Raw genomic sequence first — 72089 nt, 5'->3', positions numbered from 1 at the left:
CAACTTCATCTTGAACTAAGGGCCACAGGGTGTCTCAAAGGGATAGTTGGTTGTCCTCCTGATGAGCCCCAGGGGCATAACATGAATGAATGTGAGTCTTTTCTATAGCACACAGCTACTAGTAAGTGTGTCCTGGGGCTTTTAGGCCTGCTAAGGAGGATTAGACAGAGGTTCTCCCACCCCTGATCACCACTAAAGTCTAAATAAAAAATTTTCAATTCCCTTTCAATTTGACTTCCTCAGGTATAAGTTTCAGATATTCAGGTGGTTTATTCCAACAACTTGCTGCTTTAACAGTGAAGGAGAAGTCTCTTCTGTTTCTGAAAGTGAGGAATCACAATAAGTCCCAAAAGCCTCCCAGGGCAGTATACCTCAATGCTTTTATTTAGGTACTTGGGCCCCAATTGGTAAGGGCTTGGCGTGTTAACGCCAATGCTTTGCACTTAATACGATGACGTACTGGCAGCTATAAAAGTTTATCCCAATAAGATGATACTGAGGTACATTTTGGGATTTTAAATAGTAAACTGACTTTCATATGCTGCGTGACCTGTAGCCCCTGGAAAAGACAGTCCTGGAGACCGAGGTATTGGGCATTGGTGTAATCCAGCCTAAACAAAATCAGTGACCTGACCACTGCCACTTGGGCCTCAAGGGGTACCAGGTGAAGAATTCCCTTCAGTATGCGAAAAATATAGAAACATGAATTCACCACTGCTGACACCTCTGCTCCAAAAGAAAGCTGGTCATCAAACAGCACACCCAGATTTCTGGCCATCACTGTTGGAGGTGGCAGAGGGGGGACACTATTGGCCTAAGCTCCAAGCCAGTCAGGTAGAGGTTCCCATCCAAACAGTAAGACTTACGTTTGATCGGGATTACACTGAAATCTGTTACACTTTAGTCAATATAGCAATGCCACCAGACAGCTTGCAAAAGAAGCCCTTGCATTCGCAGGATCCCCTTGTATGCAGGTAAGAGCTCAGTCTCATCAGCATATGAGATGATCTTGATGTTACAGGATTCCACCAAGTATGCCAAATTAAACATTTAAATGTTGAAGAGCGTGGGACTGAGGGAGGAACCTTACAGCACCCACCTTTCAACACTTTACCTCCGGAGGCCTACAGCTTCATCAATACCATCTGCTTCCGCCCATTGAGGAAAGAGCCTAGCCAATGCAGCGTAGATCCTGGTATTCCCAAGTGCTCTAGCCTGTGCAGCAAGATGTTATGGTCCACAGTATCAAATGCTGCTGACAGGTCTAGCAGCACCGACGCCATATTGAGTCCTGAATCCAGAGGAAACTTGATGGACTCCAAGACTACTAACAATGTGGCATCTGTGCTGTTGCTGGCTCTGGGTGAAGTAGGTTGTTTTCTATCAAAAAGGTTGTGAGTTGCTCATTTACCAAATTGTCCAACACCTTTGATGCAACTGGCAGGAGCAAGACTGGTCTAATTACCCTAGCTCATTTCCAATCATCAGGTATTTCACCTGAGGGAAGGGAGATAGGAAATCGTTTCTGATACATCGGAGCAATAATGTCTGAGATAGACTTCAATATGTGGGGGATATGGGATCCATTATTGTTCTTGGCCTACAATTCAAAAAAGAAGTAGTCACGTCCTCCAGAGTAGGCACCAACAATATTGGCAGTGTTGGATGGAGTATTCGACCCACCGGATCTCCTCGGTCTAATTTTCCCAAAGAACCATTCTCCCCCAACAGGTTGGAGTGAATCCTGAGAATTTTCTTCTCAAAAGAATCTATCAGTTGGAGCATAGGGACTGACTAGTTTCTAATGGGTGGGATGTCACTTTACGATCCATAAACTGGGCTACAATTCTAAAAATCTCCCTCCCATCATTCTCTGCCTCCCTGATACATTGCTAATAAAAGGTTCTGAGAGTCCTCTTAAGATTTCCATGTTAGGCTTTCAGTGCCAGCTTATAATGGATTTTGTTGGACTCCGGATACGCATGCTGCCACACTCTTTCTAACTTCTTGCACGCTGCTAAAAGGCTCCCCAACATCCTGCACCAGCCCCAAGACCCAGCTAAAGCGAGTTCCTGACCCCGAAGTGGTGCCTCTTAGGCTCTGAACCCATGGTGTGGCTCACGGGTGCTAACATCAATATTTTGGACTCTGCTACCACAAGCAGGCTTGTTCACATTGTGACCTCAACGCTCACTCTGTTAAATCAGTGGCAAGCTCTGCTGGCCTGACTCTTCGCACTCCAGCATCGACCACTCACATGGATAGTCACCACAAAGCACAGAATCAGGGAGAGATAACTGAGAAGAGGACTAGTATTGTCCGCCACTGTTTTAGGAATTAAGAACTAATGATGTCATGCGTAATGTTGTATTGTGTTGAGACCTTAGAATAGGTCACAAATCTTATTTTACTATATGTTGAAATAATTTCATGTTTTTATTCTGAGTATATATACTTATTAATGAACAAAATTTTGTACTTTTTAATTGATTGTTGTGCCTTTCACTTATCGCTCTCTCCCTGATGATATTATATTCTGTGCCTTTCTTTACATCGTCTGTTTTTCCCTGTCAAACATATTCAGTTGCCTAAACAGGGGGTCCTTGTTATTCACACCATAGTCACCACAAAGCTCCAGCAACGCCCACCTGTGATGCTAGTCGGCTTTTCACACTTCACCAACAGCATGCAGTCATGCTCTCCCTGCTCCTCACAGTCCTTTGCAACATGAATGGGACTCTTGCACAAACTTGAGAAGGTAACACCTCAGCGGGTCTAACCTGGTGACTGTATATGGACTGCGCTCCATCGCAGTCGGCCTGAAAGTGTGACTTTGACCCCGTCCAGTGCAACCAGATATCCCAAGCTGGCCCTTAGTGCTTTTTGGCACTATTAACACAAAATTCTTTAAAAATTTATATCTCCAGTTCTACTGATTGGATTCTTGTCACTTTTATCTCGTTTTTTTATTTACTACATTTTGCTCTATGTTTCAAAATTGGTGTGGCATCTTTTTGGGTGATGTTTTTGCTGTTTAGTGTTTAGCGTGTTGCACAAGTACTTTACACATTGCCTCTAAAAGCCTTACTGCCCTGTTGGAACCTACTAGGTGGTTGAGCACAGGTTAATTTGGGGTTTGTGTGTGCCTTAGGACAGTGGTTGCTGATTGGCAAGGGCTCACATCCCAGTCAATCAGCAACTCAATTTCCTCAGGGTCTTATAACATTACATGTGCATGCATTCCTTTAATGCCTGTGGTTGTAAAAATAAAAAAAAAACGTGTATAGAACATTAACAATTAATGCAGACCAGGGCACATGCTCGACAGAGATAGGCAAGGGATTTTCTGTTCCATAAATACAAAATGTTTCCCACAGAATACAGTGAAAAAAGGACAGAACCACATCTTAAGCAGACAGTTCCCTATACTGATAACATAATAGCAACAGCAGTTATGTAAAATGCCAACATTCATTTTATGATTCTGCTTCATGATATAATTAAACTGAGATACTAAAATATTGAATTTTTTTCAGACTGGCCCCTAACACCACTGAATGTTTTGGTCTATATAATTGACTGCACTCAGATATGGCAAAACTAATATCAAGAGTTTTTCACACATGTATACATGATCTGAAAGTGACAATCACCTTTAAAAGTCATTAACCCCATAGCTGCTGAGGCTTTTTCACCCCGGTGCTGAGCTCTTTTTGGCTATTTGGAGTAGTTTGCATGAGGACTCCATAAATGTTTTTAACATAAGATATCCACTTCACATTTGTCTCCCTTTACCAATGCCATTGGGATTCTAAAGGTATCCAAGGCTTGTGGAGTCTCCATGGGTGCCATTTCACCAAAATGCTAGGGGTAGCTGAAGTGGCATCACATACCCTTTGCCCTTAAGGACATCACAGGAAGTATCGTCATATGACCCTAGACCCTGATTTTTTTCCCAAGAAGTCATATCACATGACCTTAACCTTGATGACATTACAATAATTGATATCATTAAAGTTCCATAATAAAAGCATGGTTAATATCATAACACAACACAGGCAAACATGTATTTTAGAGACAGTCTATATTATAGTGTTAACTCCATCTTTGAAATTTTGAGGACGTAATACATGCCCTGTATTGTAGTGAGTAAACAAAGCGAAAAAGCTATTATTCTACTACGGCATTCTCTCTTTGAAAAAAAATTGAAAACGTTATGGTTATATTGTGCTTTTTTTATAAGAACAGATTTTATTTGTCAAATAACAAATATATTGCAGAGCACTGTAACCCAGCAACTGTAAAATGTACATTGAAATGACTTTGACAATTTCGATAGTAGGACAGGACAATTTGACAGAAATACATTTGATATATTAACACAAATTAAAAGAAAACAAACCCCATAACCCACTCCCGTCGCACTCACACCTACCCCAGAGCACCACCATACGAAAAGAGGCTCATTCATCCAGAGATAATACACCAATATCCCAGGGGCGATATTACATGCCAACTAGAGTTGGAGGGATTCCAAGTCAGTAGATCTGGCTACTGAAACCGGTTCTAGCTCTAGGCCCAGGGCCGCCAGATTTTATGTTTAAGCTGGCACCCCTGACCACAAAGATGGGGATCTCCAGCCCCATACAGAAATCCTTGTCATTTTTCCACACTGATACCGAGGGCGCCCTTGGAGCCTTCCATGCTTTGGCAATATCTTTTTTGGCCAAGGTGAACCCTAGTAACATAAGATGGTGTTTGTATATGTTGCCTCCTATATCATTCATAACATGCAACAGGACCAGCTTCGGGAAGCTGGGGAGGTCCTAGCCCAGAACCTCGGAGAGGCACAACAAAATTCCCCTCCAAAATCTCGCTAATGCGGAGCAGTGCCAGACAGTATTGAGCAAGGTACCTTCCTCATGTTGGCATCGGAGACACACCGGGGAGGCCACCAATCCCACCCTCCAGAGCCTGAACCTAGTAAAATAGACCCGGTGGAGGTCCTTAAACTGGATAAGGGGAAGACTTACAGCTATGGCTGACCCCCACTGGGAGGACAGATCCTCCTCCCAATCCTCCTTCTCCAGCGGGCCAAGGCCTCCCGGTGACACTGCAATGTGGGGGAACTATGTATGACCAGGGACTGATAAATCTTGGAGATCTTGTGGTCCTGGAGATCCCCACGAAAATGTTTGCCTCTATGGGACTAAAGTCAAATAGGGACCCCAACCCCTTGATATAGGGGGTGATGGCATGACAGAGCTGTAGATATCGGAAAAATTGGGTATTAGGCATTTGAAAGTCCTTTTGTAGATCCTGAAAGGACTTCAGAACCAAACCCCGCATGATGTCCCCAAGAGTAGAGATGCCAATACGGTCCCAGGACGAAAACCGGACAATGCAGCCAGTTGAGGTAGTCGCCCTTTACACCAGAGGGGAGTCTCCAGATTCAACTTATTCCACCACCCGGTCCTCCGCAACACCTGTTATCATATTTGAAAGATCAGCTTTAAGGCTGGTGGCAAGGAGCTACGCAGTGGCGCAGAGTATAGTATAGTGTGGAGGGCGTGATCTCCCATGCAGCGACTCTCGACCGCATAGGCTGGGTCGGTCCTGTCTCCATACCACCACTCATTGAGTACTAATAAATGGGAGGCCGTATAGTAAGACATGATATCAGTGGTTGCCAGTCCCCCACAGTATGTGGACTGGAAGCAAGTTCGCAGGGCCATCCTCGCCATTCCACCAGCCCATAGAAACTGACCCAAAGCCGGCCATATTTATCTGTTGAAACCATTCAGGAGAAATCGGATAGGGAAGATTTTGTCATTGATAACGAGGCGGGGAAGCGACACCATCTTAAAGATGGCTGACCGGCCCTAAATTGATAGGGGTATATGGGACCAGGTTTTAAAATCTTCCCGCACATGATCCCAGACACGGACTAGATTTTTTTCCCAAGAAGTGGTTGGTGAATCCGATAAAAACACTCCTAGATATTTCAACCCCCCCAGATACCACCTGACCGGGAACCGGGACCCGCCCGTCCTCCAATGACCCATAAAGTAGATTTACGAGGATTCATATAAAGATCTGAGGTTTCCCCAAAGATCTGCATAATGAGCAGTAAGCGCGGTCCCATCCTATCTATATCCATCATCAGCATACAAAGCAATGCGATCCGACTCACCCACTGCCTGCTCCAGGCCAGTCACTTGGGCATCAATCCGTAACCAGGACGCTAAAGGTTCCATTGCCAAAGCAAATAGATAGGGGGATAGCGGACAACCCTGCCTAGACCCACGTCCAATAGAAAATGCGGAGGAAAAGGTGCCTGCCACCCGTATGGACGCAGTCATGTCTGTATAGAGGAGGGTTAGGACCGATGGATGAGTGCAAATAAGTATAACCAGCAGAGGGAGTCAAACACCGTATCCATGTCTGCAAGCAATAGCGCAGCCCGCTCCCCCAAATCCTGGACAGTCGCCACTGCAACATGTGTGCGCTGAATGTGGTGGCGGGTTGCCCGATGAGGCATAAACCTGGCCTGATCAGAATGAACCAAATATGAAATATGGGTTCAGAGGCGATTGGCCAGTGCCTTAGCCTCCACATTGAGAAGAGATATTGGGCGTTACGATGCATGCTGATCTGGGAGTCCTCTGGGATTGTGGAAAACCATAATCTCTGCATGCCTCCAATCTCGAGGCAAGCACCCTGCTCCCTGGCCTCCTCGACCACTCTACAAAAATGGGGCCCCAGCTGCCGAAGATATCATTTGAAAAATTTGCAGGGGAAGCCATTCGGTCCTGGGGCCTTTCCAGGCTGCATCTCACCCAGCGCCGCACCCAGTTCCTCCTCTGTGAGCGGGAGATCCAGCTCCTCGCTCACGTCATCAGAGAGGGCCTTGGGTGGCAGATCTTTAAAGAAGCAATCAACCACAGCTGCGGGAAGGCATTCCCTCGGGGCAAAGAGATCTGCATAATACACAGCAAAGCTTTCAGCAATAACGGAGGGATCTACAAGGACTGACCCATCTGGGCCCAAAATGCCCGGTAAGGCCTGAGAATATAGCGATCTCTGACACAACTTATGCAATAACTTGCTAGGCTTATCCTCCCACTGTTAGATTCAAATGTGTGACATGCCTGCCGGGCTTCATCCAGAAGCAGATGAGCATATTCGAGTTGCGTCAATAGGAGTTGGCTGTGAGCCTGCCGATCTGCATAATCTCTACTGCGAGTTTCCAACTCAAATAGCTTCGCCTCCGCCTGAACTAGAGACTCCCTACGCCTTCTGTGGGCTGCTGCACAGAGCAAAATGTCCACACCCCAAAATGCGGGTTTCATCGCCTCCCACAGGCAGTCAGTCGCCTGCACCGTCCCTACACTGGATGACAAAAATTGGTCAATGGCACCTCACATAGGTTCTCTATATTTTTCTCTCTGGAGATTCCACGCCAAGAGACGCCACCGGAACGGCTGCTGGGCTCTGCCTATGCATAGTGTAAGAGTGATCAGCGAGTGGCCCGAAAGTCCACGCGGGAGAATAGCTGCAGAAACCACCCTGTTATCTATGGCTCGAGAAACAAAGATGTAATCAAAGCGGGAGAATGAGCCAGGGGCATGTATGTATAGCCCTGCGCCGACCCATGCAGGCCAAGTGTCCACCCTATCCAGGTCCGTCACCAGTGAATGCAGTCTGGTGGGCCTATCTGCGTCCACGGGGCCCCCAGGCCGCCAACGATCCCTGACCAGGTCTAGCACGCCATTCCAATCCCCCCCACAGCAGTTAACCCTTCAGGCATATCCGTCCACAAAGTCATGAGCTTTTCAACCAGGCCCCAAGAAAGGGGCTGGGGGCATAGACGCATCCCAACACTATGGAGTCCGACCCCATCTTCCCTTGAAGAAACAAACATCTACCCTGTGTATCCCTCCAGATCCTCATGTGTTTGTATGGAACTCGTCTATGGATAAGGATCGCAACTCACCGTGATCAACTCACAAACCCGGAATGGAAGGCATGTATGTACCCAAAACATTGAAAACATAGCGCCTTAGTCCCCATAAGATGTGTGTCCTGCAGCATGAGAATGTCTCCGTGTGCTCGCTTCGCCTGCGTGAGTATTGCACCACGCTTGATTTTATCTAGCGCGCCTCTGACATTCCAACTCATTATTTGAAGGGTCCCAGAGGGATCCCGCGTATCACTAGAAGGCCCAGCCATGAGAGTATGTGAGGCATGAATGTGTTCTAAACCAGAATATGTGGTCTGAACACGGTGACTCTGGAGCAATGTAGGCCAGGGCGATCAAACAACAAACCCCTCCTCCCCCAAACATCCCAACAACACCCCCCCACCGTGTACCTCAAAAACGATTAAGTATCTGTTGCGGCGAGCATGAGTGGCAGACCCCAACAGGAGGCCCCCTCCCCCACCCACCAATGGATCCCCAATTTACAGCCCATAGTCAGCTGGTCCTTCCTCTGTGAACCGATGTTTTGCAGGGAGATCGGTCCTCAATCGTGCTTCCCCGGTCAGGGCAAACATATCAAGGAACTATTGAAATAAAGTATCCCCCACAAGTCAGTCCGATGTGGTAGGCAGTCACTGGGCCAATGCAGCTCGGGATTAGGTGCTGTGATTGACACCTCTGTCTGGACCTGGAGTGTCTGCTCCCTTGCCCTTTCTGCACAGTTGATTTCCGCACTATCTCACCCGACAAGGAGTCAGAGTCCCTCCGGGGCGGCGTTTGCGGGCAGAGACGCATCGTTTCATCTGTCCATTGAAAGACCTCCTCCTGTGAATCGAAGAAATTAGTGCAGGATCGATAGACCACCCGCAGTTTGGCTGGGTACAGCAGGGCATAAGGGAAATTGAGCTCTCGGAGATGGACCTTTGCCGCCATAAAGGACTGGCGTCATTGCTGGACCAGTTTAGTGTAGTCAGGAAATATTAGGGTACAGGCTTTGTCAAAAAGGAGCGTTCCTTAGCCCTCCCCTGTTTCAGGATAATGTCTTGGTCATGGTAGTTCAGTAATTTTGCGATAACAGGTCTTGGGCGGGCACCAGGTGGGGGCTTATGGGTCAATGCCCTGTGGGCATGTTCCACCACAAAACATGTAGACAATGACCTCAGAGGGAGCCAACTCTAGAGCCACTCCATACCACCATCTTTGGGGGGATTCTTTCGCATTTTGCCCTCCATTCTGCTTGTTCCGGGGCAGCCAGATTAGGTGCTTGGCAGGGCACCGTTCCAGTCGTTCCACGCTGCCTATTTAAGAGGCATCCTGATGTGCATTCAACACCCGACCAGTTCTATTGCTTCTGCATGACGCTTTTAATAACTGCTGCTCACCTTGCACTGATCTATTTTTATTCATTTTAAGTTCTGTGTGCTTGTACCTGGGAAATCTTTGGGAGGATTCTTGCCCATTTTGCACTCCATTCAGCTTGTTCCGGGTCAGCCATATTAGGTGGTTGGCAGGGCACCCGTCCAGTCATTCCAAGCTGCCTATTTAAGATGCATGCTGACGTGGACATGCTGCTTTGCCAAAAACCGGTGTCAGAGTTGCGTTCAACGCCCGACCGGTTCTATTGCTTCTGAAATACGCTTTTAATATTGCTGCTCACTTTGCACTGATCTATTTTTATACATTTTAAAGTCTGTGTGCTTGTACCTGGGGAATCTCTGGGGGGATTCTTGTGCATTTTACACTCCATTCAGCTTGTTCCGGGTGGCCATATTAGGTGGTTGGCAGGGCAGCGGTCCAGTCGTTCCACGTTGCTTATTTGAGAGGCATGACGACGTAGACGCACAGCGGACGAGCACCGCCTGCGCCCCGAATGCGCACCAAAGGCAAGACCGTCTGCACCTGTCCGTGCTCGATATAGGCTTAGGGCCAGTCCCCCTGTCCGTGAAACTTCAGATATCAAGATATACTCAAAGCAACAGCTGGTCGAGCTTAGGCCGGGAGGGGGTATGGATAATTGCCCTAAGATCGCCTGTGAGATGGGGGCCAAAGGTCCACTTAGGGAATGCGGCAGTTGTGGCCTGCAACTGTCCACTATCCTTGATCAACCTGTCCACAGTTTGCAGGATAAACCCTTCGATGTTCCAAGTAACTAGGTCAGACCTATGATTAAGTGTTCACTCTTTAATGCAAGGTCCCTAGTCAAACATAGCTCTGAATGTACACTTTTTCTGGAAGAACACAGTATCAAAATTGCTTTTATTACGGAATCTTGGACGGACCAAGCATCCGGTCCAGATCTAACAACGGCCACTCCCCCAGGTTTTTCCTGTTTTTCTTTGGATCGAACTCATTAACTCCAGTGTTCCATACTTCATCAAACTCATTCTGTGAAGCCCTTTCAATTAATTTAAGCTTTGAGCATCACAGTAGCATTAAAGGGATACTTCTCCACCAGGAAACCTCAGGGTATTTGCGCGCTTCTTTAAATCTCAATAACATAACATAACACCCCCCTCAAATCACTCCGGGAATCTAACGAAGTGGTGGTTGTTGCGCCGGCCCTCCCCCCAGCATCCTCCACCCGGGACTCCAGCCCACGTTGGATCGTCTCCAGGGAGGCCACCCGCTTCTGTAGGGTATCTACCACATCCTCCACCCCAGAGATCCTCGTTTCGGTCTACGTGATACGTGCCACTGCGTTGCATAGATCTTGACGCAGTAGCATCAAATCGGATCCAACTGTTCCAATTTTGGCATCCAGGGAGTCTATCGACTGGGTAATGGCGGCCAGGAGGGCGGCATTGTCAGGCACATCACCGGGCGTCCCCCCCGACACCACTGCAGAGGCCCCAGGGCCCATGAATTTGTCGATTGTACTTTGCTTGGACGATCCCCCACCTGGCCAATCTCTCATCAAGGCAAATCCAGGATTGCCCTGTGGGCTATGGGGTGTGGTGCCCGCCCCTTGTGCGGCGTAGTCCAAATAGTATGAGCCCTTAAAATAGCACCGGGGAGATGGTGATGCACAGCTCTACTGTTGTTATAATTAACCCCAACTCACCAGGCCAGTGTCCATCAGAGGGGGTCCTCTCCAGTCGGCTCGGCCAGGCCACTGCCCATGAGATGAAGAAAAGGGCAAAAGGGGGGGAGCCCATGAACCCCACACAACCAAGTGCCCATATAATAGGGACCCCACTCAGCGGGCCCATGTACAATCCAACAGTCCTCACCAAGCCCTGCTCCCAGCCGAGAGCGGGGGGGCAAAAGAGAACTCCACCACCGCCCCTCAGGAACTCCCACACAGTATATGGATGGCATAACTGCAGACTCAACAGGGCACTGATGGCGAGCTCACGCAGCCCGGTCAACCGCCGAGGCAAGCCCACTGCTGGGGAGAAGGAAATATGTGCGCTGATCAGACCCCTGCTGGGGGCTCCAAACCGATGCCCGACCCCAACTCAACAGTCAGAGCGCCAGATACGGCCCACCGTGCAGCCGGCCCACAGCAGAGGACCACTGGATATAGAGGTAGGCCCAACGAGCTGGTAAGTCTCGCCCACACAGCGTCCGCCACTCCCACACGATGCCAATCACACCCCCGCGGTCCTCCGCCGATGCCCTGGCAGCCCAGTAGACCACCGATGTGAGCCCAGGCCCAGCTGCGCACACCCTCAACACCTCCCCGCAGCCCAATGCGGCCACCAACCAACTACACTCACCGCCCGCAATGCAGAAGGTGGGGGCAGCAATCTGCCCCCGGTGGGCAAGTGGCAGATCTAGGAAAACCTCCACGTTCCAGATGGCACTGAGATTAGCCACACCACCAAGGCAGCACACCAGCCTTTGGCCTCACACAGTCTGGTGCTCCGGCTCCCGCCGCAGGCCGCCCAATCTCAGGGATGGCAGTCCTGATCAAGCTTGTCGATGACTGCACCCATTCCAAGCCACGGAGAGATCCATAATTCAGCAGGAGTGACAACCTTTGGTTCACAACACCTTCAGGATACAATTTGGGCGTGGAGGTGGACCAGGGAAGCAGGATAGTGTAGGAGTTTGAAGCGGGCTGGACGGAGCTCTCGCCCCGCGTGTTTTTATATTGTGCATTTTAAAGCACAATTTATATATTAAATTTGCTAAAATGTCATAGGCTATGAAAGGGCACGCATTCAAATTATCAAAACCTTTTCATGGTGTGCCATGCTGATGACCCCGTTAAAAAAAAAAAGTGCTATGAATGTCACCATATGTCAAAAACGAACTTCATTGTGCCAGGGCTAGCATTTTGTCATGAGAGCACCACATGCTATGGGTGCTCCCAAAATGCCAATGCTAGAAACTTTTCATTTATGCCTTCCATATCTTATATTGTCAAACGTTTCCTCAGTATATCAGGGCCTGCATTTTGTCCACCCTTTTCATATGTAAGATTGTCCTCCTTTGTACCAAGAAAAATCTCCAGTGTGCTAGTCCCAGCATTTATTTCACAGGTGCCTCATTTGCCAAGAATCACATCTAGTGTGACAGTGTCCATATTTTGCTTTTATCAGTATTTTACCACAGGTGCCCATTATTCCAAGAATTTCCTCCAATGCCCACATTTTGTCACAGGTGTCTCTCACGCTAAGAGTTGCCTCAAGTATGCCAGCACCAATATTTTACCAAGGGTTTCTCTATTGAGGCAAGAATTACCTTCCGTATGCCATGGCCAATGATAGATTTGCAAGCATATTAACACATTCTCATTTACTTATATTTACTCACTCACACACTCTGTCTCTCACATAAATACCCTCTCACTGATAAGCATGGTAAGCATGGACACACAACATTTGAATTCAGAGTGGGCAGAGCTCACTTTCTCGGAGTTACAGATAAACTCAGTGAGATTCTGCAGAAGTCCACCAATGAGTGTTGAGTTTCAACTTCATGAGCGGTCCTGACAAGAGCAGGTCCTGACAAGAGCAGCGAGGGTGGTGTGTTTCAGAATCACCCATGGGGCCTGACTCACCTAGCGACCCGAAGCAGCAGATTAATAACTCCTCCCATGGAAATAAAGTATTGGATTTTACACATACGAACCTAGAGATTTATACGCGGTTTCGCCCAGACACCACCCTAATCATAAAAGCAACCGACGGTCACTTGGAGGCCGCTCATGAAGTGCTCCCACACTACAATGTCCTGATGAAGAACCCAGAATGAGCCGTAAATAACCCTTGTATCCAGCGGGGTCGAAACATAGACTACACAGCTGTCTCGCATCATAGGACCAAAATAAATTGAATAACCTATCCTACGTTTGAAGAGATCTAGGGAACTGCGGATCTCATTAGACTGTAAAGGTATTCTTCTAATTGTATTGTGATTGTGTTATTGACACACCACCTTTACCCATGTCCCCCACTTACCTCATCACCCCCATATTACCCTAATACCCTCTTTTCTTCCTCACTGAGAGCACGTTCAAATTTGAATGCGATACAGAAGACTTTGATTGATAAGAGTTATTCATGTATTTTGGAGTTTCTGAACCAGATGTTTTGAGTTATACTCTTGGGAACTACAACATTTGTTTTGAGTTTCCTTAACTTCATACGTATTAAATATAAATTGTGTAATAGTTTGGTGGAGAACATTTGAATTTTTGGATTTTGAAACAGTTTTTTGAAATTTTGGAAAAAGTACTCGTATTTGAAATAATTAAACACTGACCCCTATTTAACAAATGAATTCCACCAATATGCGGAAACTATGCAGCTCACGCTGCGATTTAGATCTGGTAGCTTGATCATTGCTGAAAGTCAGCGCAAATGGCACCATGGGTAGTGCGAGAGTGCGTGTCCACCCGAGTTGATTTTGCTGCCGCTCGAGTAGAAAATCTACTCGAGCAGCAGCACATCTACTAGAACGGGTGCCCCCTGACAGTGACCACTTGTGAATGCTGGCGATCACCCGCATTAGAAAATCGTACAAGGGGATGCCAAATCTCACGCAGGCTCACAAGCATCCACATTCTGGAGCCTTGCGGAATTAAAATTCTGCAACACAGTGATTGGCAGAATTTGGCGAGAACTCTCCATTAAAGAATAACGCTGTGTGGCTAAAATTCCGCTGGTGCAACAGAACATTCAGCCCACCTCAAATTTGAATGCATTTTTTACTTATCTTAGCTTCCACCAATGGTCTATTCCAGCTAATTGTGCTCCATTTTTTTTATTACACTAACAGTGAATATTAGAATAGTATTCACCATTAGTGCTAGAGCGCGCAGTTCCCCCGGGTCACCCGAGTTACCAATTCCTTTACACGCACTGGGCCCTTGGCGTGAAAAAACCTTTTATTACCACACTAACTTGTTTGGGTGAACTGGGTGAGGATTTCTCCTCCTGCACGCTGCTAAGAGTAATCAAAGTTTGGATTTACCTCTGCTTACCATGTACCCGACTTACCACAGGCACAATTCTTACGACGGACCTAGAGCTATCAGGGAAAATAGTAGACAGGCCTAACATCAAATACTCTTTATAATCAGTAAAATACTTTCCACATTTCTGTAAAATGACCACAGACACCTGATGAAGTTTAAAGCTTTATATAAGAATTCAAAGGGAAGAAGCCAAGATAATAAGCGATACACAGAATAATATGTCAAACATTAAAATCAACACCAATAGGCCAAAAATATGACCATTAGAATATATGGGAAGACTAAAGGTAGGGTTTTTAGAACAAAACTAGTTACTGCAATTTTATACTAGAACATAGGATGTGGATGACCTAGAACATGTACTTAACCTAAGTGTTTAAACTATTCTTGCTAAGTTCACTGCAATCCACTAAAGGAAGGGGAAAAACGGGAATATGCTATTACTTTATAAAATCAATGAACTCCTAAAGGAGAGGGGGAGAGAAGGAACCAACTAAAATTCAGACACATATATTTGGTATTTCAACGGCAATAGAGCAATATCACAGGTAAGAATGCTTTAACAGATCAGACAAAAAGGTGGGAGAGAGAGAGAGATAGAGATACGCAAACCCACAATCAATAATTACCTAGTTCAGATTGAAGACCAACCCTGGCCACGGGTCAGTTGGGAAGACGGGGACAGGGACCCTCAGAAAAGGAATGCCAGAATGCGAGCAGGTACAGCTCACGGACAGTAAGGACAGGATACCCCTCAGGTTCAGGTCAAGGACTGGGCCTCCCAGGATACGACCAACACCCACAGCTTCGGACAGCAACGCCTGCGTTACCCCCTCCTGTAAGTAATCCGCCAGAAACCCCGATTGGATTTTCGAATTCCCCAGCAAAGTGCTTTGCCAGCACTTAAGATTTTCCACCCCTTATGAGATTGTGGAAAGTATGGACAAAGTGCTCCGCAGCACTTTCAGAATGAGCACCTATTGAGATCGTAGGGTCAGTGACAGGTCTGCTACTCGGACAAGTCGGACAATTTTCCTAAGCTAAACTAGGGCAATTATACTGTTTTGGGGACCCTCAGACCACCCACTAATGTTGCAAGTGACAGTTTCCCACATTGTGATTGGTCAGGAGAGGTGGTGCGGTCATTACCACCTCCTAGAATTCAACGTTCCCATCATAATTATTCAATTTTGCACACCCGCCCCCCTGGTTCACGTTCCCAGGCATAGGAATACAGAAGACAATGCAAGAGTCCAGCATATAGCAACAGTGTATGACAATTCAAGGTGTAATCTTGCATCTTCGGGATGGGTTCCCAGGCGCATCGGGCTTCAGGAGCCAGCTGGCTAGTTTTAGCTTCTGCGCAGTTAGGACTTTCCCTGGTCAGCTGACAGGGTTCAGAGGAGCCTCAGCATGGCGTCGCTCATGTATGCCCCAGCCCACAAAGACGCGGTACATGAAAAGTAAGCGAAAACAAATTAAAATCACACATAAAAATGATCGCACTGTATACCATGATAAAATCTAACCAACCCTTACTTTATAATGACTATAGCATTATGGATTAGTGCGAAAAGACAGATAGGCTAAAGCAGCAGTAGCAAGCAGAGAGCGTGATGAGAGACAAGCGGCCATATTTTGCATCAGTGCGCATGAGCACAGAATCCCTCCAGAATGCGAGTGCGTCACATCACATGGGTATGACCGACGCATGCGCAGACTGAATCTCAGTGAAGCAGCCATTTTCAGTGCAAGCTTCGTTTTAGTACGAAAAATACAAACAAGCAAGCATCCTGGGGACACCCGCGTGTTGGGAAAACACTTTATAAATGACGAACAATGGTGTTAATATTATTATGCGGTTTAGACAAGGGTTTGCATACGAGCAAGGCGCTTTACGTGCGAATTCTTGCTCCATCAATCCCCTCTTTGATGATATTTACTATCATCACTACATGAAGGAAACAGATGCCAACTTTTCTCATTCATCCACATCGTCCATTTCAATTTCAATAAACTTATTGTTTAGTTTTCTTTCAGCTTCCCTATGAGAGTGGTGATTTTTCGCCTTTTTGTAAATTGCACTCTTTAGCTCTTCTAGTTCTAGTTCGTCAATGTTTCTTTTCACCCCCCTCGGATTTACTGTATATTTCTTTTTGCACTTTTGGCATTTGCAGCAGATAAAAATGATCAACACAATTATACCTATTATAACTATTGGCATCAGTATTTTCCACAAAAGATTTTTACCTAAGTTAGTAAACCAACTACCTATAGAGGAGAGACCTCCAGTCAGTCTCGTCCAGGCACTGTCAACCTCCAATGGTTTGAGTTCCCTTTCCAAATTAGTTATGTTCTTCACATATTGTTTGAATTCGATACTTTTATCAGGAATGTAAGTGCAACAATGTTGCGCTTTCAGCATTCTACAGACTCCGCCCTCTTTTGCTAATAGGGTGTCAAGGGCAAGACGGTTTTGTAAAACCATTGATCTGATCGCAACCATTTCAGTATTGACCAGCAGGAAACCAGCAGCAGTGTCCGTTGATAACCGGTCCACTACTGTAGACAATTTGAAGATTCTATGAGTGTTCAGAACTACCCCCATTCCAGGTATCAGTGCACTAAAGATATCACCTATAATTTCACCTACACTTTCGCGTCTACTACGCACTAAACCATTAGTTTCTTCATCGCTTCCAGCTGCATTATTCACATGGTATATTTTCGGGAAAACAATGCCAAAGTAGCAGCTTCCATACCAGTGATCCGGCAATTTGAAATACGCCTTGTTCCCACATATATAATATATTCCGGGAAACACAGGTTCTGACCCATTTTTGAATCCCCAACCTCCAATTACCTTGTAATTATGTTCACACTCGCTGGAACCGATGAATACATTGTTATAGTACTCTGTCTTTTCCCTATGGATACAAAGTTTCCCCTTTCGTTCAAAATCCAGCAACAAGGCAGGACTAGCTTCGCCTTCCGAGGTGTTATCCATGTGCTCAGCCCACCTAGGGACTCTATCCTTCTCGTCATTTGCCTTCTTCTGAAACTTTTCTCTCCTTCTGTCTGCCATCTTTATAAACATCTTTTCCTGCTCTTGCAGTGAACAGGTCAGGTTATCTTCTCTTGCTTGATCTAAATCTATGTTACCTATAGTCAGGAAATATTCTCCCATATAGCGTGTCACGTCACTTGTAGTATGTACACGGTTCAAGTGTCCTCTAACAGGAAGTTCAGAAAATACTACGTCATCATTTGAATAATAGTACTGCAAGGTGCTTCTATAGAACAGGCTAGCTAATATACTACAGGAGATTCCATAGGTCAAAGGTAGATGGTGGTATGTCACGCCTTCAGCCACTGAGGTTGGTAGCTTCATGCAGACATAACAGTCCTCTATTTCCATAGCTTCTACATAATGCACTAATAAGTTAGCAAAAACATTTAGATGCGTCCTGTTTCTCATTTTGTGAAAATGTAGTCCATCCTCATCTGGTGCTTCTAAGTTAGGTCGTGTGTGTGTCAGTCCTACTCTTTTGTCGTGTCTTTCTAGGCTTCGTGGTGTTTCTGCAGTCTGTACAACCCCTATGTCTACTGCTTCGGGTTCAGTAGGGGACAAGTTGGGATCTTTACTTATCATAAAAGGTAGGAAAACAGTTAGTCCTATCCACATTACTATTAGCATGGCTATACTACACAAGCATATCTTACAACAGGTTTTGAGACACCCACACCGGGATCTCCCAGAGACATTCGGATCAGACATATTTAGCTTACAGGTGGCTTTTGCTACCCCTCTTCGTTTCTTTGCACCAAAGGCTCACTTCGGGGCTCTCTCAAGGAGGGTCTTCGTCCGAACTCCGATCAGCAATGGACTCGTTGTCACTGTTGCCACTGTGGTGTGGCTCGTCAATTTCCTCCAACACAAAGTACGTCCACTCAGGGCTCCGATACAGTCTGTTCTGTTTCTTTATTCTGTCGCTCTTTCTCAGCGATTTGCCTTGGGCTGCATTTCTTTCACTTTGAGCCCTTTTTCGGTCTTTATCGTTTTCTTCGACTGTCTTTAGTCTGAGCCTTAGTCTCTTGACGTATCGGGGTGCACTTCTTCCTCCGTGCCTCCCAGTGGTTGAGGAGACTTCGCCTTCTTCGTGCACTCTTTTCACTTTTTGTTGTGGCACCTCTGTTTTCCTGCCTGTCTGACTAGTTCCAGGTCTTTCGTCTATTTCTTCTGCCTGGTCCCTATTCTGACCCTGCTCAGATTCAAAACGCACTTTCTTTTTATTTCTGGTTACTGTTGTTTCCGTTGTCTGAGCACTTTGATCTAGTTCTATCTGTTCCTGTTCATGCTCTTCGATCTCTTCGCTTTCTTCTGCATGAACGTCAGCTCTAATTTCTAACTGTCCCTTTCTCCGCTCTGGAGTTTCAGGAGGAGTCTCGAGGTCTTGATCTGACCCTACTTGGCCTATGTCCTGATCAGGTGTGTTGTGGCTTTCGTTGACCTGACCTTCTTCTTCTATTTCTGACTCACCTGGACTATCCCACTCACTGTCTAAGTAGGAATATTTCCTGGTTCGTATTGGATCATGAACTGGTTCGTCGGCGGGATACCATTCAACGTCTCGACTTGTGCTCGGCAGTTCGATGTCAGCTAGCTCCGGACTCTCTTCCTCGGAAGCCTCTTCAGCTGCGCTGCCTTCAGCTCCAGTCGCGTTTTCTCCAGATACCCGCTTTGTGTGGCTGGCGTGGATCCACTTCGGTACACCAGCACACTTCACAGCAGTGGTAGTGACGAGGATCACTTGTCGTGGCTTTCCCCACCTTGGCTTCAGGCAACTGCTCCGGGTGTGTTTCTTTAACACCACCCAGTCTCCTGGTTGCAGATTGTGTGCTGGAGTCTTTGGCCACTCGTCTTCTGTCTCTCCAATCTGCTGAGAGAGAGAACGCACTTGGTCACCCAGCTGCTTGCAGTATTCTAGCACCATATCATCAGAAATGCTTAGCAGTTTGTTTCCGGGTACCCATGCCTGGCGCATCACTCTTCCCATCAACACTTCATGGGGACTTAGGCCAGTCTTTCGGTTCGGGATACTTCTCAAACTCATCAGCACCAGGGGTAAAGCCTCTATCCAGTTCATTTTTGTGGAATCACACATTTTTCCCAATCTGGACTTCAGGGTGCCATTTATTTGTTCCACTACCCCAGAAGCCTCTGGATGGTAGGCACAGTGCAATCTTTGCTTCATTTTGAATGCTTTACAGAGTTCTTCCAATACATCGTTGGCAAATGCCCACCTTGGTCCGTTTCGATTGTCTCTGGGATTCCGTACCTAGGTATCAACTCCCTGAGCAATAACTTGGCTGTGGTGATAGCGTCATTTTTCTTAGCTGGATATGCTTCCACCCACCTGGAGAATAGACAAACTATGACTAAGATATATCTATATCCTTTGCATCTGGGCATGGTTATGAAGTCTGCCTGCATTCTAACGAAGGGACCTACTGCCTTTCCAATAGTGCTCTGCTCCACTACAGTCTTCTTTCCTGCATTGAATTGCTGACACACTAGGCACCTCTGGCAAATCCTTTCCGCCTGGTTCCTGAACTTTGAATTACAGAACACCTGTTCAAACACCCGACACATCGCGTCTCTTCCCATATGTGTTGGCTCATGTATCATTCTGATCATGGGGTCGATCAAACTATCAGGCAGTACAGGCACCCCAGTCGGATTTACCACCACACCATCTTCTCTCAACTCGCATCCATTTGCGGCCCACCTGCCCTTTTCTTGCCTGTCTGTGGCTTGTTGCAACTCCTTTAATTCTTCCCATGTTGACACATTCTCAAACAACATAAGTTGGCAGCTGGTTCCATCCCAAAGTGCAATTTGTAGGGACATATGGTGTCGGGCACAAAACTGTGCAATTTGGTCAGCGTACCTATTACCGGCAGTCACATCATCATTTCCAGATCTGTGAGCCGCACACTTGACCACAGCCAATTCTTTGGGTAATTGGATAGCTTCCAGTAAGTCATGCACCACCTTCCCATTTCTGATAGGTGTGCCTGAGGAAGTCATGAATTCTCTTTGTAGCCACAATTGGCCGAAGTCATGAACGACCCCTAAACAATACTGGCTGTCTGTGTAAACAGTTATTCTCTTGTTCTTACCCCTCTTACAGGCTCTGGTTAACGCGATGAGCTCTGCCACTTGTGCAGATTTCACCTCGCGCATGTAAGATGCTTCGATGGTTCCTGTCAGTGTAACCACAGCATAGGCAGCACTCAGACTCCCACTCTCATGTCTCAAACACGAGCCATCCACGAACATTGTTTTATCCCCGTCAAGTAGCGCTATTTCACGGATGTCGGGACGGGGTTTTGTGCTATATTCAGTTAGATCGATGCAATTATGTTCCCCGTCCTCATCAGATTCTACATCCAGAGGGATAGGTAACAGTGTCGCAGGGTTTAGGACATTGCACCTGGAGATAGTTACATTTTCAGCACCAATCAAAATTCTCTCATACTTAGTCAGCCGACTAGGTGTGAGGTACTGGGTCTTAGTTCTAGTCAGTAGGATGACAACAGAGTGAGGAACATATACAGTGACGGGATGTCCCATGACAATGTTCTCACTCTGTTCCAGACTGACGCAAGTAGCAGCAACGGCTTTTAAGCATCCAGGCAATCCAGCAGCCACTGGATCTAGGGTGGCCGAAAAGTAGGCTACTGGTCTTCTGACTAATCCGTGCTCCTGGGTCAGGACCGAAAGAGCACAATTCTCTCTCGTGTCGCAGAACAGCTCAAATGGCTTAGTGTACTCAGGCATACCCAATGCAGGTGCGGTACATAGACAGTTTCTCAGAGTTACCCAAGCATTCATGCTTTCACTGTCCCAATGGACGGGGTCTTCTACTCCTTTCTTTGTCATATTTATCAGGGGTCGGGCTAGAGCCGCAAATCCTACAATCCATTGTCTGCAGTAACCCACAACTCCCAAGAACATTCTCACCTCTTTCTGTGTTCTGGGCAGTTCCATTGCTTTGATTATTTTGATCCTTTCGGTAGTGACCTTCCTGATTCCTTTTTCTATCTGGTACCCCAGATACTTTACTGAGTTTTTACAGAATTGTAATTTGTCAGGCGACACTTTATGTCCTCCTTTTCCTAAGTGATTCAGCAAGGCAATTGTGTCAGTGACACAATCAGTCTGGGTTTTAGATGCCACTAACAGGTCATCTATGTACTGTACCAAAACAGACTCTCTTGGCAGCACTAGAGATTCAAGGCACTTTTTCAGTATCTGGTTGAAAATCGATGGACTTTCGGTGTACCCCTGGGGGACACGATTCCAGACATAGATATGGCTGTCAAATTCAAAACTGAAAAGGAATTTGCTTTCTGGATGTAAGGGGATGGAAAAGAATGCGTGGCACAGATCGATGACAGTGAACCATTCTGCATTCCAGGGAATCTGGTATAGTATCACTGCAGGGTTGGGTACAATAGGACAGCAAGGCACAAAAATTTGGTTTACCTTGCGCAAATCTTGCACCACCCGGTACTTCCCACTAGGATTTTTGATCCCAATGATAGGCGAATTACAGGGGCTGCTCAACACTTCTTCTATTATTTCTGCTTCGAGCAGCCTCGTAATTTCAGTCGCTACTCCTGCCTTTACTTCTGCACTCATTTTGTACTGTCTGGTTTTCGGGTAGATAGCATTTGTTTTTATTGCTATTTTAACTGGGTCCACATTTGCCATCAGACCTACATCTTTTCCTGTGAAATCCCACACTTCTGGTACTACCCTTAACTGGAGTTCTTCAGGTAAATCCTCAATTGTCAAAGGCTTGATATCAGCATCTTGTCTGACTAACATCAGTTTGTACAGGCCATCTTCATCGGGGGTCTGAATTTCGACGCCATTTGGTGTGCAGAAAATGGTACAACGCATCTTGCACAATAAATCACGTCCTAGCAGGTTTACAGGACTGGAATCACAGACCACAAATCTGTGCATTTCCTTGAAATTTCCTATAGAAATTTCCATTGGTTCAGTTACAGGGGTACTTATTATCTGATTTGAGACGCCCACTACTTGGATTGCTTCTCCCGAGAGGGGTAGGTTAGGAACATCCACTGTTCTTACAGTAGATCTGGTAGCACCAGTGTCCAACAGAAAGGTGACGTCTTTTCCCTCAACCTTTCCTTCAATGTATGGTCCAGTCTGGTCTACCGGTAAGGAGGCGCCAAGTATGCACTCCTCATCCTCCCCTCTCAGGCCCCGTCAATCTTGATCCTCACAAAGGAAGGTATCATTTAGCAAGTACTGTGGAATGACTGCGTTTCTTTCACTCTCAACCTCCCATACTTCCGCCCTCTCATTCTGCTGACCCTGACTCTTAAAATTCTGTCTAGGAGCGCGAGGTACTGGAGGTAATTTTACCTGTTGCTGGTTCTTTCTCGTCCCCTCTTTCGGTACCTGTGGATTTAAACCATTTACAGGGGCATTACCGGCCTGTAGGTGTGGACACTCGTCTCTCCAATGCCCCATCTGGCCGCACCCATGGCACGGAAACTTTTTCATGGCCTCTTCACGACTCATTTTAGGTCTGGGCTTTCCCCCCCCCCCAGTATTGGTATTCTGAACATTATTATCAGAAGTCAATTTACTTAACTGTTTTTCTTGTTGTTCAGCTAATTTCACCTGTGCCCACATGACTTTTTCCTTGAGGGCCTTCTTTTTATTTTCGATTTCATCTTCGCAGTATTTTGCATATTTCAGGACATCATCTATGGGCTTTCCCTGCCAACTGATTTTGTTATCTCGAATCCATTGTGAGATTTCCGGCCTTAATCCTAACACAAACCTATAACTGAAATGGGTCATGTCTTTCATGTCTACATTATCGATACCACTGTAAGTTTTGAATACCTGCAGTAACCTTTCATAAAATGAATGCACCGTTTCATCACGTTCTTGGGTGGTTCTATCTATACGGGTCCAATCTGTCTCCTTTGCTGGTACCTTTTTCTTGAGGTATTGTATGACTTGCTCATATTTCCTCATTACTTCAGGTGCGGGAGCTCCTGTTTTCTCATCTCTGGGGAATTCCTCACTGGGCCAATCAATTTCAATTTTACAGTCGGTCCACAAATCTACAGGGACCACAATGTCGAAAAACCCATCCAGGTCTTTCAGCAGACACTTCTGAACTTTTATGAAACGTTCTACCTGTCTGTACCAGTCAACTGGTTTCTCACGTAATTTCGGGAAGTCGTTTGTAAATGACACAATGTCTTGTCTGGACCAAGGGACATGGACATATTTTCCTCCCGGGACCTCTCTCATGGGGCACAATTTTTCTGTTGGGGTTACTTCCTTTAATACGAACTCTGAAGTTACTGACCCAGCCCTGCTGCCTTCCTTTTTCTTTGCCCACCTGGTTCTCCATTTCCCCACTTCGCCCCATTTCTGCAGGATTTTCAACAATTCTCTTACTTGGATTTGTTTTCCCATCACATTCAGGCTTTCTAAATCCTTGTCTGAAAAGTCCACTCTGTAGGGTTTCTGAAGAATTTTGGAGCGACTAACATCAACTCCCATTTCTGTGGCGGTATCCATTATCTTTTCATGGAGCACCCTAGCACTCCGGGTAAGACTTTTACTGATGAATAGTAACTCTTCTTCATTATACGAGCTTAGGCGCTCAACTCCCACGTTCCCAGCCATCATTTCTTCTATTTCTATTCTTAATTTATATATTTCCAATGCTTTAGGTTGGGGAGTGGTCTCCTTCTCTAGCTCCTTTGTCCATCTGTCCAATTCTTCAGGGGAAACTAAAGTGGCACTCCTAACTCCAGTTGCACTTTCAATCACCACCTCCTTTTGTCTGGGCTGACTTCTTGTCCCTGCTATACTGGCCCTCGATTCCCTTATGGGCAGATCCATCAGAACCACAGATTCACACTCACTTTCCTGATCCTCATCTATGAATACTTCCTTCCTCGGGGTCTGGATGCTAGGAGTAGGCAGTATTGGGGTGATAACAGGAGGAGGGGGACTAGTCAGGTCATTTCTATACAGTGGAATAGCAGGACCAATAGTTACTGGAATAGTCAAGGAATCAGGATGGGGATGCATCTGGGCAATGGTTCGAACTAATTCCTCTCGCTGTTTAGTCAGGGCTTCTTTCTCTTTTTCCTGCAACCCCCTTTCAGCAGAATTGCCATGCAATACCTGAGGTACTAAGGACGGATAAATACTCGGGGCAGTCGGAGCAACCAATCGAGGTGGACTTTCTCCGAATGGCTGATAATTTGGGACTGTGGATTTAGGTCTGCAAAACCCATCCCTTCCACTGGTTTTACTGCCTGTAGCTGTTCCGTCTGTATCACTGTCCCTCCTACTTCGGGGATAATTTGTAAAGGGATTTTGAGAATGCACCGGTTCTAATTCTGCAACATAGGGAGGTGGATTCTTCATTAACAAATCTTCCAGGTGTTCATCTTCTATGTCCCCCATAGGTGCTAGGTGATGGGTCTTTTCTTTACACTTTCCTCTCTTCTCTTCTGATACCCCCATCATAGGGAACAGCCCTTCAGTCAACATAGATTGCCTCCACTGTTTCATTTTCTGCTCTTTGGTTGGCGTTGGAAGCCTGGGATACCATTTACTCACTCCCTTATCCATCCGGGGTTTATCCCGCTCTGCAGCCTCAATCTCCCATTCCTCCAAAGCTTCGTACTGGGTCAACCTAGGTCTGGGGTGTAATTTGTTCATGCGGGTCCTTAAGTTAAACAGGATCCGACCATTAAATGTACCTTCAACAGGGAATGCTAGGACTCCGTCATCTACAGTATACTTTGCCCAATTTTCTAGCCAGACACAAGTGTGATACCCTTTATCAAACAACATGAAAGAAGCAGGGGTATTTGGCGGGGGAATGAGTACGCCTTCCCTCGTTCTAATGGGCTTGTCAGTTTTGAAAAAATTCTTTACTTTATCGGAGAATGACAATTTTCTCTTTATTCCATACATCATGTGCGGTCTACCTCGTAAAATCTGCTCCTTATGAAATCCTAGGTATTTTGGATTTGGTATGAAATCTGGATACCACATACAACTCTCCAGACTTGCTTCTAGCTCGGCTGGATTAATTTTGTTTACCTTTGTGCTTCCAATGCTAGCGCGACTTTTATTTCGCACCACCCAATCAGGTCAGAGAATACAAATACTGTTAACCAATGGGTGCGCGGCCTTTTCGCAAGACAGAGTCTCACGCTTCGGCACTCACCCCTCCTTTACAAATTCAGCTCCACTACCCACCCGCTGTTTTGACCAATACCAGCGCGGCACGGAGTGACGTCAGAGCAGTTCTCCGACTGACTCCCTCCTTCACAAGGTAACGGAAACTTTTTACTTTCTCGCGAGTGCAAGTTTTAGTTAATAACACGCAACGCTTGCCACTATGTCTGAGTGTTCTAAAAAGAGAAAAGACTTTTCTTTCGCTACTAGTAAACCACTTCTGTCTACTTTTCATTCACTCTGGATAGACTTCTTTGCCTGTCCCTTCACACTAGTAACATAGAACCCGTTATTCTTCTGACTCATCCACCGTAATCGGGGATATGTACTGAGCCAGGATTTCACCAGCGAACTATTTTACTTACCAGACAAGCCTCGGAGACCCTACTACTCCTTTCGTATGCGACCCTTACTAGGTGATATCGCAATGAAAGTTTTATAAAGGACTCGTAGCTATCATTCACTCCAGAAACAAAGGTCCTAATTAGTGCTTCCAGTTACTCCTTTAACCCTGCACTAATGCCTCGAACTTAGTGACTTCAACAGCTAACCGGATTCTACTCACCGTTAGCTAAAATACTTCCCCGGGGATTCAGACTACACTGAACACTTACAAACAATTCTGGGTTAATTCAACATGCAATATTTATAGCAGCAATGCAAAATCATGCACATTTACATATAAATCCTTAAAACATTTCAAAATTTTGAATCAATACAGTAGAAAATCAGCAGCACACTTAATCTTCACGGTTTGTTTATGACCTATCCTGTCTACCTAATCTAACTAGTCCAAACCATCCTCTGGCTGCCAGAAAATTACTGCTAGAGCGCGCAGTTCCCCCGGGTCACCCGAGTTACCAATTCCTTTACACGCACTGGGCCCTTGGCGTGAAAAAACCTTTTATTACCACACTAACTTGTTTGGGTGAACTGGGTGAGGATTTCTCCTCCTGCACGCTGCTAAGAGTAATCAAAGTTTGGATTTACCTCTGCTTACCATGTACCCGACTTACCACAGGCACAATTCTTACGACGGACCTAGAGCTATCAGGGAAAATAGTAGACAGGCCTAACATCAAATACTCTTTATAATCAGTAAAATACTTTCCACATTTCTGTAAAATGACCACAGACACCTGATGAAGTTTAAAGCTTTATATAAGAATTCAAAGGGAAGAAGCCAAGATAATAAGCGATACACAGAATAATATGTCAAACATTAAAATCAACACCAATAGGTAACTTTGCACCAAAAATATGACCATTAGAATATATGGGAAGACTAAAGGTAGGGTTTTTAGAACAAAACTAGTTACTGCAATTTTATACTAGAACATAGGATGTGGATGACCTAGAACATGTACTTAACCTAAGTGTTTAAACTATTCTTGCTAAGTTCACTGCAATCCACTAAAGGAAGGGGAAAAACGGGAATATGCTATTACTTTATAAAATCAATGAACTCCTAAAGGAGAGGGGGAGAGAAGGAACCAACTAAAATTCAGACACATATATTTGGTATTTCAACGGCAATAGAGCAATATCACAGGTAAGAATGCTTTAACAGATCAGACAAAAAGGTGGGAGAGAGAGAGAGATAGAGATACGCAAACCCACAATCAATAATTACCTAGTTCAGATTGAAGACCAACCCTGGCCACGGGTCAGTTGGGAAGACGGGGACAGGGACCCTCAGAAAAGGAATGCCAGAATGCGAGCAGGTACAGCTCACGGACAGTAAGGACAGGATACCCCTCAGGTTCAGGTCAAGGACTGGGCCTCCCAGGATACGACCAACACCCACAGCTTCGGACAGCAACGCCTGCGTTACCCCCTCCTGTAAGTAATCCGCCAGAAACCCCGATTGGATTTTCGAATTCCCCAGCAAAGTGCTTTGCCAGCACTTAAGATTTTCCACCCCTTATGAGATTGTGGAAAGTATGGACAAAGTGCTCCGCAGCACTTTCAGAATGAGCACCTATTGAGATCGTAGGGTCAGTGACAGGTCTGCTACTCGGACAAGTCGGACAATTTTCCTAAGCTAAACTAGGGCAATTATACTGTTTTGGGGACCCTCAGACCACCCACTAATGTTGCAAGTGACAGTTTCCCACATTGTGATTGGTCAGGAGAGGTGGTGCGGTCATTACCACCTACTAGAATTCAACGTTCCCATCATAATTATTCAATTTTGCACACCCGCCCCCCTGGTTCACGTTCCCAGGCATAGGAATACAGAAGACAATGCAAGAGTCCAGCATATAGCAACAGTGTATGACAATTCAAGTAAGCATGAGCGAATTTTGCGGATCTCGCGTTCGCGAATTTTGCGGATTCGCAATCCGCAAAATCCGCGAATTCCCGCGAATTTGCGGATTTTTTTTTTTTTTGTGTTCGCCCGTGTTTCTGCCAGTTCGCGAGGGTTTTGTACACTTTCGCAAATTGCGAACTTACCTGTCGGGTCGCAAGTTTCGCGAACTTGTTGTTTCTACGTGTCCAGCCTGTTTGGGACACTCTTCTTCATCACTGCCACTCTCTGTCACCACTGCCACTCTCTGACTACTCATGCCACCCTCTGGCCCACCCATGCCACCCTCTGTTTCATCACCACACCCTCTGGTTGTCCAGTGTACATTATTTTCGGCAAAGCAAAGCACACCTTCCCTGCCTCAAGTGACCTGAATTAATTTGGGGCTGATTCATGTGTCACAGAATATTTTTTTAGCTGGCACCTGCTTCCTTAGTGCGCCCTGATTAGTGATCTTTTGCACTTGCTAAGTGCTTTCATTGTTGCAAAATTAGTTACAACACCTGCCCTGCCCCAACTGACAATAATGAATTAGGGGCTGATTAATGGATTTTAACTTCCAGCCTGGCTCCTGCTTGTCTCCCTTAGCTGTAATTCAGGACCTTTGTGGCATATGTGTAACTATTCTGAGGTTCAGAGCAGGGTCACATAATAGTTTCAACTGGCAACTGAACTCTGGAGGGGCCCCTCAGGAAGCACTCCAGGAAATGGCTACTAATGATGAGCCTGAACTTTTGAACCTGGTAAGTAGTTACTTTCAGTTTTGCTAAGATCGTATTTCTGCAATTTTGCACTTATTCGCGGGGCGCGAACTCACGCGAACAGTGCGAGCAGTGCGAGCAAAATCCGCTGCTCGCGGATTTGCGGATTTTGCGGGAAATTCGCAAATCTCGCGGATTGCGGATTTCCCGAAAATCCGCAAAATCCGCGAGCGGAACGGATTTTCCGCCCACGCCTAAATTCAAGGTGTAATCTTGCATCTTCGGGATGGGTTCCCAGGCGCATCGGGCTTCAGGAGCCAGCTGGCTAGTTTTAGCTTCTGCGCAGTTAGGACTTTCCCTGGTCAGCTGACAGGGTTCAGAGGAGCCTCAGCATGGCGTCGCTCATGTATGCCCCAGCCCACAAAGACGCGGTACATGAAAAGTAAGCGAAAACAAATTAAAATCACACATAAAAATGATCGCACTGTATACCATGATAAAATCTAACCAACCCTTACTTTATAATGACTATAGCATTATGGATTAGTGCGAAAAGACAGATAGGCTAAAGCAGCAGTAGCAAGCAGAGAGCGTGATGAGAGACAAGCGGCCATATTTTGCATCAGTGCGCATGAGCACAGAATCCCTCCAGAATGCGAGTGCGTCACATCACATGGGTATGACCGACGCATGCGCAGACTGAATCTCAGTGAAGCAGCCATTTTCAGTGCAAGCTTCGTTTTAGTACGAAAAAGACAAACAAGCAAGCATCCTGGGGACACCCGCGTGTTGGGAAAACACTTTATAAATGACGAACAATGGTGTTAATATTATTATGCGGTTTAGACAAGGGTTTGCATACGAGCAAGGCGCTTTACGTGCGAATTCTTGCTCCATCATTAGTATAGCGAAAAATGCTGAGAAAATAAGAAGTTCAACTCATCCCTGTGTTCGCAGCACTGATATTGCCACCTCTGAGGCCAGGGGTCTCAAAGGCAGTGCCAGGGATTGCACAGGGCAAGCCACGTCAAGTCAAGTCAAGTCAAGTCAATAAATTTATATAGCGCGCTACATACCCAGAGGGTCTCAAGGCGCTTGAAGAAGGGTGGGGAATTACTTGTCAAATATCCACGTTTTAAGTTGCTTTCTGAATGCTAGGTGGTTCTGAGTAAGGCGAAGGTGAGTGGGAAGTGAGTTCCAGGTTTTAGCTGCCAGGTAGGAGAAGGATCTACCTCCCATGGTGGTTTTGTTGATGCGAGGTACAGTGGCAAGGGCTTGGTTGGAGGATCGTAGCAGGCGGGAGGGGGTGTAGAAGGACAGTCGTGTGTTGAGGCATTCGGGTCCGATTTCATAGAGTGCTTTGTGTGCGTGGGTCAGGAGCCGGAAAGTAATCCTCTTATTGACGGGGAGCCAGTGGAGGTTTTTCAGGTGACCAGAGATGTGTTCTTTACGCGGGATGTCTAATATGAGCCTGGCTGAGGCGTTCTAGATGCGTTGGAGTTTTTTCTGGAGTTTTGCGGTGGTACCGGCGTAGAGGGTGTTTCCGTAGTCCAGTCGGCTCGTGACCAGAGCGTGGGTGACCGTTTTTCTAGTTTCGGTGGGGATCCAACGAAATGTTTTTTTGAGCATGCGAAGAATGTTGAAGCAAGATGAAGAAACGGCGTTGACTTGTCTGTTCATCGAGAGTGAGGAATCCAGGATGACGCCCAGGTTCCGTGCGTGGTCCGTCGGGATGGGTGCTTTTCCAAGGGCCTCTGGACACCAAGAGTCATCCCAGGCGGAGGGGGAGGTGCCTAGGATGAGGACTTCTGTTTTGTCTGAGTTCAGTTTCAGACGGCTGTGCTTCATCCAGTCGGCTACTTCTTTCATTCCTTCATGCAGGTTGGTTTTGGCAGTGTTAGGGTCTCTGGTGAGAGATAGGATCAGTTAAGTGTCATCGGCGTAGGAGATGATGTTGAGGTTGTGTTGGCGTGCGATGACCGCGAGGGGGCTCATGTATACGTTGAAGAGGGTGGGGCTGAGTGAAGATCCTTGTGGTACGCCGCAGATGACTTCAGTGGCCTCTGACTTGAATGGTGGGAAGCAGACTCTCTGGGTTCTTCCGGTGAGGAACGAGGTGATCCATTCCAGTGCTTTTCCTTGGATTCCGACGTTTCTGAGGCGTTGTAAAAGGGTGCTATGACAGACCGTGTCGAAGGCTGCGGAGAGGTCGAGGAGGATGAGGGCGACTGTGTCTCCATTGTCCAGTAGAGTTCGAATGTTGTCTGTTGCTGCAATGAGGGCGGTTTCAGTGCTGTGCTTGGCTCGGAAGCCGGATTGTGAGGAGTCGAGGGATTTGTTGATTTCGAGGAATGCGGCGAGCTGGTTGTTGACCGCTTTCTCGATGACTTTGGCCGGGAATGGAAGGAGTGAGATAGGGCGGTAGTTTTTGAGTTCGGTGGGGTAAGCTGTGGGTTTCTTCAGGAGGGCGCTGAGTTCGGCATGTTTCCAGCTTTCCGGGAAGGTTGCGGAGTTGAGGGAGCAGTTGATGACGTCTCGGAGGTGCGGTGCTATAGTGGAGTCTGCTTTGTTAAAGATGTGGTGAGGGCATGGGTCTGTGGGGGATCCTGAGTGGATAGAGTTCATCAGACGGATGGTGTCCTCAATGGAGATTGGCTTCCAGTCATTGAGGATGTTCAAGGGGGTGGGGGTCCTGCAGGGGGTTGGGTGGGTTGGTCTTCGGGTCGGTTGTCGAAGCTGTTGTGGATGTCTGCAATTTTGTTGTGGAAGAATGAGGCTAGGGAGTCGCAGAGGGCTTGAGAGGGGGTGATGTCGTTGGAGTTGGCTGAAGGGTTGGTAAATTCCTTGACGATGTTGAATAATTGCTTGCTGTTGTGGGCGTTGTTATCTAGTCGGTCCTTGAAAGCGGCTTTCTTGGCATTCCGGATCGGTTGGTGGTGTATGCGGGTGGCGTTTTTGAAGGCGTCCTTGGTGCTGGTGGTTGGGTCTTTTTTCCAGGCCTTCTCAAGGGAGCAACAGAGTTTCTTGGATTTCTTAAGATCATTGTTGAACCAGGAGGCCTTCTTGCTGCCTAGTTTGATTTGTCGTTTTTTCAGTGGTGCTAGGATGTCGGCGCTGATGGATAACCATTGGGTGAGGTTGGTGGCTGCTTGGTCGGGGTTTGAGGAGTGGGCTGGGAGGTTTAGAAGAAGCGATGAGGAGATCTGGTCGATGGTGATTTTGTTCCAGTTTCTTTGCAGAGTGGGTTGGGGTTGGTTGTTGGATGTGGGCTTGTTGTAGGTAAAGTGAACGCAGCTGTGGTCAGTCCAAAGGAGAGCTGTGGTGTGACTGAAGGAGACATGTTTGCTGGAGGTGAAGATAGGGTCGAGTGTGTGACCTGCGATGTGGGTGGGGGTAGTGTCACAGCTGTGATCCCTTTTGACCTCTAAATGACATTCATGGGATTCACACGGAGAAAATAGCCAAATATAGCAAAACATTTATTTTTTAGACAAATATTGAAAATAAATAGGAAAAAACAGCCCTTTGTGACAAAGTTTTCACTTGTAACTTCACAATGGCAATTTGCAAAACCAATACACCGGTACATCAACTAAACCCTTCTGGTTGCTGAGATATATAAGGTTTATTGGTGAGAGGTGTGGCACCGTGGCCAGGGCGACTGATGCTGGACGCTGAGGATCATGGTTCAATCCCCGGCTCCGGTAGCAGGGGTCTGCCCAGCACCATGTGACTCTGGGCAAAAGCTCGCTTAATCTTCCCAGCGGCCCCCAGTGCCGAGAAACCCTTGCGGGGTGATTCGTGCGCTATACAAGTACAGGATTTACATTTACATTTACATTGGTTTTCTGTTGGAAATGGCCATTTTGGCGTTGTTACCCATGACTTTTTGCCTTCTGTTTCCTCTATTTATGACTGTGTTTTTACTGGTTTTTAGACTCTGGCATTTTGTCACTGCTGAACAGGGCTAAAGTGCATGTGCTCTGTGTCTAAAATGTAATGGCATTTGTTTTCTTCATGACTGGAGAATATCAAATGCTACTAGTGGGTCTGCACCACTGATTGTGCCACCCACATGAGTAGCCCTTCAAACCAGTCAAAGGCCTGCTACTGCAAGGCATGTGTGTGCAGTTTTAAACTATCATTGCAACCTGGAAAGTTCACCTACTTGCCCGGCCCAAATCTTCTTTTTTATGTTTAAATTGTGTTTATTGTGCTGCACATCCAGTTCTAATAAACCATCATGCTTTACACACTGGTTCGGCGTCAACATTCGGTCTACCCAGCGCTTATACAGCTTTTAGTTGCAAATCAAGTCATTGACATTGAAGAACAGACATAAGTAGTTACGTGCATTTTCAGGACCATGGTAGTTGATTCAAGTGCGGAGTAAAGGTCTCCTGAAGACCGCTGGCGGTAGTGTGAAGTCGTACAATATCATTACGAGGCAGTTGTTATGTAGCCCATGTCCATTTAAGGCTTCATAATAGAGTCCATTAAAGAGAGCAACACTTAAGCATTGTACCCCAAATCCCGCTGCCCGCCCAAACTACCCAACGACCACCCCTGTTCCAGGTCCAAATGTCATCCACTTAGGCACAATCGTCTAGCTCGATGATTCTCTGACATCGCATTGTGGCAGTCGCAGCAGGCGCAGATATCTAGGACAGGTCACTTCCCTAAATTCTGTGGTCAAGAGCGTCAAGAAGGGCCGCCATAATTCTGGGTACTTGTCTCCCTCCCCTTTGGTAATCAGAGACAGTTTCTTCATCCCCAAGACGTTCCAAAGACGGTGCAACCAGCCCTGAAAAGTGGGAATGTGTGCAGTGCGCCAGTAAGTGAGAACATTCTGCAACTCAGAGCCCAGGGCTATGGCTATCAGTCCACCCCGATTGGATCGCAGTGGATAGGTTATGGGATTGGGTGAGCCCAGCAGCACATAGGCGGGGAATCTCGGAAGGGTTGTGTCTAAGTGTAAATCTAACCTCGTCCAGTACTTGTTTCCAATAACCCTGTAAATGAGAACAATCCCATAATGTGTGTACCAGTGTACCTTTTTCCCCACAGCCCCGCCAACATAGTGCGTCTTGCGTGTGATCCATCTCATTGAGCTTCTCTGGGGTGTAGTACCAATATGTGGCGATTTTAGTGAGGGTGTCCGTCAGGCACATGTGGTGTGCGGAGTGACGAGCCCTATAACAGATGGCCTCCCCTTCTTTGTTACTTAGTGTGCGCCCCAGGTCTCTCTCCCATTTCGCTCTCCCTGAATTGTGGACATGAGTGTATCTACCTAACAGCATGCGGTAAATGTCTGATATTAGTTTGCGGTCAGACTTCCTCGAGAGTAGCCAATATTCGTATTCACTGAGTCTGTGATTCGCTCCGTCTCTGGTATTTGCAAGGAGTGCCCAATGTCGCACCTGGAAATAACATAGGCGCTCCTCCTCAGGCAAGCCGTATTCACGACGGAAGGCATCAAAGGGAATAGCCCCTTCCACTGCATACATGTGTGAAAGTACCCTACATCCCGCCGGACCCCATCTCGCAAATGCCACTGTGTCCATACCAGGACCAAAGTCTGGATTGTTCAGCAAGGGCGTTAGCGGGGATGGGAAGGACTTCAGCTCGTGTGCTACACTCACAAGGTCCGATACCTCCAGAGGTGTTCTCGTGATGAACGAAGCGTAGAGGTTGAGGGGTCGATGTCGCCGCCGCATGAAAGGAACCTCCTGCAGTGTGCGACCCGCTACAGCCTGGTCTTGAAAGAGACAGTGCTTCTCGGACTCCCATTTGCTCCACTCCACCAACGTTCGCAGTTGCGCCGCTTGGTAGTATAATAACAAATCTGGTAGACCCAGTCCCCCGTTCTCGGGAGGCAACATCGCCAAGCAAAGTTTCATCCGTGGACGGTGCCCGTTCCAGATAAATTGTGCTAATTCAGCTAGGGTCTGACGGATCCACCCCTCTGGGGGTCTCCTAGGGATGGCTCGGAACATGTAAAGGACCTGCGATAGGATCGTCATTTTGATCGCTGCTACCTTGCCTAGCCACGATAACGAAGGTGCCTCCATCTACCCAGTTCTGACCGGATCGTCTGCCGGCGTCTCGTGTAGTTAAGGCAAACCGTGCCCTGTAGGGTAACCACCAGTTGAACACCTAGATAGGGGATAGCTTCAGACGCCCATGGGAAGGGGAAAAGCCCCTGTAGGTGCGCTCTCATAGATGCCTCCAAGGAAAGGTCGAGTGCCACTGAATTACTTAGGTTGACTTTAAAGCCTGCCACTTCCGCGAAGGAAGGCATCCAGAATGGCCACACAGGCTGGGAGCGACTTTCTGGGAGAGGATAACAACAGCAGAACATCGTCTGCGTACAAACTTATGGTATGTTCAAAGGCTCCCATTTTGATTCCATGGACCTCAGGAGCGAGTCTCACTGCCTGTGCTAGGGGCTCCATGTAGAAGGCAAATAACAAGGGTGACAATGGACACCCCTGTCTAGTGCCCCGCTCTATGGAGAAGCGGGGCAAGGAGCACCCATTAACACAGACCGTCGCTGAAGGTCTCGAGTAGCAGTTCAGGATCCAGGTGCGGAATCGGTTTCCCAATCCGGCCCCTTTGTATTATCTACGGTTTGCCGTTCCGAAATGAACCCGGCCTGATCCGGAACAATTAGTCTCGGCATTAGCGGGGCAAGTCTCGCGGCAAGGATGCTTGTGTATAGTTTCAAATCAATGTTAAGTAGTGAGATGGGCCGGTATACTTCACACCTCGAGTGGGCCTTTCCTGGTTTGGGGATCATGGAGATGGTGGCGTCCAGTAGGTCCTCTGAGATCGCACCCGGTTCCGAGAGAGAATTAAAGAGGGTGGTAAGCAGCGGTACCACCTGTGCGCAAAATATTTTATAAAAAATGGCTGTGATGCCATCAGGCCCCGGGGCCTTTCCCAGCTTGAGCCTGGAAATGGCTGAGATGACTTCCTCGGGTCTGATGTTGCATTCCAGAGCCGCATCTTGATCCGGTGTGAGCACCGGGAGCCGGGAAGAATCGAGGAATGCTTCGCCCGCTGCATGATCCAGTGTCGACCCCGCGTATAGGGAAGTATAGAAATGGCCTAAGGCGGCCACGATCTCACCATCCTCTGTGGCTAGGCTCCCTCCCGGTGTTCTTATTTCTTTCACCATGTGACGCTGCCATTTCTCTCTGAGCGCTCGTCCCAATAGGCGCCCGCACCTGTCCCCCCCATGTAGTACATGTGGCGCACTCTCAATGCTGCGAATTCCGCCCTGTCTTGGTCTAGCGCGCTCAACTGTTTCCTAACCAATGTTAGTTGCCTCCAGATCCTGGGGGCGCATGTCCTCTGGTGCATGCCTTCCAACTCCCTAACCTTCTGTGTCAGCTCGTCCCTTTTCTCTGCCCGCGCCCTGTTTTCAGCCGAAGCTAAGGCTATGAACTCTCCTCTAAGTACTGCCTTTAATGCTGCCCAGTGTGTCGCTGGGGAAGTGTCAGAGGTGTTGTTATGTAGCAGATAATCTTGTATCGCGCTTATTATTTTCTCGGGTACCTCCTTGCGTTGTAATAGCGTGTCTCTGAGTCGCCAACAACGGGAGGGTCGTTGCACTGGGGGGAAAAGGAAAGTCGCCGAAATGGGAGCGTGATCAGAAAGAGACGCCACCCCTATATCTACAGTGGATGTCAGCGCCTGGAGGGAAGTAGAGGCCAAAAAGTAATCCAATCTGGCGTATGTGCGATGTGCGCTCGAGAAGTATGAGTAAGCTCTAGTGCCCGGGTGGAAGCTGTGCCAGAGGTCTACCATACCCAGTTCCCCAAGTCTCGTCAGACCCCCCTCGGACAAAGTCCCAGCCTGTGTAGTGCACTGCGCCGACCTATCTAACGTGGTGTCTAACACAAGGTTGGGGTTTCCCCCTATAAGGATGTGCCTATCTTCGGATGCCGCCACTACGCTAAGCGCTTCATGAAATAATTTTTCCTGACCCTCATTAGGGCATATACTGAGCAAATCGTGAATTCAGACCCCCCAGAGAGAAGTGGTACGATAACAACCTCACCTTTATCTCCGCTCCCTTCCGTAGCACCCGCCCTCGAAACTTCTGTGCCACTAAGATCGCAACCCCAGCTTTCTTGTTCGGGCGGATGACAAGAACGGTTGTGGAAAGTTACGTGCCCTCATCCTTGAGCAGTCCTTCTGCAGTAGATGCGTCTCCTGTAGGAGACAAATGCCAGCTTGCACATGTTCAAGGCAGGATAACACTGCTCTCCGTTTCACATTTAGGGAGAGAACGCGCACTTCAGTGGGGGCCAAAAGTCACCCTCATCTTCTTCTGCTCCGTGTTCCGGGGGCCACCCCCGGAGCCTGTACCCTCACCCCAACATGGCTCCCCCTCCTTTTTGAATCGTATCCGGACGCGGCCTGCTACAAGATACTGAGAACTCATGTCAGTGTTTCGTGGTGGACCCCCCAGCACCTGGAACCCCTCCCTCTCCCTCCCGCAAAAATGTACACCCCAGTCTCTTCCCTCCTTCCAACCCCAACACCCCCCCCCCCCTCCACCCTCCCCCCCCTCGCCAACATCCCAGAACTAGGAACTGAAAGGTATAGTGATAGAAAAGCAGTGTAAATAACAAGGACCCCCTGTTCAAAATATCAATTATTAATACAGGGAAATATACAGTGTAAAAGTCATAGCATAATATCAACAAAATGAATGGAAGAAAATGCATAAAGGAACCACTAAACAATTGAATTATAAAAACTATATTTCATTTAATAAATACACAAGTGTTCATATTAAAAACAATCAATAAAATAACATCAGTTATAAACAAGGCAAGTATACAATTTCCATATAATACATGAAGAAAAGTATATCTAAAATAACAGAGTGGCAATCAATATTGTTCGACGCGCGTTTCGGCGCTATGAGAAACGCCTTCTTCAGGAGCCACGAATTTAATCTGGAAAGCATGGTTTAGTTGAGATTAGTATTATGTGTATTTATTAAATGAAATATAGTTTTTATAATTCAATTGTTTTGTGGTTCCTTTATGCATTTTCTTCCATTCATTTTGTTGATATTATGCTATGACTTTTACACTATAGTGATAGAAAAGTACACCATTGTCCATCATCTCTCACAGATGACTGGTCACACCGTTTCCCGGGGGAAAAGAAGTCCAGTCTCTCATTCGTCCCCCCCGTAGGGCCCCAAAAGAGCACCTGAGACCCCCGGGTTTTGTGAGTTTTAAGTGCATCATCTGCCCGGCTGCTGTGATGATAAATCCGCAGATACTGCCTCCACCGCCGCCCTGCGACCACTTTCGATCTCCGTCTTCGGAGGCCTCTTGACGCGGCGCCGGTTCCGCTGTTGGCGCCATTGAGATGAGGATTCTCCCTTTCCTTCTTGACGAGATGGCTGCTCATCCTCCTCCGTCTGCAGGTCTATACCTAGCACCTGACAGGCTTCTTTGAGGAAGCGGAGCTGGTAGAGTTTGTTGTTCAGCTTAAACACAATCCTGAATGGGTGTCCCCAGCTATAGGGTATAGCCTGCTGTTGGAGATGGCTCGTGACTGGTTTGAAGCAGCAGCGTTTCTGCAGTGTAAGTGCAGAGAGATCCTGGAAAAGTGTCGGGGAATGACTGCGAAAGGAGATGAGCTGCTTCTGCCTCGCTTTCTGAAGGATATCCTCCTTAGTGCGGAAATCCTGAACACAGACTAGAATGTCTGCAGGGAAAGTCGACCCAGTATGCTGGGATCCGACCCTATGTGCTCTGTCAATCGGGAGTGCCGTATCTTCCGGCCGGCCAAGGATATGATTAAAGAGCTCCCTGGTGAACTTGAAAAGGTCTTTATCCTCATCTGAGTGAGCCACTCCCTGAATGCGCACGTTGTGTCGTCTGGAATGATTTTCCAGATCCTCCAAGTGCGATTGCAGATCCACCTGTTGGTCATGGAGGCGTATAATTTCCTGTTGTAGTGCCTCTGTTTCGGTGTCTCGGTTATCCTGTTTCGCCTCGAGATCCGTCACCCGTTCTCCAACGCCGTCCAGATCCGATCATACTGCTCGGATCTCAGCTGCAAATTCTTTTTTGAGAGTGTGGATGTCTTCCCGCAGTGACGCGAAGAGGGACTCAAGGAAGGCCTTTGTGATGGGTTCCGCACCGTCCGTGTCAGGCGCGCCCCATTTTGCACCAGCCACCGAAGCCTCCTTAGCCGTCGTGGGCGATTGGGCTTTGGCGAACATGTCTTTCATTGTCCTGTCCTTACGGATTTTTGAGCGCTGTGACATGATAATTACTCTGCGGCGGGCTAACCTCCTGGAAAGTCACTAGGTCCGGTGTCAGAGTGTGTGTAGGCCGCACTGGCTGCCAGACCACGTGTCAATAGCTGTCTCACACCACACAACAAAATGGCGCCCGACTAGGCCCTCGTCTCGGAGAACCACGCTGGGGGGTACTACCTTCCGCCGAGGGCCCCTCCGATAGGATTCCCTCCGGCTCCAATGAGCCCTGTCCGCTCCGGGCAGGGACCGCGTCCTTTCTCGCAGGCACCACACCGGCTTCCTTAGCTGTGGCTGCCACCCAATATCGCGGGCAACGACGTAGCTCTCACCGTGTCACCAGGTTCAGGGCCTTGCATCCGCGGTCTCTCCGGAGTATTCCCTTCGGCAGGCCCGCAGCAGCAACAGAGGTGTCTCCCGTCTGCCGCCTCACGCAACTCTCATGCGCGGGCCGGGCCCGCTGTGGACTCTCGAAACTGCGTGGAGGGGCCTCAAATCACGGGCTCTCAGCCCCAATTCTCTAGTGTGGTCCCCCCTTTGGCAATCCAGATCCTGGGCCCTGTCTTGCTTCACCGCCGGCTAGGTCTCCTTGCTCAGCGCGGGTTTTCGCTCACCACCGCTGTTCCCAACTCCTCACACCCGGAGCCTGGCGGGCACACCCACCAGTCTCCACACTCTTGCCGTGGCGGCGGGTCTGCAGAAGCAATCAGGTTGTGGTGCCACCGATGCCTCGCGCCGAAGAAGGCGTGGGTCAGACCCACCGAGGACTCACCGGGTTAGGTGGGGGGTCGCGCCCGATCTCGGGCCTCCGGCTCGGCTGCTGCTTCTCCGACCGGTCGCTCCGCCTCCAGCGCTGGTTGCGGGCCCAGGCCGCGCCACAGGCCGACCGGTGGATCGTCACACAGGTGATCCCTGCGGGTCAGGAACAACCCAGCTGGATCCCCGCAGTATAGGGACACCGGGCGGGCTAATGGGGTCGCTAAGAGGGGGCTACGTGAGGATGGAGCCCGTGCTGTAGAAGGCCGATGGCAGGAGCTCCGAAGAGTGCGTCTTCCTACGCCGCCATCTTGGCAACGCCCCCAAATCACCTTTAAGGTAGGCCCTACGTAGCCCCATGGGCTTGGGTGCATTGTACTTAAAGAATAGGATATGTACGTTTGAGTTTTACATGTCCTAGCAGTGAAAAAGAGCTACATTTGTTTTTTACTATCAACCAATCAATCAATCAATTAAGACACTTATAAAGTGCACTACATACCCGTTAGGGTCTCACAGCACTGGGGGTGGGAGTGGTGCTGCTACTGATCAAAGAGCCAGGCCTTGAGGAGTCTTCTGAAGGTCAGTAAGTCTTGGGTCTGCCGTAGTTTTGTGGGGAGGGTGTTCCAGATCTTGGCAGCGAGGTGGGAGAAGGATCTGCCACCGGCGAATGTTCTTCGGATGCGAGGGACTGTGGCGATGGTGAGGCCTGCGGAGCGGAGCTGGCGGGTGGGGGTGTAGAAGTTGAGTCGCCTGTTGAGGTATTCTGGGCCGGTGTTGTGGAGAGCTTTGTGCTCGTTGAGGAGGAGCTTGAAGGTGACCCTCTTGTTGACGGGGAGCCAGTGCAGATCTCTCAGGTGGGGGGTGATGTGACTGCGGTGGGGGATGTCGAGGATTAGGTGTGCCGAGGTGTTCTGGATGCGTTGCAGCCGTCTTAGGAGCTTGGCCAACGTTCCTGCGTAGAGGGCGTTTCCGTAGTCCAGCCTGCTGGTGACGAGGGCCTGGGTGACTGTGTTTCTCGTTTCGGAGTGGATCCACTTGAAGATCCTGTGGAGCATTTGGAGGGTGTTGAAGCCGGATGAGGAGATGGCATTGACCTGCTTAGTCATGGCGAGGGTGGCGTAGAGGATGACCCCTAGGTTGCGTGCATGGTCTGTGGGTGTCGGTGCTGTTCCCAGTGTTGTCAGCCACCAGGAGTCTTCCCAGGCTGAGGAGGTGGGGCCGAGGTGAGGACCTCCGTCTTGTCTGAGTTCAGCTTCAGTCGGCTGTTCTTCATCCGTTCAGCGATGTCCTTCATTTCTTCGTAGAGGTTGGTTTTTGCAGTGTGAGGGTCTTTAGTGAGGGAGAGGATCAGCTGGGTGTCGTCGGCGTAGGAGATGATGTTGAGGTCATGCTGTCGGGCGACGTGGGCGAGGGGTGCCACGTAGATGTTGAACAGAGTCGGGCTGAGGGAAGAGCCCTGGGGTACTAGAGCAAAGCCTACCTCTCCCATAGGTTAGCATTGATGTTGCCATGTAACACTTTACTACTGTAACTTCCAATTGGGAAAAGATAGGAAGAGAAAGTTTGGTGTATCTGGACTCACATTTTAAAAACACATATATTTGTAAAGCTGGTTTTTAAATTTCAGGTCTGAAAATACCACTTTTAGAAAGTTGTCTTTTTCTTACTTTAAGGATTTTGTGCGTCTGTCCCTAGAATACATGCCTGGGTTGGATGGTAGCTGGGCTTTGTGCATTCCCTCTAGACAGTCACACACAAAGGGAGCTAATGTGTGCCCTGCATATCCTGATGGCCCATCACCAGGCTGATGGGTATTCCTGAGCTTGAGTGAGGGAGGGGCTGACCCTTGCACCTGAATAGGGATGTGTCTGTCCCCACACAAAGAGCTGCATACCCTCCTGTGGTGTGTCTGGAACCAGGGCCAGGAAGGGCGGGGTCTTGCGCACTACAAATGCCTTTCTTTGAAGTCTCTCTACTTCAAAGGCTATAATGGGTATAAGTACTGGACCTCTGACATCATACACTCAGGACACTTCTGGACTGAGGACATTCTGCCAGAAAGAAGAGCTGTTGTGCTGCCAGGAGGGACTGCCACTTTGCTGATTTCTTTGCTTTGTTAGCCTGCTACCAGATGCTTCTTAACTGAGAGTGACAGCACTGGACTTTTCTCTCTATATCCTGGTTCTCCAAGGGCTTTTTTGGGCTTGCCTCCTTTTACTGAAGTCTATGGGATATCAAAGACTTTACCTGCATTTTTCTACATTTTTCTACCAGCACCTGGGCTCCTCTGCTGTGAGTCATGCTCTGCCAAGTGTTGGAGAAACCAGTCCTGAGCCCTTGGAAGTGAGTGTTTGGTGCTTCAACCCAAGATACCATCGAAACGACACTGAAGAATTGTTTGGAACTGCTGTATTCCCTGCGAAATCAACACATTGTTGCTGCCTGCACCAAAGTTGGGAATACCACTAGCCGAGTGCATACTGCAATGACCTCGACTTACAATGCAGCCCCGACTTTGCACATGGAGTGCCTCCGAATCACCGCTGCTGTATGAGTCTCGACCAACGCATCGCTGAAGTCTGCGTCACACCATCCCAGACTCTCTCCCAGCCTTGCGTGGCTTCTAAACAACGCATCCTCTTTAGTCCAGCGCTTTGACATTGACACTTAAGAACCCACGCTCTTGAGATCATCACATTAACAACTTTACCCAACTTCAGATCAAACGCATCACCAGCGCCCCGAGCATCGACACATTCAAGGTACTGTCAGCGAGCCTGCATGACTCCTGCATCTGCTTGGACAGGGTGCATACCTCTGCCAACCAGAAACTCAATTTATAACATTCTAGAAAAACCTGAGGTACCGAGAAACATTAAATGAGCTGTACCTTACAATGTTTTTTTATTGTGTACCAAATATAGAGCAATGCATATGGTAAAATATAAAGGGTGAAAAATGGGTATGAAGGAAACCTCTGCATTTCTGAAATGGACACCAGTCGCTGAGTTTAGGAGCAGTAGTTATTTGTGAATCTCTGAATTTGTGATGTGATGTGATTCAGAGGGTATTTTGCCAAATGTCTTCTTTCTTTTACTCTGGTTTACATTTGGAAAGCACAAATGCAGAGAAATCCAATTGGTAATGACAAATGTTCTGTTTTTCTGTATTCCCACATATTTCCTGATAAAAATGGGTCCGCACTTGTGAGGCTGGGCACGTGTGATCCAGTATACGCTAAGAAGCAACCTGGAGGCTACATGTTTTTTTACAATGTGGGTAGCTGTTGATTTCAGGCCCTAGTTTAACTGTCACCCTGGAAAACCTAAAAAACCCAAACATTTCTGAAAACTAGACACCCTACTAAAACACCTTGGTAGAACCCAGGTGGTGTCACTTCCTAGGTTCTACTAGGTATTTTTACCCAGAAGTCCTTTCTAACTTGAAATTGTTCCTAAAAAACGCAGATGTTCCTCACATTTCTCTGAGGGAAAGTTCTGGAATATGCAAGAATTTTCTATCAACCAGCGTTCCTCCACATCTCCCAAAATAAATGTACCTCAGTTATGTGAGTGGGCCTTCCTCCTGTGGCAGGACAAGGTCCAAAAAGACAACATGGACAGATGAAAATAACTGACCTTTTTATGCATTGTTGGTACTGTGGAATTCGTGCCTACCTCTGCCGACACCTGGGGAAACCTACCAAACCTGCACATTTCTGAAAACTAGGCGGAGTCCAAAGTAGCATGACTTGTGTCGCCCTCATCTGGTTTCTTTATTCAGTGGAAAGTTCTGGGATCTGTGAGTAGCCACAAAGTTCCTACCACCCAGTGTTCCCCCCAAGTCTACCATTAAAAGTGGTATCTGACCTGTGTGATTGGCCCTAGTCGTTGTGACAGAAAAGAGTTCAAACTCCACATGGACATGTCAACTTTTTACCAGTGAAAATCAAACCTTTTTTTGCAATGTTTTTATGGCTCTGGATTTTGTGCCTAGCTCAGCTCCACATTTCTGAAAACTAGACACCCTTGGAAGGCCAGGATGGTGTTACTTATGTGTCTCTCACCAGTTTGTTTTCATCAGAAGCCTTGCAAACTTTAAACTTTGGCTAGAAAAACACATTTTCCTTATATTTTTGTGATGGAAAGTTTTTAAATCGGTGGGGAGCCACACATTTCCTACCACCCAGTGTTCTCCCAAGCCTCTTGATAAAAATGGTACCTCACTTTTGTGTTGTTGGCCTACTCCTCGTGATAGGAAGGGCCCAAACATTTTCCACTCAAAGCCAACCATTTTTTTGCAACTTGGCCAGCTGTGGACTTTGGGTTTTAGCTCCGCAAGCACCCAGGGAAACCTACCAAACCAGTAGATTTTTAAAAACTAGACACCCAGGGAAGTCCAGATTGGTGTGCCTTGCATGGATCCCACAATGTTTTCTTACTCGTAATGGCTGCAAATGTCAAACTTTGGCAAAAAACAAACATTTTCCACACATTTCTTTAATGAAAGTCCTGGGTTCTGCAAGGAGCCACACATGTAAATGTAAATGTATTGCGATTTATATAGCGCACGTATCACCCGAAGGCATCAAGGCGCTTGCCTTGGGAACCCGTCCTGGTATTCCCCTGTGAGATAACCCCAGCAGGGTATCCACAAGGTGAAAGCCAGGCATCCCAGCACGAGGGGCCGTAGTGGAGATTAAGCAAGCTATTGCCCAGAGTTGCAGAGTGAGAACCCGTGAGTCGAGTAGGCACCGGAACGAGAATTATCAAGTCAGTGGAATTTTTGAGCCCAAGACCCGCCGAGGCGGGGAATTGAACCCTGGTCCAGGACCAATCTCAGCTTGCGGGTCTGCCGCCTCTAACCCCTGAGCCACACTTCTCCACATTTCCCACTACCCACCATTCCTCCAAGTCTCTTGATAAAAATGGTACCTCATATGCATGGGTGGATCTAGATTCCAAGACAGGAACGGGCACATATCAACATGAACGGAACCTTTTCGGCAATGTTGGTAGCTGCAGAATATGGGCCATAGCTCTGCGGAAACCAGGGAATCCAACCACACCTGCAGATTTCTGACAACTAGACACATGGGGTGATCAGCGTGGCATGACTTGCATATCTCCCACCAGGATTTCTTTACTCAGAAGCCCTTGCAAACCTCAAACGTTGGCTAGAAATACACATTTTTGTCTATTATGTCCGTGACAAAAAGTTCTGGAATTTGCTGCATCACAAGTTTCCTATCACCCAAAGCTCCCCAAAGTCTCCAGATAAAAAAGGTACCTCATGTGTAAGGCTAGCCCCCTTGACAGGAAAGGGCCCAAACTACAACATGCACACTTCAACTTTTCAGACTCAAATGTTACCCCTTCTCCCTGGGGAGCAGATTGGGGGTGATCATCCCCATCCGCACTCAAAGGGGTGCAGAAAGACTAATGAGGCTCAGGGCAGGGAGAGGAACAACAGGCCCATGGCATTAGAGCTGCCCCCCAAAAACAATTAAAATGATGGTGTTGACTAGTCCCTTGTGTCTAACGGGGTTACTGCCCCCCCCTCCCCCCCCCCCCGGGCGATAGTGGGGGTGAACATCCCCATGCATCTTCCTAGGGAGCATGGATCCATGGCACTGGGGCCACCTCCCCAAAAGAATTATGCTGTTGGTTGCCTATATCCTTGTGTCTGGTGGGCTTGCTGCCACCCCCCTCGCATCCCCCATGGAGTTGAACACCCCTATCTAGCCACGAGAGTTGCAGAAAGGCTAATGTGGCCTGTTTGTGGTAATCACAGAACAATGCTCAGGGTGCTGCTCCCCCTACAATCCATGACATGAATTACATGAATGAGTTCGAAATTGGCCCCTTAAAGTTGAATCTTATTTGCATCTCGAAAAACCTACTAACATTAGGAAGGCTGCCACACTATCCCTTTAGAATACCAGGAGGGAATAATTCGATTCTCGGAGGAAATGTGGGCAACAACCTCCGTAAAAAGCAGACCACAACAGCAAAATAGTAAATGAGAAAAACCAGAGGCCATCTAAAATTGTTATCATCTCCAAATTTGCCTCGTCTGGATTTCTCTGCAAATAAATCCACTGTATAAACCATTGTAACTGTACCGTAAGGTTAACGATTTCAGTATTTGGCACCTCTAATCCTCCCTGTAAAGTGGGCAATTGCAGCTTAGCCAAAGCCATCCTTTGTACACCTACTCCCCATATCAAAGACTCCAACAGGGAAATCATTTCTCCCAAACCTTTACAAGGGATCACCATGGGCAGTGTTGTAAAAAGGTAAAATAATCTGGACAAATGCGCCATTTTTGTTACCGCAATTCGTCCAGCGACTGAAAACGGCAGAGTTCTCTAGAAATCCACACTAGCCCATAGTCCTCTAATTGCCACACCAATATTGCCCTCCAGTGAATCCACAGGAGCATGATATAATTACACTCCCCAGATATTTTAGACAGGTTCCATCCCAATGAAGTCCCCTCAGGTCAACAAGCTGCGGCACATCCCTCTGTAATGTGATAAAATATAATTTATTTCTGTTAATGAATAATCTGAAAGCCTGCCCAAACCGATCTAGGAGGTTTATTGTTTGATGCAAATATATGTTTACATCTTTGAGAAATAACAACATCCAGACCTATTTGTTTGAGGAATAACAACATACAGGCCCCTGTAAACCCCTCTTGTTCTCACCCAACTCGCAAGTTCCTCTACAGCAATAGCAAACAACAGCGGAGAAAGCAGGCACCCTTGTAAAGCCCTTCTACAGATTTTTCTGAAATGTACCTTCCTGTTTTGACATGAGCAGTAGGTGCCGCATACACACGCTTAACCCATGTAATAAACTGTTTACCCAATCCCATCTATTCCAAGACTCCAGAGAGGGCTATCAAAGTCCTTTTTCGATATCTTTTACCCCAATCGCCCCTTTTTCCTTCTCATCAAACTCTTTTCAAAATGGCCAGTACTCTCCTAATAATATTTCTTCCTGGAATAAATCTGGACTGGCCTGTATGTATTAGTTTTGGCATTAAATGTGATGCTAAGACTCTACTCAATATTTTATAATCTAAATTTAACATAGAACGAGGACGATATGCCCGTACATTCTCAGAGGCTCTTCCTGGTTTTAGCAACAGGATCACTATAGCCTGCGCAGTGTTGTGGGGAAAACGCCCCACCTCCTGGTCTGCCAAGTAAAGGTTAACCAGCTTCGGTCCAAACACCTCCATATAAGCATCATACAATTCCACAGGGAGCCTATCCAAGCCAGGAACTTTCCCTCTTGCCATTTGTTTTATGGCAGCCTTCACTTCTTGAATAGTTTCATCCCCACCGAGATCTCTTGTCTCCTCTTCTGTAATCCTGGGCAAATGCACCATCTACAAAAACTCATTAATAAACTGTGGAGGAAGCACCAGTGGCTTAGCATATAAATCTGTATCATAATCTCTAAATCTTCTATCAATGGCCTCCTGTACACAAAGCTGTATGGCATCCTCAACATCTACCTCCAGTATCTGGGTGCCCTATTCTTTGTGAGCCATGCCAGTAAAGTACCCGCCTTGTCATACTCCATATATGGCCTTCTCATATACTGTCCATAATCAAAGCTGTGCAAATTTTCAGAATCTACTGCTACTTGCTCCCTAGCATCCAAAAGCTGCTGTTTCAACTACGGCTTTCCTGGGCTTGCCAACTCAAATTTGCATAGAACTTTCTAATGCTTTCAATCTCTTTCATAAGGGTACACCTTACCCCCCATCTCTGCTATGCAGCGACCTCGAATTACAAATTTGAATCCATTCCACGCAATCAGAGAAAATACACCTGACTGTAGCCTAGAGGGAGAAGCTCCTCCATCTTTCCTTTTTCAAATCAAATCAAATCAGGTGTCTGTTAAGCGCGACTACTCACCCTTAGGGGGCTCAAGGCGCTTGGGGTGTAGGGGGGGGGCGGTTTGCAGGTTCCAGTCCAGCAAGGAGGGGGTCTGTCGAAGAGCCAGGTTTTGAGGTTTCTTGCGAAGATGGGGAGCGTGTTATCTGTCTGAGGTGGAGCGGAAGGTCGTTCCAGGCACTGGCCGCGCGGAAGGAGAAGAAGCAGCCTCCCGATCTGGTCTTTCTGGTGTGGGGGACCACGGCATAGGAGAGCTGGGTTGATCTTAGGGTCCTTTGGGGTGCGTGGAATTTAAGCCCGCTGTTCAGGTATGCTAGTCTGGTGTCATGGAAGGCCTTGTGAGCGTGGGTTAGCATCTTGAAGGTGAATCTAGATTCGATGGGGAGCCAGTGGAGTGTGCGCAGGTGCTGGGAGATGTGGCAGTGGCTTGGCAGTTTGAGGACCAGTCTTGAGGCGGCGTGTTGGATGTTCTGTAGCTTGCGGTGAGGTTTTTGTTTATTCCGGCATAGAGTGCATTGTCGTAGTCGAGCCTGCTGGTGACCAGGGCGTGAGTAACAGTCTTTCTGTGTTTGAGGGGATCCATTTGAAGGTCTTACGTAGGAGGCGGAGGGTGTTAAAGCAGGAGGACGAGACAGAGTTGATCTGGCGGTCCATTTTGAGCTCTACGTCCAGGATGATTCTTAGGTTGCGTGCGTGGTCCATGGGGGTGTGCGGGCTTCTGGGGTCGGGGGCCACCAGGTGTCGTTCCAGGCAACTGGGTTTGGGCCCATGATGAGTACTTCCATTTGTTTGTGTTTAGTTGTAGGCAGCTGTTTTTCATACATTTGGCGATGGCGATGGCTTCCATGCCTTCTCGAAAGTTGTGTCAGGCGGTGTTGGGTTCGTTGGATAGGTATATGATGAGTTGGGTGTCGTCTGTGTATGACACAATGTTGAGTGCGTAGGCTCTGGCGATGGGGACGAGCGGTGCCATGTAGACGTTGAAGAGCTTGGGGGTGAGGGAGGACCCCTGGGGGACACTGCAGGTGGTAGGTGTAGGGTCTAAGAGGAAAGGGGAGTCTGACCCGCTGCACTCTGCCAGAGAGGAAGGAGCAGATCCATTCGAGGGTCTTGTCTTGGATCCCTGCGTCGTGGAGTCTGCGTATAAGGGTGCGTTGAGAGACTGTGTTGAACGCTGCTGAGAGGTTGAGGAGGATGAGGGCTGCTGTTTCTCCGCTGTCCAGTAAGGTATGGATGTCGTCTGTTGTGGCAAGGAGGGCGGTTTCCGTACTGTGGTTTTTTTCTGAAGCCAGATTGGGAGGAGTTGAGGATGTTGTGCTCTTCGATGAAAGTGGCGAGTTTGCTGTTAATGGCTTTCTCAATGACTTTTGCTGGGAACGGGAGCAGGGAGATGGGTCTGTAGTTTTTTAGGTCGGTGGGGTCCGCCGAGGGTTGCTTCAGGAGGGGGTTGAACTCAGCGTGTTTCCAGTCATCAGGGAACAAGGCGGTTGCCAGGGAGTGGTTGATGGTGTGGCAAAGCATGGGTGCAATGGTGTTGGCGGCTCTGTTGAAAATGTGGTGGGGGCAGCGGTCCGTGGGGGTCCCGGAGTAGATTTACTTCATCGTCTTCAGTATGTCTTCGGTGGTGAGGGCTGTCCAGTTGTCTATCACTAGCTTCAGAGTGTCGGGGGTGGTTGATGAGGGTTCAGTGTGTTGGTTGTCTTCGTCGAAGTTGTCGTAGATGCTCTTGATTTTGTGGTGGAAAAAGGGGCTGAGTTTGTCGCAGAGATCTTGTGAGGGAGGGATGTCAGTGGAATCGCTGGTGGGTTGGGCAAACTCCTTGATGATGTTGAAGACTTTTTTGCTGTTGTGTGCATTAGTGGAGATTCTGTCTTCAATCGCTCTTTTCCTAGTTTTTCTAATGAGTTGGTGGAGGGCGTTGTTGTGACCTTCTGTGGGTGTGTCCTGCTGAGTACGTGGGTTCGGTCATGATCTGGCAGAGTCTAATGTTGTGGAGGTTGTCCAGGAGGGATGTGGTGCTGGGGTTCAGTGGGTTGTCGAGGTGGAAGTTGGGGTCTTCCAGTAGGGTGTAGTTGGTGGACGCGATGGCATGCGGGGAAATGATGTCCATGATGGAGTTGGCGAAAAGTCTGCGGGGTCCAGGGGTCAGTAGATGAGGGTTCCACTGAGGGTGGAGGTAGGGCTGGCCAGTATCTTGAAGTGAAGATGTTCCATCAGGTCTGTGGACTCGTCGAGGAGTGTGCTCAGGCGAAGGGTGGATTTGTGGACAATGGCAATTCCTCATCCAGGGCGGGTGGGGCGGTCATTCCTGGAGATATTGTATCCTTTGGGAATGGCGATAGCGATGTTCGGTCCCGAGGTGGTGTTGGTCCCAGTTTCGGTAAAGAATGCTATGTCCGGGGTAGTACTTTCGAGGAGGTCCCAGATTTCAGTGACGTGTTTTTTGAGGGATCGGACGTTGAGGAGGATGCATTGCAGGGTCTTTGGTTTGGTTGTGTTCTTGTGGGCGGATTGCGCTGGGTCAGTGGTATTGGCGGTGCTGCAGGTGTGCCGGCAGAGGTGACAGCTGACGGGTCCCTGGGTGTCGGCTGGTGATGCTAGCTTGCAGTTGTTGTTGCGGCCTGGGTTGAGAGCGTGGCGTGCTGGGTCGTAGCATTGGCCGTGCAGAGATCCAGGGTTCCTGGGGCTGGTTGCAGTCGGGTCGCGGACAGGCACTGATGGGATTGCCTTTGCCGCCATTAAGTAGGTGTTGGGTAGGGCTGGACAGCTGGGAGGTGGGGAGGGGAGCTGGATTGGGCTTGGCGCACTGGTTGTACTGGGGGGAGGGGCAACGGGGGCAGCAGCGGCGGGGAAAAACGGGCTAAAAAAGGCAAAAGGGAAAAGGCAAAATGAGAGAAAAGTGCAAATAAGGCAGTAAAAGTGCAAGAAAGATTGGAGGAAAGACACAGAGGACACAGGAGAGTGAAAGGGGGAGATTGAGATGAGGGTAAAAACGAGTGAAAAATGGAGAAAAGACACAGGAGAGTGAAGAGGGGAGCTTGAAATGAGGGGAAAACTACAGAAAATGGAGGTTAAGACCTAGAAGGAGAATGAAGGGGGGAGATAGAAGTGAGGGAAAAAACAAGTAAGAAAGGAGAGAAAAAGCAGAGCATGAGAATGTAGACAGAGGTCCACTGGACCACCAGGGATGTGGCGCAGGTGAAACCTGCGGGTGGAGGAGGGCCTTGAATACCAACACTCGAGAGTGCAGGGTCTTGGCGGAAGGCCTCACTTAATGGTGGAGCTGCGAGGGAGGGAGAGCAATTTCATTGACAATTAGTCAGCCAATTTAGATCCACTAATTGGCGGCTTCTTGCGCTTGGAGCGAGCACCCTCTCCCGGCAAAACTGATCTATTCTATTTTTTACTATTTGTAATATTTTTTTTAACTTGAGATGTCCATCAAAATGGTATGTCTAATCGAAGAGACCAAATCCCATATCTTCATCAGACTTTTCAGATTTCTCCTTCTTCTCTTCCTCTTTCTTTTCGGCTGGTGGTGCAGCTCTGCCAGCAGCCGCAGCACTAGCAGCAGGTGCAGCAACATCGCCACCTGCTGGAACACAGGCTAACATCCCGAGGCCTGCATTGACAACTTCATCAAGACCTTTACAGTTTAGTTCAGTGATGACCTGTTTGAGACATTCAGAATCAGAGGGGTTGTTGTTGCCTCCAAGGGCGGCAAGTAGGTAAGCGCCCACGTAACGCATTTGTCTCTAACAGACGCGAAACAGTGTGCACACTCCTCTCGTCTCCGACCGAAGTTTCACATCCACTCAGGGACCAATTGGGGAGAGGTAAAGAACAATGCCTTCCGGCCATAAGCAACACGCAACTTAACTGGGAACAGCATTGCATAAGAGATCCACTTATCATGGAGGCACCTATTGACTTCTGTAAAGGAAGGCCTTCGATTTTGCTCTTCCCTTGTGAAATCAGAGAACACAATTGCTTTCTGGTTTTGTAAACAATAGCACCTTTCATTCGAGCCTGCACTAGGATATGCTCCAGGTCCCTGAAATATAGTAGTCTAGCAATCACTGCTCTTGCTGGTTCTCCTGGCTGAGGAGGCTGTCCATGGACCCGTGCGCCCTGTCCACAGCATAATGCTGAGATAGTCCTTCAGGTACCACAACCTCCTTCAACCATGTCTTCTAATTGAAGTCATGTTACCGACACCATCTATCTGTTCTGGCAGCCCTATGATGTGAACATTATTTCTTGTCTCTCTCTTTTATTTTGGTACTTTTCCTCATCATCCTATTGTATTCAACTACTATGGTGTATGTATTTATGGTGCATTATAGCTTCATTTTGCACTGTGCATTTATGGTGTAATGTAGCTAAACAGTGCCGAATATTTATGCTGTGTCATGAATTGGGAGTTACAAATGTTGAACTTAATTTACACACCTCCAATTAAACCACATCAAAAACCAGGAGAGAGTGCCTACAGCTGGACTCTATTTATGGTGGTTTTTTTGCTACACAAGATGCTCTATTTATACAGTGCTATGATTTATAGGTATCAAGTATGTTTTATGTATCCAATGCTATGGTTTAGGGGTAACGTATGTTTTACATAGTATACACGGTTCCAATGACCCCACATTAAGTTCAAACTAGGCTCAGGTGGTAAACGCCTCTCCGCTCATGGAGTTTGCGAAATCTGGGCACTCTGCACTCTGCATAGGAGCACAGAGTTCCTGAATTCTGCCTTTTTGTGCATACAGCCATTGAGCTTTTGCCATAGGCTTACATGCATTCTTTGTTCCCCATGCCTCCTAGCTCAGTGTTGTTGTTCACCATGTGGTACTGGCTGGCATCCATTGTGTGCATCCAGCCAGTGTGCCTTTGCCATAGGCTTGCAGTCGTTCTTTATTCCCTATTTCTCCTTGCTCAGTGTTGTTGTTCAGCATGTGGTACTGTCTGGCAACCATTATGTGCATCCAGCCAGTATGCTTTTGGCATAGGCTGGCATGCATTCTTTGTTCCCCATGCCTCCTTGCTCAGTGTTGTTGTTTGGCCATGTGGCACTGGCTGCAGCCATTTTTGTGCATCCAGCCAGTGTGCTTTTGCCATAGGCTTGCATGTGTTCTTTGTTCCCAATGCCTCCTCATTAAGAGTTGTTGTTTGACCACGTGGCACTGGCTAGCAGCCATTTCTATGCATCCAGCCAGTGTGCTTTTGCCATAGGATTGCATGCGTTCTTTGTTATCTATGTGTCCAAGCTCAATGCTGTTGTTTGACCAAGTGGCACTGGCTGGCAACCATTTTGTGCACCCAGCCAGTGTGCGTTTGCCATAGGCTTGAATGTGTTATTTGCTCCCCATGACTCCTTGCTCACTGTTGTTGTTCACTATGTGGTACTGGCCGGCAGCCATTTTGTGCATCCAGTCAGTGTGCTTTTGCCATAGGCTTGCATGCGTTCTTTGAACTCCATGCCTACTTGCTCAGTGTTACTGTTTGACCACGTATCACTGGCTGGAAGATATTTTGTGCATCCAGAGAGTGTGCTTTTGCCATAGGCTTGCATGCGTTCTTTGTTCCCATGCCCCCTTGCTCAGTGTTGTTGTTTGATGATGTAGCCCTGTCTGGCAGCCTTTTTGTGCATTAGCCAGTGTGTACTTTTGCCAAAGGCTTGCATGCATTCTTTGTTCCCCATGCCTCCTTGCTCAGTGTTGTTGTTTGACCATGTGGCACTCACTGGCAGCAATTTTGTGCATCCAGTTAGTGTGTTCTCGCCATAGGCTTGCATGCGTTCTTTGTTTCCCATGCCTCCTTGCTCAGTGTTGTTGTTTGACCATGTGGCACTGGCTGGCAGCCATTTTGTGCATCTAGCCAGCGTGCCTTTGTCATAAGCTTGCATGAATGGATGTGATATCATTTTAATAATATGCTTAAGGATCATTGTATTATGCATATCAAGAATATGATTTTGAGGAACAGTGCTTATGTATTAGAAGCATTTTTTGCATTTGTTTTATTTTGCACCTCTTTGCCTCATAATAGGTTTCTTCTCATCCTCCCATATAAATATTGGCAGTAAATGATAGTTTTTTTATTACAATTTTTATTTTATCTTTTTCATTTGTTGTATATTAATTTAAATGTTTTATTTACATGTTTTAGTTATTTTTTAAAAAGAACATTTCAAAAAAATGTGTTTGTTTTTAAAAAAAAATTGTAATTACATATGTATTATTATTTGTAAACGTGTATAATTTTTTGCAAATTATTTTACATTTTTTTTCATTTTACCTTGGTCGATTTATTTATCCATCCATCCTTCCACCACAGGCGCACAGCTGCGCAACAGCATTAGTTTTCTTACGTATGACTTCATTTCCTCCTGGACAAATCAGCATAATTTATTTTATAATGAATATTCCATTTCCCCCGAGCCACACTGCCTGCCATCATACATGCACAAATTGGCATTTTTTACAAGATTAATATTACATTTACCCATGCAGTTCCCTGAGTTCCACAGGTGCCTCCTTTATGGAAATAAAGGAAAGAGCTCTATCTGTCTATTGTGTGTGTTATCCCGACAGGGAATTACATTTTATGATATGGTCAACCTGCAACAATGTCACATTTCACTAAATGTTTTTCTTGCTTTTTTGCTTTTAGGTGCACAAGAGAAGAGACATCACCCAAAGTTCTGCCAAACAGACGACCTGTACAGTGATGTCACACGTCAGTCCTCCAATCTCTTCCACTTGTGGAGCTTGGTGCCATTGCCAACTGAGAGCTTTAGGATGGTCCCAAAGAAAGTTGCTCAAAAGAAAGTAGTCAGTTAGTTGAAGCTGTTTTCCACTAGTGGCGTGTCAGCCCAAAATCTTTTTTGGACAGCGTTATGTGCCTGCTGCACCGGCCTCCGGGTAACAAGCTGGGAGGAGCAAGCCTGCTTCAACAGCTCCACCCCAACCTAAGCTCAAGACCATGTCTGTCAGTGAGGCAGCCACTGCAATCCTGACGACGCAGATGAACAGTGACATTGAATTGGATTAGTCACAAAGCAGTGCCTAATCATTTCAGAAAGCAGAGCAAAGTGGGCAGCAGTCACAGCCTGTAATAGTAGATCTTTCTGAAGTTGGAGCAGTAGAGGGAGTCAAGCTTCCTGCCAACCAAGCACCTCCTCTTGTAGAATCAGTGGCTGATAGATGTCCAACAAGGAAAATGAAAGGCTACTACTCCACCATCTTCTTCAAGCACCACTTCTTATGATGGTGATGCAGACATGGAATGGACCCCGGCAGAGTCTGGGAGACGCAGGAGAGGCAAGGGAAAATAGAATTCCTGAAAGACTTTGAATTATGGAAGGAGATGATGAGGAGTATGACAACAATGAGCTAGTCATTATGGAAGGTGACACAGAGGAGTCTGACATTGCTATTCAACCTGCTCCAAGGGATGTGTCTCGGGTAGCACCACCTCCTCCAATATTTGCAACCCCCCAGCTGAGACCTGCACCAACTCCTACCTCAGTAGAAGTATTCACTGTAGAGAGGCAATCAACGGGAGGCCCCCTGACCACCAGTTCATATTCAGCCTTTGTCAGAGGTACAGTAAAAAAGTACTCCTTCCCAGTTTGGGACTTTCTTACAGTTAGCCAAGTGGAGGAGCACATTGCAGTATGCCCCATGTGCCACACAAATGTTCTTCAAGGTAATCCTGGTTCACATTATGGTACTGGAGGCCAAACTGCCCATATGAAAAACACAGCACAATCAAGTGGGAGGAGCACCTTAAAAAAATTGCTAAACGTGGTCATGTTGGTGAGGAGATCTGGGGAACATTAGCTAAAAATGCAATTATGTTGGGAGATGAAGATGAGGAAGAACAGTGTGGCAACCTGGGCTCAAACACGCAACCTGGGCTTCATCCTGGACTCCTCCCTCACGATGACCAGACAAGTCAACGCCGTCTCCTCATCGTGCTTCAACATCCTGCGCATGCTACGTAAGATCTTCCGGTGGATCCCCACCGAGACCAGGAAGACGGTCACCCAGGCCCTCGTCACCAGCCGACTGGACTACGGCAACTCCCTCTACGCCGGAACCACCACCAAACTCCAGAAGAGACTCCAGCAGATCCATTACGCCTCAGCACTACTCATCCTGGACATCCCCCATTGCAGCCACATCTCCGGACACCTAAGAGATCTGCACTGGCTCCCGGTCAACAAGAGAATCACCTTCCGTCTCCTCACCCACGCACACAAAGCCCTGCACAACCAAGGACCAGCATACCTCAACAGCCGCCTCAACTTCAACGCTCCCACACGCCAGCTTCAATCGACCAGCCACGCCCTCGCCGCCGTCCCCCGGATCAGAAAAGCCACCACAGGAGGAAAGTCCTTCTCCTACCTGGCCGCCAAGACTTGGAACTCCCTCCCGACCAACCTCCCCCTGACCCAGGACCACCTTGCCTTCAGGAAACAGCTCAAGACCTGGCTGTTCGAGCAGTAGCGGACCCCCCCTCCCCTAGCGCCTTGAGACCCTCCGGGTGAGTAGTGCGCTATATAAATACCTTGATTGATTGATTGATTGATTGACATCCTCACACAAAGCAGCCCTGGCTCCAGCAGTGCACCAGCAGAATCATCCACCTCAGTGACTTCACAATGGCACAAGAAAACTCAGAGTAAAATTGAGACACTGCGGCATACAGTGACTGCCCCACCATGACGCACATTAAGTCTACCACCACCTACTTCTCTAACGTCGCCTGTGTCAGTGGGCCCAGAAAATAAGAAAATCTAGGCTACTACTACATGTGTGTTCAGGCAGAGGTGGCCCTACGAGCCCAACCACTCAACGGCATATTTGTTCAATGGGAAGCTGGAAAAAATGTTAGTAAAGGATCTTCACCCTTTTTCTTTTGTGGAAGGAGTGTAATTCTTAGAATTTGTAGCAGCCGTCTGCCCGAAATGGAATGTTCCAATCGGATATGTTTTGCTGTTCATGGACTGCATCATGAAGTGCTACAATTGGTTGAACATGCTTTGCAGCAAAGTATTGTTCACACTATCCACCTGATGACAGCCATGTGGGCCAGTTGTCAGGTGACTGATTACATGTGAATCAATGAACATTGGATGTCTTTTGCGGGGCTAAAGCAAAAGATATCTACAGGCCTTGGCCCTGAAGAAAATTTTAGGAGTGTTACAAGACATGCAACAGTGGCATGTTTGCCACGGAGAAATTGCATACAGCTGCAAACATCTTGGACGTATTCATGTCTGAATGGCTGCTACCCAGAAGTTTCAGAATTGGATTTGTTGCCACAGATAATGGCAGTCACATAGTCAAGGCCATGGCAGATGGTGGCTATTTCATGGTTCTGCGTTTGGCCCATTGAATCAACCTGATGGTGTAAGATGTTCTAAAAAAAGAAGACATAGTCTGCAACATACTAACAACCTGCAGAAGAATTTGCACTAATTTCAGCCATTCTTTTAAAGCCTGGAAGCATTGGTGGAATATTCAGCAGGCTAATAGAGTACAAGTTAAAGCCTTGATACAGGAGATGCCAACACGTTGGAATTTGGCCTAGTACATGTTGCAACGCCTGTTTGAGCAGTACGTACAGATCAATGACTATGCCATTCAAAGAGAATGGGATGCAGTTGGGAAAGCTATAGCCATGGACGTGGAGAAATGGGGCCTAGTCAAATGCCTGAAACAGATGCTGCTCCCCTTTGAGGTTTTCAAAGGGGAAGTCATCAAGGAGGAAAGTACGATGGGCCAAGCTATCCTGTTGTTGTGCCTGCTACAGGACCAGCTAAAGAAGGTATCTGAAAGGTTCGTCCCCACAGATGTGAACAAAAACGCTGAAGTGCATACCTTGGTTGAGAGCTTACTCTTTCAACTGGCTTTCAATGCAAGGCTGTAAGAGAACACCATCTCATCCAAAGAGTACATCCGTGCCACACTACCTGATAGAGGGCACAAATTCTGCCCACTTTCATTCCTATTTTTGAAGGGGATGTTTCAAAATACAAGACAGGGATTGTTGAGGAATCCGGAGACCTGGATGAAGAATGGCTAAAACATAAAGTCCCATCCCGTAGTTCTGGTGTCCCATCTTCAACTTCCAGCAAGGGCAATCTTGTCTCACAGCAACAAACAACACCATCAACCAGAACACCGGCAACAACAGCAACAGAAAGACCATACCCAACCTCTGCATTGTAATGGTTTTGTCGACAGGGCTGAGGCTATGGCAAAAGAGGCCAAGCAAGTAGCAGCACCATTGACCATTCACATGATGTTTCAGGAGTATCTGGATGATCCAAAAGAGGTCTATGTGGATCAAAACCCATTGATGTATTGGTATGGGAAGATGCACCATTGGCCAGAGCTCAGCAGGCTGGCAATAAAGTACCTGGCTTGCCCTGTAGCCAGGGTTTCTGCTGAGCATGTATTCAGTGCAGCTGGTGCATTTGTTACAGGGAGAAGTACCAGTCTCCAGCCTCAAAAAATGGAGAGATTGACTATTATCGCAATGCCCAACAATTCATACTACACAATTACACCGTTCCTGAAACAGCACAAGAGGAGGATGATTGGTCAGAATTAAGTATGTTAGCTGACCAACTTATGGGTGAACCACCTGAGTTTGAGGACACATTCTATTTTCCGGACTGAGTGTGCCAGTGCCACTATAGGATTTTTTAATTCATTCTTTTTGAACTTCTTTATTGGAAAAAAATAGCTAGTGGAAGAAAATGTTTGTGTCAGATTTATATGCCGCCCCACAATCTTTTAGTCACATGTATTGCTGGATTACAGTTGGACCAGTGTGCAGTGAAGAAGCCTCCACAATTCCTTCATGACATTGGAGGCAATGCCTGCCTCCCTCGCATGCCTATTCTTTTTTTGCATAACTTAGCAGGGCTTCCCCAGAAGATTGATGATTTACACGAGTACCAATACCAAATTCCAATGTGTTGCCTGCATCAAAGATGTAATTGTGTACCTACTACCTAACTTACCCATGCTTGGATTTTAAGAGGTAACTATAATTTCTTCCGTGAATGAGTGAATTTGAGTGATGATTGATGATTCATGTGGCAGCAGACAGTGAAGGAGGGTGTTCAACTGTAATTTAGGAACCTGCTTGAAATGATTTGCAATAGTTTGGGCCTGAATGATGGGTGATACTTTTTTCTTGGAGGTGATTGGCCCTTACAAACGCACTTAGTGAAAATTAACCTGTACGGTCCACTCCTATTATACTTCTGTTTTTAAATCACCTAGGAGGGCTACCCTACCACTGGTGGCAAAAGTGATACTCTGAGTCCTCTTGTTTTTTTTCTCTGCCTTTGAGTCTTCTTTGTTCACTCCTCATTCAGCTTACCTTTCTTCTGTCCTTCTCCTTGACTGTAAAATACAGTTTCTGTATTACAATCTGCAGGTCTTCTTGTCTCCTTCATGAATAAGAGGCGAAAGCTGAGCTCAACACTCCCAATTACCTACCAGACCAGTCCAGAGAGGCACCCAAGGGTGATGGACATTCCTGAGGAAAATGCAGGTACACCACCTAATTTTCCAAAACAGTATTTTTTTTCTTTTAACAATCATATTTAAAGAACTTGGTGAGTGGGTTTCCTCCTCTAAAATTTTATTTTTTCCAACCTAGAAAACAGAACATTTAGATATCTGATAACTTAGGTTTCTGGGGCAGAAAGACTGCAATACATTTAAGTGTACTGTACCATTCTCAGTCCTTCATTTATTTCCACAACGGATTGATGAGGCTGATGTGCGGCTCACCGCCCAGATGAATGTTGTCTCAATTCTTGTGAAGCCTTGATACAATTTGTAACCTACTAACTCAGTGTTTTTATTTCCATTAAGTTGCCTGTGATGGATGATCCTCCGATTAATCTTACAGTTGGAGCTCACATAGGTGGGAGTGGGACCTCGCTTGTGAAGTTGTAAAGCCTTCCCTGTTATTGCATCATCTATATTCAGGAGAGACAACTATGGAGTGAAGTGAATTAGTTAAGGCAGTAAGTAAGTACCTAACTGCCACTGCAAGAAATTGTTTATCTAGGTTGTTGTAGACAATATAGGTCATGGCAGCATTCCCCGTAATGGTCAAGATAGCTACAGAGGTATAACTGACTATAACTAAGCGGTATGCACTCCTACTAGCAGATAAACATGCTGCATAAACACTAAATGTAGCAGTGCAAAGTCAAAGTAAAACAAAAAATCTATTTCAGAAATACATTTGGTTAAATGTAATAATGTTTCCCTTTCTTAACAGGCCTACAACTCTCCCCAAAACGAATTGACCCAACCACCAATGTCCAAAACTATCCAACAAATTACTAAAAAGCCGGTCCCAACTCTCTTCCCTCCCTCTCCACCCACAGCAAGTCCCTCCGACAAAAAACAGAAACTAGAAAAGGACTAGAAAAATGCATTGTCCATTTTTGTCTGGAGCTGGTCCGGGCTCTGCTCCATCTTGATGTGCTGGCTCTCCAAAGGGTCCAGCTGCTGCAGGATGTACTGCAGCAATGGCCTGTCAGAGTTGGAGGGGGTGGCAGACATTTTTGGCAAGGTCCCTGTCAATTGGCCGTGGCACTGGAGATGGAATGGCCAGGAGGCTGCAGGCTGAGGGTGACCGGCTGCACTGGGGCCCGGCTGAGGGGGAACTGTTCCCGCCTCTTCTTCTTCCAAGACCACCAGCCACAGGTATTCTTACTGGATACAGTCCAGCCTTTGCCACCGCAATCAAGCTGCTTTCTCCCGCCTGTTGAGTGCTACGAGTGGACCAGCAGGAGTAGCTACAGTTAGAAAAAGAAAAAGAAATAAGACAAATTGAAAATAATGCTCTGTGCAAACAATTGTTTGAAATTAGAGGGTGACACGTAGCGTACATTGCTGGTCCCCTAGGGCCACTGGAATTTGATGTTGTAGGAGAGTAGGGTCTGCTTCCTATGGTCACCCCCACTTTTTGCTGTGATTTTCTGGTTTTTCGACTTTAGTGTGGCTGTGGACCTGCTAATCACACCCACAGCCCAGCTGTTCTCTTTCTAAATTGATACCATGTACTTTAGGTAAATACCAGATTGGGTATTGGGTCACCTTTGTGAGCCCCTGCATAGTGTACCAGAGGTACCCAGGGCATAGGTGCATCCAAGGCCTACCATTGGCTGCAGCATCTATTATGCCACCCCTGTCTCGACCTCCAAACTGACAGCACAGGCTGATCACTCAGCTTGGGTAAGGTGGTGTAATCACCTCTTACTTAGATATAGTATACCTATATCTACTTAACATATAGACACATATGCACCTATAAGTCACTCCTATGGTAGGCCTCGACCATCCTAGAGGCAGAGTGCTTAGTTTTATGTGAGAGGGTGCCCTAGCATGAGCTGAGCCCCTCTGCAGCTTTCAGAACCATCTCCTTATAACTGTTCTATGATATAGCCATACCATATACTCTTAAGTGCATTATAATCCTCGCGGTTAATGCTAACTTTGGTTTGGTTTTATCAAAACATGTCGTGTAAGGTGTCAAACACCTTGGAATACTACCCCCCTGCCAATTCGGGCAGCGGGGTAGCATTCCACCCTTCTAGAGGGAAAAGACATGTATGTTACTGCTTTACCCAGTTAAAGTTAAACAGAGACACAAGTCTGACCTCCTGCTGCTGGAGGAAGCCAGCACCTCCCCAGACAGGCAGGTGTGTATTGGGACGGGGAGGGCTGCATCATCAGATGCTTTTTGAGACACTGCCTGGGGCACACAAGGTGCTCCATGCATAGCCCGGTTCAAACCAGTTGCTGGGGCACTCCAGCCCCGCTCTGGTGCAAAACTGGACAAAGGGAAATGGCTGTAACCACCCCCTTACCAGTTCCACCCATAGGAGGGACCGAAGCAGGTAATCCAGCCCCTTAGCTTAGATATGTATAGGAGCTGTGTCCCCAGGACTTTAGATTATCCTGGAAAGAAACTTTGATACAGAGCTCTTGGACCTTCGACATTCTATTCTAACTAGAAGATGGAAGACATCTCAATTGTGGCCAAGGAATGACCATCCTGTGCAAACAGGCACCACCAGTAACTTGCAGGTTTGCTTTGTTGACGCTCCTGCTGGAACCCAAAAACTCAGCGACACAGGAACTGGACTCTCAGATTTCTTTCTCTAAATCCGACCCACATCCACAGCAAAGCTGAGACCCGTGGCAGACACGAGAGATGTGGGACCGGACACCCTTGACATCCTGCATTTTGCTAACAGCTCAACTACCAAGGTACCCTCGCAGTAATGCATTGGGGTACGAGAAGCCCCAGACCTGAGCACAATTTGCACCGAAGCTCAGCCCTCCACACTCCACAAGTGCTGCGTGGGGCCCGCTCTTGCATTTCAACTTGACGCATCTTCCCAGTTCCTTGCCCATTGGCTAGTGAGCCCCCTGAAGACTTTCCTTTTAAACTAAACTGCTTTCCTGGTTGCTCCAGGCTTGCTCCAGCTTCCCTTCAAATGAGAAGCGCCACAGACCCTGCAGGTCTGCAACAGAGCCAATCTCGACATCCTGCGTGGGTTACGGTTGCCAAGGCTTGTTGGGTCCAATCCAGATACCGACACCGCAGTCAACTGGATACGTGTGGGACAGCTCGAATCCAGTGCCTGGTCATCGTCGATGCCTCCTGGACCTAGTGGCTATAGAGACAAGTTCACCTTCTTCACCTTCAAGCACGCAACATCGCCTGGTTCCTTCCTGGTTCCTTCCTGGTCACTGGCTAGTGACCCAGACTCTGTCCCCTCTGCTTTCAGGTTCTTCACATCACCGATCCCCCTTGTATCCACCCAGACACTTTTCCTCTGGTCGCCTGCAGCACTTCGTTGCAGCTCTCCATACGACACCAAAAGGCACCTATGCAACCGGCTTCCCTGGGTGAGGTAACACGAGTAATCCGGTGCACCCGTGGGTCTTGACTCTCGAAGTGTCCTAGTCTAAAGGGGTTTTATCGTAGTCCATCTGGAAGTGTCCTTAAACAGTAACTTTGTAACTTCTTCGTTTCCCATTAGAAGTCAATGGTGACTCGCGAATGTGTTTAGACACTGCACGTGTCTCCCGTGGGACTCCTACTTCCTAACCTTTGGTTATTTAGTGTAGCCTCAGCGATTCTTCAGGCCCTAGGCCTGCTGTCTAACTCTCACGTGGTTCTTATACCACTTCTTTAGTATATGGTTTGTGAGGCCCCTAGGGCATAACTGTATTTGTGCAACTTATTGTATGCTAATTGAGTAACTTGTGATGTACTTTTACCTCTGACCTCACAAAGAGTGCAGAGGGGTTGTGTTTAGAATAAATACATATATAGTTGATATATACCTTGTGTGGTGTCCTTTCATTTGGTATTCAAGGGATTATAATTGGTAAAACAGCTTGCTTCACATCCTCTCTGAAGTCTTAGCCTAAGACTTCTGGTCCATGCTACCACTAGGTTAGCTTGTCTATAAGGTTGACTTTACAACCACCATCAATAAGGGTCGATTAGACTGGTGCAAGGTGCCCACTAGAGTAGTGGACATCATATGCCAGGCTAACTTCTCACAGATGTGATTATGATTAGAAGAGTCTCTAGGCCAATTTTATATTTTACCCACACATGCCTTGCATAAAAAGCACTGACTGTGTGGCAGAAAAGTATTAAGGCAGAATAATACCGTATTAAAAAAAACTGAGATTTGATTATTATTTTTTTCCAAAGGTTTTTTAAGTAACAAAACAGATGCTTTGTGTTGAAAAATAAATTACCTTTCATTAATGAGTAAGGGATTATGCACTATGGAATATATGTTGTGGTAAATTAATGGAGGCATGCTTATTGCTAATCAGCGCATCAGGAATTTTCCTACTGTCTGCAGCTGGGCTGCTGTAGTTGGCAACTATCTATTTTTAATTCCAATCACCCTGCCCTTCTTCTAAAGCCTTTCTCTTTCTACCCTGATACCGCCGAGGCAGATGGATAATAAATGAGATACTATGTCACACACCTCACATATCAAATGAGGAAAGTATCATGTCTGTTGTAGGAAGACATTTGGAAATATTACGCACTACACTACAGGGAAAGGAATGGGCTATATAGATTGTATTTTGCATGTTTGTCACAGTATATCCCATATGCCAAACTTGAAATTAAATAAAGCTCTTAGTTCTACTTCATTTACTGGCCTCACTCACCACCACAAATTATTTCCAACAAATTCATTATTTGGGCAGTAAGGAAAGGAAACTTGACTTTCTCTATGCAGGGTAGGGCAGAGGGATTGGGCGGGTGTGGTAGAGCTTGTGATATAGAAATGAGGCGACACTGTCACTACACTGATCATCAATTTGTCATGTGTCTATTAGGCTTTGGCTTATTCAGCCACTATAGTTGATGGAAGTCTAAAGGGAAAAATCTGAACAGGCATAACATAAATCTATTAAGGGAAACCATAAAATATATTGGAATGACTTCACATGGCTATCAAATGTGGCACATGCCATGGATGCATTTTTAATTTTTTGATTCAGTGACTGAGTGGGCGAAGGGAAACACCTTGTGTGTTCGGTTTGTAACGCATTAAAAATATTGTGAATGCTTCATTAACTGAAGCCAATGCCCATTGCACAGCCAAAACTGCAGTCACAAATTGAATCATACTGCAGGTTGAGGAATGATGATGGGTGGGATACATTTGCCTCGCTTAACAAATACGGTGTGTCAAGGGAGTAGAACCAAAATGTATAAAATACCCCAGCTTTGAACCATAGCTTTGATAACCAAAAAACAAAGTAAGCGGCATGCCCCCCTTTATGAGAAAAGCTGCCTTGCTTATTCATCAAGCAATCCAAATGTTCATTCATCATTTCATTCTAATTCACCCATAGCCACCATTATTTAAGCTTTAATTTCTCTCATCCAGTCTTTCACCAACATTTCAAATCCATTATTCATCCATTCAATATCCACCCTTTCTTCAAACCATCCTTTCACCCATCCATCCCATTCACCCTTTCACCCACACACTCTTTCTTTTCACCTTCAATTAGTTTTGCGTTTTAGTGCTCTTTATGTCAGATTTTTGCTGAATTGCACATAGAAGAGGCCATAACTCCACCACCGCTTCAGCTGGTAACGCGGGGGGTGGGAAGGGGTTCACGGTCACGAGTCAACGGCACCCTGGTAGCTAGTGAGTATAATAGAAATTGTCAATCAGCAATAAGGTGACTTACCAGTACCCATCTCTGCTGCTGTTTTTCCCCATCTAACTGACTCTCCTCCTGCAGTGACACTTGAGCCAGCATCACTGATGGTCTGCTTGGATAGAAAAAACATTACACATTTTTTAGATGGCAGATATGCCTCCCTTTAACTTTTTCAATAAAAAAATACAACTGCAATTCATACATCAGTACAGTTCGGTTAGTACTGCAGTATCTTATAACAAAAATATCACTGTGGGCATTTGATTGCTTCGAAAGTTAGACAAGCCAGGTAGTAAAGCCAATCAAAAACATTTTGTAATAGAGGGGCAGAGCCATAACCTATGAGCTCCATGATGATGCAGTCATTGAAGCACACTGAAGGGGTGGAATAATTATCAATGAAAGACATATGGAGTTGGTTGGCAAATGCAAAGGGACCTTGTGCTTTCCAGTCACGCTGCACTGTCATGGAAATTGCTGGAATATATAAATGAATTGCGCAGCACAACATTGGGGGGGTTGGGGTCCATGACCATGGCCACTTTATCGTTAACTGTTAGAGCATGTGCAAGAAAAAGAAAGATTTCTCAACGAACATGCATGGTGAATATTATTTCTAATACTCGCTTTGTTGGACCTGCAATCTTCACGGTGGAGTAGCAAATCTTTGTTCTTAGTCTTACGGTACCACAAGATATAAACGGTAGAGGGAAAGATTACCAACAAAGTAGAAGATAAGTTAACTACAGATCATTAGAGACCGCAAAAAGTCAGCTACCAAAATAAAAAAAACATGAAATAAGGAAACAAAAAAATGCAGGGATAACAGGAATGAAACTAAAATTGAATAGGGAAGATGGGAAAAAAGACAGTGTAAAAAAACAAACAAGGCAAAATTTAAAAGTAGCATATTAGGCAGAGGAAAAAGAGCTAATCAATTGTAGTTTGCATGTGTGCTTAATATCCCATCCTCATCCTCATGTGAAAGGAAGACGGCAGGTAAGGATGTCAGAACAGCTTTATTTCTCGCCAGCAACACAAGGCTCTAGGCAGTAACTCCAGTCCTAGAACCCAGCACCATCATTCCAATACCCCAAGATTTTACCCTAAGCCCATAACCTTCATAAAACCCAACATTAGGGAAATTATGGTTATAAATAATAAGACTAACTCTGGTTAGCAGAGGCCTCGGCAGCGGCGCTGGTGTTCGGTGCCGCCTCCCAGCCATCTACTTTTGGGCCCGCTTCCACAACACCCCTCTTTTTGCCCTTAGGTGCTGATGTAAAAAATGCAGAAGATAAAAAAAATTGATTACTGATTCAGTTAATCTCTAAAACATTATTATGACAGACAAACTCAGTTGCATTGTACTTATTTAAAACAGATCACCTATGGTACTAGTTTTGAGTTTCTCGACTACTGTTGAGTTGCCCATACTTATCCTAAAATCCATATTCAAAATGTCTTTAACAAACACTACATTTGGAACTAATGGATTGCAAAGAATGATCTTTGATTCTATTCTCATTTCTCAACCCCCTTGATGGACCAACTCAGTCTCCCTTTCTTTTTTTGCAATGCATATATGCAAGCTACACGTCACTGTGAAATAGCTTGAACCTGTGAAAGCTACATAAAGAAAATCACAGAGATGCTAACTCACTAATATCAATGCTTCACTATGGTGACAAAAGAACACAAGAGTCTGCAATTGCTTCTTAATTAATCAGCCAAAGCGAGCACCGATGCTGAGTACGATTAGGTAGCACTGAGCACTTACCTAGAAAACAGGATCCCAGAGGCGCTTAGCCTCCTGAAATCTTTCCTGGAAGGCCGTGTACAGAGGGTCAAGCTGGGTGATTTTCTCTCCCCAGCTAAACCTGCGCAGTGCGGGGTGCCTCAGGGTTCGTCCCTGAGCCCTACGCTCTTTAACATTTATGTAACACCGCTCGCCAGGCTTGTAAGAACATTTGGGCTGGAAGTTCTATCCTACGCTGATGACACCCAGATTATGGTCTCCCTTTCACAAACTGTTGACATCACAGCTCGGAACTTTAGAAACTGCAATGGAAGCAGTTGCAGGCTGGATGGTGAGGAATTTCCTCACATTAAATGGGGAAAAACGGAGGTGCTGATCTTCGGAGGCAAGGAGGAGATCCGGACAATGGATTGGTGGCCCTCCGCCCTTGGAGCCTGTCCTACGCCCTCTCAGTTCGCTCGGAACCTGGATGTTATTTTCGATACCAAGCTCTCCTTTGACAAACAGGTCAGCAGGACGACTTCCACATGTTGTGGTGTCCTTAGATCCTTGAGGAAATTAGTACACTATCTATCCACCGAGGCCCGTAAACTATTTACGGTGGCTCAAATTTCCTCAAGGTTAGACTACTGCAACGCACTGTACCTGGGAATTAATAAACGACAGGTACAGCGCCTTCAAATAGTACAAAATGCAGCAGCCCGGTTTGTCGCTGACGCCCCAAGGTTCGCCTCAGGCACCTCAACTAGGAAGGATCTGCATTGGCTCCCCATCCAGGCTAGAATAGAGTTCAAGGTCCTGTGCCTCACCCACCGTGCTCTACACGGTCTTGGATCGGAAGACATCAGATCCTTGGTGACCCTCTATGCCCCCGGCAGGGCACTTCGCTCAGCCAACAAATATCTTCTTTCTGTACCTAAAATCAACAAAGCCAGATGGGGCGAGAGGGCCTTTTGTTCCCTTGCGCCTAGGATTTGGAACACCCTTCCGGCTGAGATTTAGGGACAAACTCCCCATTTTCTCTTCCGAAAGGCTTTGAAGACCTGGCTCTTCAGGAGGCATACCTGTAATTGCCTCACTTCACTTTCCTATCACACAGCTTCTCCATCTTCAGCGCCTTGATGCCTATGGGCAAAGTTGCGCTTTATAAGTTCTATCTCAACTCAATTCATTATAATAATATTCTTAACGTAAAATAAATGTAACTTAAATCTAAGTGTGAGCAACATGCTATTCGGCAAAAATGTTGGGATTGCAGAACATAAACAGAACAAATAATTAATAATACTCACAGAACCCGCGGATCTTGACACCGAGCAAGTCAAGTAGGTCCTGCTCCCAGTCAACAATTTCTTCCCAGCACTGCGTCAGCTGCTAGAGGGTACGCTGACCCCGGCTAGTGCGCCACACACACCGGTATACCCTACCTATGTGAAACCGATGCACCGGCAGGGTGCATCCACTGCTGGGCCTGCCACCTGCTGCCTGCTGCCAGCATGGAGCGGAGGTGGCACTGCACAAAAAAAAACTAGTGCTGCCACCTCTTTCTTGCTACAGATAGTTCAGGGCTGCACAACTGGGCAGCAGCACCGCCCGCAAGGTAGGCGGCTGCTGCTGGCTGTTCGAGGTGCCTGGTGCTGCTGCTCCCCTGGTATCCCTGCTCTGCCATTGCACTAGGGCAGCACAGCAAGATGTCTTGCTGCTCTCCCGTACGCCAAAACCTCACAAATGAGGCCCTTTGTTTCCGAGGGACATCAATGGTTTGAGGTTGGATATTGCGGCTGCACTGGTGATGAAGACGTTTCTGCTGTTGCATAGATTCTTTATGATCTTTTGGTCAGCAAAGAATGCTACTGAGTGTACGTCATTCATCGGGATCAGTTGTCACACTAAAATTTAGATAAGTGGCTCTGGCTACCTTGCAAGCTTTATTTGTTGGATAGTGGGCTTTCAGCTTCCCTTCCAGTTGCTCATCTTTTGTCTGGGAGCCTGCATTCCATTAAGAGGGGTGAGTGAGGTTTCTTTGTTGAAACTGTCTGTGGGTGGGGTTCCTACACTGATAATTTTCATTAGATTGTGATTATAGCTTCTTCTTTCCAGTGTACATTTGGTTTTTGGGGATTTGCAGATGATTACCATTACTTTCTTCTTTTATTTGGAGTTTCTAGCCACTTAGGGAGTTATAGGTTTTGTTTCGATGTTTGCAAAGGAGAATAGATTTTTCAAATTTCCTCCCATGTTGCTTTTTCCTTGCTGCTGCCCTGTGTGCCCTAGGGCTAGAATGATGGGTCCTTTCTCTCCTTTTTTCCCAGTGTATCTTGTGTTTAAATATTGTTTCTAGTGTACTGGCAGTTTCAGAGCCAAATCTTATTAGAGTGCCAGCCAGGGGCGCAACTAGGTCTTAATTTCGGGGGGGGGGGCTAACATGGCAGATGAAGGGGCGTGGCTAATGTAAATCAATGGGGCGGAGCTAAAATGGCAGATAATCAGGATCGGTTAATACTCAGGTCAAGCTGAGAAAAAAATGTGGTGAATTCTGCATTTGAAACTGGACAACAATTAAAGCACACATTTTTGTTAGTTTGATGCATTGCCCCCCAAAACCCATACTCACCCTGAATCTTAAAATTACCACTGGCACACCAAAACACATACCCACCCTGAACCCTAAAATTAACCCCCTCACACCCTAAAACCCATACCCGCTCAGAAATCTATAATTACCGCTGGCACCCCAAAACCCATACCCATCCTATCCCTAAAATTATCCCTCCCTGGCACCCCAAAACCCATACCCACCCCACACCCTAAAATGACCCCCTGGCACCCCAAAACCCAATACCACCCTGAACCCTAAAATCACCCCCCTGGAGCCCCAAAACCCATACCCGCCCTGAACCTTAAATTACCCCTGGCACCCCAGAAACCATACCCATGCTGAACCATAAATTCCCCCTTGCCCCCCAAAACCCAAACCCACCCTGAACCTTAAAATTACCCCAGGCACCCCAAAATCCATACCCATGCTGAACCATAAATTCCCATCTGGCACCCCATAACCCATACCCACCATGAACCCTAAAATAGCCCCCTGACATCCCAAACCCACACCTTCCCTAAACCCTAAAATTACCCCTGGCACTATAAAACACATACCCATGCTGAACCCTAAAATTAATCCAATGGCACCTCAAAACCCACACCCATCCTGAACCTTAAAATTACCCCTGGCACCGCAAACCCCATACCCATGCTGAACCCTAAATGCCCCCCGGCAACCCATAACCCACACCCTCCCTGAACCATAAATTCCCCACTGGCACCCCATAACCCATACCCACCCTGACCCCTAAAATTGCCCCTGGCACACCAAAACACATACCCACACTGAACCCTAAAATGTCCCCTGGCACCCCATAACCCATACCCACCCTGAACCCTAAAGTAGCCCCCTGACATCCCAAAACCCACACCTGCCCTAAACCCTAAAATTACCCCTGGCACTATAAAACACATACCCACGCTGAACCCTAAAATTAATCCCATGGCACCCCAAAATCCACACCCACCCTGTACCTTAAAATTACCCCTGGCACCCCAAACCCCATACCCATGCTGAACCATAAATTCCCCCACGGCACCCCATAACCCATACCCACCCTGAACCATAAATTCCCCGCTGGCACCCCATAACCCATACCCACCCTGAACCCTAAAATTGCCCCCTGACACCCCAAAACCCACACCTGCCCTGAAACCTAAAATTACCCGTGGCATACCAAAACACATACCCACGCTAAACCCTAAAATGTCCCCTGGCACCCCATACCCACCCTGAACCCTAAAATAGCCCCCTGACATCCGAAAACTCACACCTGCCCTAAACCCTAAAATTACCCCTGGCACCCCAAAACCCATACCCATGCTGAACCATAAATTCCCCCGGCACCCTATGACCCATACCCACCCTGAACCATAAATTCCCCCCTGGCACCCCATAACCCATACCCACCCTGAACCCTAAAATTGCCCCCTGACACCCCAAAACCCACACCTGCCCTGAACCCTAAAATTACCCCTGGCACACCAAAACACATACCCACGCTGAACCCTAAAATGTACCCTGGCACCCCAAAACCCATACCTACCCTGAACCCTAAAATTGCCCCCTGGAAACCCAAAACCCATACCCACCCTGAACCCTAAAATTGCCCCCTGACACCCCAAAACCCACACCTGCCCTGAACCCTAAAATTACCCCTGGCACACCAAAACACATACCCACGCTGAACCCTAAAATGTACCCTGGCACCCCAAAACTCATACCTACCCTGAACCCTAAAATTGCCCCCTGGAACCCCAAAACCCATACCCGCTCAGAACCCTAAAATTACCCCCTGGCACCCCAATCCGTAACCCACCCTGAACCATAAAATTACTCACTGGCAACCTAAAACCCACACCCACCCTGAACTCTAAAATTACCCACTAGCACCCCAAAAAAAAGTGAACACTACAAACTTACACTACATTTGCATATTTGGAGGGGACTGTCCTCTTTGACGTTTCTATGTATGTAAGTCAAGAACAACATTCACAGTAACCTAGATATGCAGGCAGTAGGTAATGCTGTGCTGAAAAATGCATTAAAGTTACTGGAACTTACACAAAAAACTGCTGCCTGCTCTTCTGATACTATACTGTGGAGCAGGGCTGGCTCTAGGCTCATGGTGTCCCTGGGCAGGGAGCGTAGGTAGGGGGCCCGGAAGAGGGGGTCTGGGCGGGGCGGAGCGCGCAGGCCAGTAAAGAGGGGAGGGGGTCAGGGAGTTTAGAAGTGGAGGCCGCCAAATCCCTGCCAGGGGCCACCACGCAAATATGTATCAGTCCTCAGAGGATTAATATATTAAGGATATATATTGGCGTGGTGGCCCCTGGGGTTTGGTGGCCCTGTGCAGGTGCACAGCTTGCACATGCCTAGAGCCGGCCCTGTGTGGAGTCTGGCTGATCAGCAGCACTGTGTCCTGGCATCCAGCCCCTCCCGAAGGTCTCACTGTGTAGATCAATGTGGGTCAAATGCACAGACAGCAGGGGGAAAGGGATGGCCAGTGCAGGTGAAGCTTTTCCTTTGTAAATTAATTCCTGCTGGCGTCATAGCCCAGGGTTTGCTGTCTGTGCACTTGTATGGAATACACATCTATACAAGTGCACAGACAGCACACACTGGGCTAAGATGCCAGCAGAAATTCCTTTACAAAGGAAAAGCATCACCTTAACTGGCCATGCCTTCCCCCTGCTGTGCACATCTTCACACCCCATGCTCACAACCCATCAAGTGCTTAG

General features: G+C 47.2%; 1 pseudogene; it reads right to left on the bottom strand.

Annotated features, from left to right (window-relative positions):
• Nucleotides 1-51169: 51169 nt before the first annotated feature.
• Nucleotides 51170-51463, bottom strand: LOC147728628 (large ribosomal subunit protein P2 pseudogene; annotated as a pseudogene).
• Between the last annotated feature and the right edge of the window lie 20626 nt (nt 51464-72089).

The sequence above is a fragment of the Lissotriton vulgaris genome, chromosome 3_1 (genome assembly GCF_964263255.1).
Source record: "Lissotriton vulgaris chromosome 3_1, aLisVul1.2, whole genome shotgun sequence".
Taxonomy (NCBI): domain Eukaryota; kingdom Metazoa; phylum Chordata; class Amphibia; order Caudata; family Salamandridae; genus Lissotriton; species Lissotriton vulgaris.
The sequence above is the reverse complement of the archived record's forward strand: the minus strand, read 5'-3'. Positions and strand labels throughout refer to the sequence as shown.